General features: G+C 46.4%; 3 protein-coding genes across 4 annotated transcripts; 1 reads left to right on the top strand and 2 right to left on the bottom strand.

The window, feature by feature from the left end:
- Positions 1-14762: 14762 nt before the first annotated feature.
- Positions 14763-15311, bottom strand: BRK1 (BRICK1 subunit of SCAR/WAVE actin nucleating complex). The gene is made up of 3 exons (XM_086755740.1): positions 15150-15311; positions 14988-15070; positions 14763-14912 (listed from the first exon to the last, which is right to left on the bottom strand). The coding sequence occupies exons 1-3, from the start codon at positions 15265-15267 to the stop codon at positions 14886-14888; spliced, it is 228 nt and encodes a 75-aa protein (XP_086611866.1). The 5' UTR covers positions 15268-15311; the 3' UTR covers positions 14763-14885.
- On the bottom strand, positions 15282-63789 carry FANCD2 (FA complementation group D2). Of its 2 annotated transcripts, XM_086755724.1 has the most exons (44): positions 63582-63789; positions 62683-62784; positions 61786-61920; positions 61116-61183; positions 60146-60249; positions 59522-59585; positions 58356-58408; positions 55857-55935; positions 54971-55095; positions 52688-52775; positions 51607-51711; positions 50332-50432; positions 49924-50032; positions 49144-49179; positions 48608-48751; positions 47353-47487; positions 46000-46131; positions 43897-44004; positions 40671-40780; positions 39669-39729; positions 38841-38966; positions 38139-38212; positions 37910-38050; positions 36714-36814; positions 36290-36405; positions 35258-35366; positions 34470-34568; positions 32696-32805; positions 31096-31242; positions 30614-30730; positions 29642-29770; positions 29329-29444; positions 28146-28259; positions 27467-27594; positions 26038-26137; positions 23563-23685; positions 23063-23156; positions 22442-22513; positions 21249-21287; positions 20537-20611; positions 19344-19418; positions 16235-16381; positions 15619-15693; positions 15282-15480 (listed from the first exon to the last, which is right to left on the bottom strand). In XM_086755724.1, exons 2-44 carry the CDS (start codon positions 62759-62761, stop codon positions 15403-15405), a joined length of 4341 nt encoding a protein of 1446 aa, XP_086611850.1. In that variant the 5' UTR covers positions 62762-62784; positions 63582-63789; the 3' UTR covers positions 15282-15402. The 2 variants fall into 2 exon arrangements, with proteins under 2 accessions (XP_086611850.1, XP_086611851.1); XM_086755725.1 differs by lacking the exons at positions 52688-52775; positions 58356-58408; positions 59522-59585; ... (3 more) ...; positions 62683-62784; positions 63582-63789 and having other exon boundaries at positions 51607-51728.
- A 76-nt stretch (positions 63790-63865) lies between these two features.
- EMC3 (ER membrane protein complex subunit 3) lies at positions 63866-69460 on the top strand. The gene is made up of 8 exons (XM_086755739.1): positions 63866-64093; positions 64170-64227; positions 65013-65106; positions 65832-65936; positions 66670-66751; positions 66904-66983; positions 67587-67669; positions 69216-69460. The coding sequence occupies exons 1-8, from the start codon at positions 63939-63941 to the stop codon at positions 69342-69344; spliced, it is 786 nt and encodes a 261-aa protein (XP_086611865.1). The 5' UTR covers positions 63866-63938; the 3' UTR covers positions 69345-69460.
- Positions 69461-69953: the final 493 nt, after the last annotated feature.

Here is a 69953-nt window from a genome sequence, read left to right as displayed (position 1 = left end):
CACATTGCCGGCTCCTGCCCAGCTTTTCCTGCACCAGCACGCCTAAGTCCTTCTCGGCAGGGCTGCTCTCAATCCCTTCACGCCCTCAGCCTGCATTGACACCACGGGTTGCCCTGACCCTCAGCCGCTCAGGGCTCGGCCGCTGGTCGGAGGAGCCCCATCCCTGGCTGTGGCCTGCCAACACCGTGGGTGTTCACGGCTACGCCTGCGTGTGGAGCTCAGACAGCGCTGGGGCCTCGTGGGGTTTGGAGACAGCGCTGGGGCCTCGTGGGGTTTGCTGTTGGTACCACCCAGACACTTGTGCAACAGCTCTGTCTCTCTTTATTTTGAAATAAATGCCTGATCCTCAAAGTGGGGCTTCTGTCAGCCCAACCCCAGTGCTGGTGGGGCTGCCTTCAGTCCTTGTCGCACACCAGAGGGCTTGTGCAGTGAAGGGGCCATTTTGGTTGGGGCTGGAGGGCGCCGGGCTGGTTCCACGGCCACCACAGGCCAGGCGGGGACGGGCTCGAGGGACATGAGGCCGAGGGGATGGTGGGCACGCCAGTTTTCCAGGCACAAGCATCTGCTGATGGCATTGGGTCTGGCTCTCAGGGAGGCTGGCACGGCTGCTCGGGCTTTTGGAGGGTCAGGGGGAGCCACCACTTTCCAGCTCGTCTTCTGAAGCTCCAGAGGCATGCCTGTGGAGAGAGGAGGCTGCTGAGGCCCTCAACTGCAGAAGTGACAGAGCGACTCTCCTCTGCAGCATGGCCCGGAGCTGGCAAGGCTCACCACCACGGGCTGAGCTGCTGGCAGCCCTTGGCCGAGGTGGACACCTGCACCTCCTGGCACCACCCAGCAGGGACATTCCTGCGAGCACTTTCACCGGTCAGGAGCGGGCGCTCGGGCGCATCTCGCTTCCTAGGGCAATCTTGTGCCCCACTCTTTCTCGCCATCACCCGGCTCTGCCTGTGCCCGTGACTCCTGGGGGCCACTCTGTCCTGGCAGGCTCAGTTGGAGCTGACACTGGCTCCAGTCAGAGCGGGCTCCCAGCGTGGCGGCCCAGGAATTAAGGGGCCAATTACAGTACCTGACAGCAGCAGAAACTTCAGCAGAGTTGTTTGGCCGACCACCAACTCGCCACGAGAAATGCTGACCAGAAATGTTTTGTGGCTAGGAGCAGCTGTCTAAGGAAGCAATGGGAGGGAAAAATCAACAACTCACTGTTTGCTCTCCCTCCACTTGCACAGCACAACACAGAGGAACGTCGTTGCAAGGATGGCGTAAGCCCCGGCCACTGCTGCGATGATCTTGTAGACCATTGCATCGTCTTTGTGACTGGCACCAGTGGCCGTCTGGCACAGCTCATCTGCAGGAGCAGTTCAGAATGTTAGTTCGTCCTGTGCAGCACTGGGAAGCTTGCAGCACCTCTGATGTGGCCAGGAAGTTCTCTGTTTCCCCCCACTGCTGGTGCCTGGAGACACACTCCCATCCTTTGGGACAGGTTGAGCCGCCAAACAAATCGCAGAAGGGCAGAAGGAGAGCACGTGGGGGAGTGCAGCTGCTGCACCAGCGGCTCCTTCGAGGGACAGGGACAGAAACCATCCCTGCAGCAGGGAGTGCCACCCCCAACTGTCCCTCCGCCCGGGCCAGCTCCCACCCCCCGACCGGACAGAGTCAGGCCTTCTCAAGAGGCACTTTGGGCCTTGCTCTCCCCTTCTGCCTTTTCTACAGCACGGGCACCGCTTGCAGGCGCTCCCAGGCTGCAGGATGTGGCTGCTGAGGTGACGTGTAAGCACGGGCGCTGGGGGAAGAGCCAGACACACAGCGATCCCGACGGGTGACACCCGCCGACCAGGGGACAACAATTACCGGGCTTGCCCGTGGCTTGCATCTCCTCTGCCTCGTCAGCAGGGACTGGCGCTGAGCCGCTACTCCCTCCTCGAAACCCCTCCTCCTGCAGAACCTTTCGATCCCTCTCTGCAGAAAGAAAGCGGGACAGCTGGATCAGATGGAACCATTCCCCATGACGGAGATGGCATCTTCAGGAGGCAGTACTTCTCCAAGACATTGATAAGGCTCAGAAACAAGGCCTGGGCTTTTGGGGCTGCGCCTAGGCACTGCTCCAAACACGCCTGACCTGCTGGGAGACCAGGAAATTGCAGGCCATCTTCTGGTTTGCATTGCACGTAGTGCGTTTTTGGCCAACTCTAAGGGGATGCCGAACGCCTTCCTTCCAAGAGGACCGGAAGAAGCCGCAGCCGGGCCAGCCAGGAAACAGCCCTTCTGAGGAGAGCTCCTCCGCAAGGCCCTCGTGCCCTTCCCCGGAAGCAAAAGCAAAGTCATCCCAGCCCAGCTGTCGGTGTGCACGTGGGAAATGCAACTCAACCCAAAAAGCCTGCAGGATCAGCATCTCCACCTGACTTCCTGCACTGCCAACGGGCAACCAGCATTGCTTGGGACCATGCTCCCGCCTGGAGCTGGCCCAGTGGACGAGCAGAGCTGGGCACGAGCTGGACACAAGAAGTTCAGCACACACCAGGCCCTCAGATCTCCACAGCCGTGTCTGCACAAACCCACTGCAAGCCCTAATGGTAAAACTGGGGCAGTAGCTGCCCCTGGCGCTCGGCTGGAACCAAAAGTGGCAGCAGAGGCTCTGCGCTCTCTCTGTGGCTCGACAGCGCCTGCCTGCAAGGCAGCATCACTGCTGAAACCCAGCATCGCTGCTGCGAGGCTCTGATCGCTCCCTGCCCGCTGCGCGGGCCACGGTGTGTCCAGGCGCGGGTCTGGAACCTCCGCTTGCCGAGCCTCCCGGCTAAGGCAGAGGGAAGGATACCCACCGAGTCCTCTCGCCAGCTCCTTCAGCATTAGACTCCGGAGCTCAGGTGACTCCAGGTACATGTTTCCTCCTTCACCTTGGTCCTTTGCTCCTGGAGTACCTTAACAGAAGGTATTCGTCGGTTCAGTTTCACGGGAATAAAATATGGAAAAACCAGTGCTGAGCCTGTGAGGTCAGCAGAGACAGACAGACGGAGACGCCTGCGATGCCAGCCGGGCTGAGCGCAGCATCCGGCCGAGGAGCTGGAAGAGTCCTCCCTACGGGCACACCCGTCACTCAACACCCAGAGAAGCTTCCCTCATCCCTGGTGACCTGCATGGGCAGGACTGAGGCGCCGAAGCCGTAAGGGCATCGCACAAGGAGAGGGCACACACGTGCACGTCTCCATCCTCCCACCCGCAGAGGCGCCCGGCTGGCTGACCCTTGGGCTTTCGGCTGGCAGCTCTCAAAGGGAGGAAAAAAGCCAGGACCTACCCACGCCACCTTGCGGAGGCTCCATCCCGAAATTCAGCCAGGAAGCTGGCTCGTCTTCGCCTACAGGCATGGCTGCAAACAAGCACAGGACAGAACACCGGTCAAGGTTCTTCTTCCGATCAGAGCGGCAGGGCTGCAATGCAGAGAGGGGATTACGCCAGGGCACTCATCTCTCCCTTCCACTCAGGAGCACGGCGCAAAGAGTTCCTGCGTGCCCCACGGTGCACAAGTGCCACCGTGCTGGGGTGAGGCAAAGCACGCGCGGAGCTGCCAAAAGAAAGGGTGCCCTGGAGCCCACACCAGCTCTGGACTCAACCCCAACAAGCCTGGGGCCTTGGCAGCGCCACCGGCAGCAGCTCAGGCTCCCAGGGACTGGCAAAGACAGCTCTGCAAGGCAACGCGCCGCGGGGCACAGCACCGGGCCCGACCCGTTCCCTCTCTGCTCTTTCACACGCAAGGAAGGTGAAAAGATAAACGCTCCTTCTTCCAGCTGACTTACCCCTGGGATTGCTCTCAGGCGCCACGGTAGGACTAGGCCAAGAAATCGGGAAGCCCTCGACCTGGGCAAGACCTTAAGGAAAATGGCACGTGAATGAGCTCTTGCCACACTGCCGTTGATTATTCCGTCAAGGAGAGGGACATTGAGAACGTACCTCCAGGATACTCCGGGGGCTCCGGAGCAACATCCATCCAAGAAGGTGGATAACCATTGTCAGCATCCTCAGCTGGAAGCAAGCACAGATGAGAAACCTTTCCATTGCCTGTTGGGAGCCACTGCTGCCTGAGAGAACTGCAGGCACCGCGAGGGGGTCAGGGAACCACGTGCGAGCCAGATGGAGGTCGAGCTTGCCAAAGCTGCAGAGCGGCCTGGGGACCTCTAGGCTGGCTCCCGGCAGCTCTCCAAACACGCTTTCCAGGCCACGCGCAACAGCCCTCGAGGAGTGGATGGACCAGCACACGGCCCCTCGGGGCTTTCTTAGCGGGAGAGCTCTTGCGCACACAGAGGAAGCCCTCGCTGAAAAAAGCCGTCATCCACGCATCTCGGGGAGAAGGGTCCGCTGGCCCCTGAAAAGCTGCACCAGCGCTGCCCGCTTACCTGCTCCCTGCGCTCGCCACGGAGCAGCCAGGGCAGGCCTGGCACGCATGGCAACCAGGAGGAAGAGGATGAGGAGGAGACGACGGACGGGAGCCATGGTCCCCTGCACTCGCACCATCACGCTGCTGCTGCCGCTGCTGCAGCTCCTGTAGTGTGGCCAGGGGCTGAGCAGCCGGCTGCTGTGGCCACTGTGGCACCACGGGGTGCTGTGACCTCACAGCCCCACTGTGACCTCACGGCACCACTGTGACCTCACGGCACCACTGTGACCTCGCGGCCAGGCCGAGGCTGCATGAGGACGGCTCTCAGGACGCTGCTGGAGAGCTGCTGGAGCACAGCCGGGGGAGCTGCCGTCCCGAGGAGGGAAGCACGTCCCGTCGGGCAGCTCTGCCCGAGGGCTGGACACAGTCCTGTGGCAGCTTCACCCGCCTGCAGCTAGGAAGCTTCCAGACCTGTGTGGCTGTTGTAAAGAGGAGTCTTCAGCCAGTGAGACCTGACCACATGTGACCACAGCTCAGATTGCACTAGGGTCTCTCTCTAAATTGGAGCAATACGGATCTGACGGATGGACTGTTCGGTGGATAAGGAATTGGTTGGATGGTCGCATCCAGAGGCTAGTGGTCAACGGCTCCATGTCAAGATGGAAAACAATGACGAGTGGTGTCCCTCAGGGGTCTGTGCTGGGACCAGTACTGTTCAGTATCTTCGAAAGTGATACAGACAGTGGGATGACGTGCACGCTCAGCCAGTTTGCAGATGACTCCAAGCTGAGAGATGTAGTTGTTTCAGCTGAGGGGTGGGGTGCCATTCAGATGCACCTGGGCAGGCTCAAGAAGTGGGTTCATGTGAACCTCATGGGGTTCAACAAGGCTAATGCAAGGCCGTGTTCTGGACCCGCTCCAACAGGTCCGTGTCTTTCCTGTGCCGAGGGCTCCAGAGCTGGACGCCGTAGTGCACGTGGGGTCTCACCAGAGCGGGGCAGAGGGGCAGAATGGCTTCCTTTGGCCTGCTGGCCACACTTCTTTTGGTGCAGCCCGGGATACGGTGGGCTTTCCCGGATGCGAGCACACATTGCCGGCTCCTGCCCAGCTTTTCCTGCACCAGCACGCCTAAGTCCTTCTCGGCAGGGCTGCTCTCAATCCCTTCACGCCCTCAGCCTGCATTGACACCACGGGTTGCCCTGACCCTCAGCCGCTCAGGGCTCGGCCGCTGGTCGGAGGAGCCCCATCCCTGGCTGTGGCCTGCCAACACCGTGGGTGTTCACGGCTACGCCTGCGTGTGGAGCTCAGACAGCGCTGGGGCCTCGTGGGGTTTGGAGACAGCGCTGGGGCCTTGTGGGGTTTGCTGTTGGTACCACCCAGACACTTGTGCAACAGCTCTGTCTCTCTTTATTTTGAAATAAATGCCTGATCCTCAAAGTGGGGCTTCTGTCAGCCCCACCCCAGTGCTGGTGGGGCTGCCTTCAGTCCTTGTCGCACACCAGAGGGCTTGTGCAGTGAAGGGGCCTTTTTGGTTGGGGCTGGAGGGCGCCGGGCTGGTTCCACGGCCACCACAGGCCAGGCGGGGACGGGCTCGAGGGACATTGGGCCGAGGGGATGGTGGGCACGCCAGTTTTCCAGGCACAAGCATCTGCTGATGGCATTGGGTCTGGCTCTCAGGGAGGCTGGCACGGCTGCTCGGGCTTTTGGAGGGTCAGGGGGAGCCACCACTTTCCAGCTCGTCTTCTGAAGCTCCAGGGGCATGCCTGTGGAGAGAGGAGGCTGCTGAGGCCCTCAACTGCAGAAATGACAGAGCGACTCTCCTCTGCAGCACGGCCCGGAGCTGGCAAGGCTCACCACCATGGGCTGAGCTGCTGGCAGCCCTTGTCCGAGGTGGACACCTGCACCTCCTGGCACCACCCAGCAGGGACATTCCTGCGAGCACTTTCACCGGTCAGGAGCGGGCGCTCGGGCGCATCTCGCTTCCTAGGGCAATCTTGTGCCCCACTCTTTCTCGCCATCACCCGGCTCTGCCTGTGCCCGTGACTCCTGGGGGCCACTCTGTCCTGGCAGGCTCAGTTGGAGCTGACACTGGCTCCAGTCAGAGCGGGCTCCCAGCGTGGCGGCCCAGGAATTAAGGGGCCAATTACAGCACCTGACAGCAGCAGAAACTTCAGCAGAGTTGTTTGGCCGACCACCAACTCGCCACGAGAAATGCTGACCAGAAATGCTTTGTGGCTAGGAGCAGCTGTCTAAGGAAGCAATGGGAGGGAAAAATCAACAACTCACTGTTTGCTCTCCCTCCACTCGCACAGCACAACACAGAGGAACGTCGTTGCAAGGATGGAATAAGCCACGGCTGTAGCTGTGACAATCTTATAGGCTATTCCAACATCTTCGGGACTGGGACCAGTGGCCGTCTGGCACAGCTCATCTGCAGGAGCAGTTCAGAATGTTAGTTCGTCCTGTGCAGCACTGGGAAGCTTGCAGCACCTCTGATGTGGCCAGGAAGTTCTCTGTTTCCCCCCACTGCTGGTGCCTGGAGGCACGCTCCCATCCTTTGGGACAGGTTGAGCCGCCAAACAAATCGCAGAAGGGCAGAAGGAGAGCACGTGGGGGAGTGCAGCTGCTGCACCAGCGGCTCCTTCGAGGGACAGGGACAGAAACCATCCCTGCAGCAGGGAGTGCCACCCCCAACTGTCCCTCCGCCCGGGCCAGCTCCCACCCCCCGACCGGACAGAGTCAGGCCTTCTCAAGAGGCACTTTGGGCCTTGCTCTCCCCTTCTGCCTTTTCTACAGCACGGGCACCGCTTGCAGGCGCTCCCAGGCTGCAGGATGTGGCTGCTGAGATGACGTGTAAGCACGGGCGCTGGGGGAAGAGCCAGACACACAGCGATCCCGATGGGTGACACCCGCCGACCAGGGGACAACAATTACCGGGCTTGCCCGTGGCTTGCATCTCCTCTGCCTCTTCAGCAGGGACTGGCGCTGAGCCGCTACTCCCTCCTCGAAACCCCTCCTCCTGCAGAACCTTTCGATCCCTCTCTGCAGAAAGAAAGCGGGACAGCTGGATCAGATGGAACCATTCCCCATGACGGAGATGGCATCTTCAGGAGGCAGTACTTCTCCAAGACATTGATAAGGCTCAGAAACAAGGCCTGGGCTTTTGGGGCTGCGCCTAGGCACTGCTCCAAACACGCCTGACCTGCTGGGAGACCAGGAAATTGCAGGCCATCTTTTGCATTGCACGTAGTGCGTTTTTGGCCAACTCTAAGGGGATGCCGAACGCCTTCCTTCCAAGAGGACCGGAAGAAGCCGCAGCCGGGCCAGCCGGGAAACAGCCCTTCTGAGGAGAGCTCCTCCGCAAGGCCCTCGTGCCCTTCCCCGGAAGCAAAAGCAAAGTCATCCCAGCCCAGCTGTCGGTGTGCACGTGGGAAATGCAACTCAACCCAAAAAGCCTGCAGGATCAGCATCTCCACCTGACTTCCTGCACTGCCAACGGGCAACCAGCATTGCTTGGGACCGTGCTCCCGCCTGGAGCTGGCCCAGTGGACGAGCAGAGCTGGGCACGAGCTGGACACAACAAGTTCAGCACACACCAGGCCCCTGGCGCTCGGCTGGATAACCATTGTCAGCATCCTCAGCTGGAAGCAAGCACAGATGAGAAACCTTTCCATTGCCTGTTGGGAGCCACTGCTGCCTGAGAGAACTGCAGGCACCGCGAGGGGGTCAGGGAACCACGTGCGAGCCAGATGGAGGTCGAGCTTGCCAAAGCTGCAGAGCGGCCTGGGGTCCTCTAGGCTGGCTCGCGGCAGCTCTCCAAACACTCTTTCCAGGCCACGCGCAACAGCCCTCGAGGAGTGGATGGACCAGCACACGGCCCCTCGGGGCTTTCTTAGCGGGAGAGCTCTTGCGCACACGGAGGAAGCCCTCGCTGAAAAAAGCCGTCATCCGCGCATCTCGGGGAGAAGGGTCCGCTGCCCCCTGAAAAGCTGCACCAGCGCTGCCCGCTTACCTGCTCCCTGCGCTCGCCACGGAGCAGCCAGGGCAGGCCTGGCACGCATGGCAACCAGGAGGAAGAGGATGAGGAGGAGACGACGGACGGGAGCCATGGTCCCCTGCACTCGCACCATCACGCTGCTGCTGCCGCTGCTGCAGCTCCTGTAGTGTGGCCAGGGGCTGAGCAGCCGGCTGCTGTGGCCACTGTGGCACCACGGGGTGCTGTGACCTCACAGCCCCACTGTGACCTCACGGCACCACTGTGACCTCACGGCACCACTGTGACCTCGCGGCCAGGCCGAGGCTGCATGAGGACGGCTCTCAGGACGCTGCTGGAGAGCTGCTGGAGCACAGCCGGGGGAGCTGCCGTCCCGAGGAGGGAAGCACGTCCCGTCGGGCAGCTCTGCCCGAGGGCTGGACACAGTCCTGTGGCAGCTTCACCCGCCTGCAGCTAGGAAGCTTCCAGACCTGTGTGGCTGTTGTAAAGAGGAGTCTTCAGCCAGTGAGACCTGACCACATGTGACCACAGCTCAGATTGGATTATAGGAGAAATGGAGCCCAGGGGAGGGCGAGCTGGATCCAGTCCTCCTCGGATCAGTTGCCTGCAGTCAGTGACTCTCCCCTTAGGTCTGGACACCGCTTAAGGAAACTGCTGTAGGTTGGGAGCCCTCCCTGTGTTATTTGAATGATTGCGCATTTTGGGTCATCGCAATTCCTGAGTGCAGTATTAATTCCTGCATGACATTTTGAACCTGTGTGTTGTTAATGATATTGGAGTCTTCAAGCCATTTTGGTTAAAGTAGAGCTAAGTTTGGATTTGTTATCAGTTCTTCACAAATAAATCCCTTTGCCTTTATCACCCATTTAATTTAATTTTTGTGAGTTTCTATGACAAGTCCCACCATGGCCTGAGCCCACAGCTCTGCCCTGTTTTCTGGGCGTTGTCACAAGGGCAGCAACCTGCAACAAAACCTGCTCAAAATCAGCACCTCTCTTCTTCCTCATCCTCTCAGTTCCATGGGGTCCCTTCCCACCTCCATTCTTCTGGCCTCACAGTAGGGCTGCAAGCGCCTCATGGAGGCAGAGCTACAGTGAGGGCAGAGCACACACCCTGGGAAGCACGGGGAGCCTGACAGACCATTCCCTGCTCCAGCTGAGCTTCCTTCTTTATGCAGCCCCTTCCCTCAGCACAACGCTGACCTTTTGTGGAGGACTTTTGTGGGGCTAGGGCAGCCAAAGCAGGTACTACCATCACAGTTTTGCTAGGAGAAAGGCTGAGGCTTAGTAGAGACACCAGCAGCAGAGTGGGGGAGAATGGCCTCCAAGAGGTAATCTAAATCCACTCCTTACACCCATTCCTCCCACGTGCAAGCAGTATTTTACTGCAAGAGAGTCGTCCTGCAGCTCCCTTCCCTTGCATTAAAAGCAATGTTTAACCCAGCCTCAGCTCCAGCAACGTTTCTGCCCTCTGCCACAAGGGCCAGAGGCAGAACCCACAATACACATGAAGTTATTGTGGGTCAGGAAGTTCTGGTCCCAAAATTTATTTAAATCACTCACCACAGATTAATCCTATAACATAATGGACTGGTTTTTGGTATTTCAGCTTCTGATTTATTTTTTTTTTTATATAATAATCAAAGGAGGGGGAAGACAAAAAAAAAAAAACAAACAAAACCAAACCACCAAACAACCACAGAATGGGTTTGGTCCCAGAACCCCTTTTGTAACTCTGTCAGCCAGGCCAGCTGAGACCCAGCCTCCCACCACTTTCTCAGTGACATCCCTGCTAGGAGAGGGCAAGGCCAAGCAGAGAAGACTACAGGGCTAACGAGGCATGAGGTGTGCAGTTTCCTGTTGACACAGGGGCAACATGGGGACAGCCACGCAGCAGGGCTGGGGCAGCAGTTGAGCTGCATTGACAAACCTGGCTCGAGTGCAGCACAGTGAATTCCCCAGCTAAAGCGTACCCAGAAACCTGCCACAGCTCTGACACCAAAGCTGTCAGGACGCTGAGTTTGACCTGTGCATTGCTTCCCCAGCTTTTGCTGGGGATTGTTCTCAAGCTTTGGCTTGTTCTCAAGCTTTTGCTCCAGGATTTTACCACCAAGAATCCTCCCCTCCTCAAAAAAAAAAAAAAAAAAAAGGGCTCTGTCAACTTGGCTTCACATTTGTGTGATATAAAGAGAAAATGCACAAGGATGTGTCAGGCTGCAGAGGGAGAGAGGAACAGTGAGGGGAAGGGCAAGCTGACAGTGTATCCACCCTAAAGTTTTTGTGTGCACTAGGATCAAGTCCCAGGTCCTGATGCTTTGCAGAGTGCAGAGCAATACTGCTAGCAGCTGTTTTGGAAACTGGACACAAACATCTCAGTGAATCTGGAGACCTTCCGTATCCCAGTGACTTTCCAGGCTCACTGACCTGGTGTGATCTGCAGGCAATCACAGGCAGGGCCAGGCTTCCCTTGGAGAGACAACTGCTCGAGGTGACTTCCCCTGCCATCAGTGCCTTGGCACCAGAATGCAAGCAGACACCATCTCCTGGGATCTTTGCACAAAAGTCCAGCTTTGCACAGCTCTTAGTGACAAAGCACAGCTTTCCCTCAACAACTCAGCTGTGTCCTAACACATTCCTCTCCTGAGATCACCTCAGGTCGCTGAATTAGTATCAGGTTCAATCACCTGCAACATAGAGGGGATGAAGGAACATTTGACTTTAAAGCTGTTTCCTAAAATCAAGGCTCTGGCAGTGGTAGGTGCCTAGAGAGCCTGAACGTTATTTATTAGAAGCAAGAATTATTTGAGAAGCTTGGTCCAATCAATTAATCTTAAAATACCTGCTTTGTAGCAGACACTACCACCTTTATGGGGTATGCAAAGCTTGATTTCAAGCTCTATCTCCCTCTCCTGCTGACAACAGAAAAATGGTGATGCCAACACAGGATCACCTCATCTCCTGCTCAAGATCAAAATTCAGTACTACCACTCATTCCCAATCCTTGGAACTGTTAACTCAAAAGGAGTACTGCAGGATTGCTCTGATCGCTCCACGAGTGAGTGAGGCAGCCAGCACCAAAAGCCCACTGCTTACTGTTTGAGAGTGCAGACCTTTCTTAAGCTGCAGATGTGGCTCAGGCTCCAATGAAACTGCTCCATTCTGGCACCTTCATAAGAGGCTTCAGAACAGCTCAGCCTCCAGTTCAGGCTCTGGGAAAAGGTCTCAGACCACCGAAAGGTCTCAGCTACAAATAACCAGAGCTGGAAGGGTGCGTGAGCTCTCTTAGGACAAGCCAGCTCTCAGAAGAGGAAAGCATGCTTTGAGGGCAGAGAGTGCATCATCATCGCTTGCTCCATTAAACGTGCGGTGGGGAGAACAGCACCACTAACACGGCACATAAATCAAATCTCCTGATTTAGAATACGTAAAGCCACTTCAGAAAAGTTTAATGTGGGTTCCTGGGGCATCATATTCTGAAAAAGACACAGTTCAAGAAAAAAAAGGCAAGCAGAATTCTCCAGTCTTTAAAACAATCCAAATGCTTCAAATATATCAAAGCTCCACCTACTACAAGGCTGCACATCACAGCAGCTGCTGGAAGCAGTATCAGCTCCAGGACCAGGAGGCTCCTCCACCTCCCAGAGATGGCCTGGAATAAGCAGCACCCAAACCAGAAAGGCTGGTCTTGCAGAGCCCTAGGGAACTACCGAGACTCCCTGAAAGGGAAAGTAAAAGGGCAGAACTCCGTACCCCAGTGTGCTGCCCAGCATCCCTGCTGGGGCATGTACCAGACAGGCTGATCCCACAGCGCCCAGGCTGTGTGAGAGCACGTGTCCTGTGAGGAGCGGTACACTCCAGAAGACAGATGCCTACACCAAAACTGCTTTGGCCACACCAGCTCATGGCAACATCTACTGCTGTAAGAAACTGTGGGGTCAGACGAAAAAAAGAGAGAACCATCACAACAGAGACCAGGAAGGGATCCAAGAGAGACACAGCCCACTAGCTGGGAGCAGGAACCAGCAAAGAGCTCAGCCTGGCACAGCCCCGGTGCCAGCGATGGCTGTGGTACCGTCTCCCATGCAGCCTTTGAGTGAATGCTGCAGTTCAGCCCCGCTTGGGACGAAGCCCCATGTAGTCGCTTGCTCAACCTCCCCACCCTGAGGGAACGGGGGAGAGATAACATAAAAGGTTCAAGATAAGGACAGGGAGAGGTCATTCAAGTTACTGTTACAGGCAAAACAGACTCAACTTGGGGAAAACTAATTCAATTTATTAACAATAAAACTAAAGTAGAATGAGAGAAAAAAAAACCCTCAGATCTTAAGAACACCTTCCCCCAACCCCTCTCCTCTTCCCAGGCTTAACTTCATTTGGGATTTAACCACCTTCTCCTGCTTTGAGCGGTGCAGAGGGACAGGGAATGGGGGTTACAGTCAGTTCATCGCACATTGCTTTCCGCCACTCCTTCCTCCTCAGTTGAAGAACTCGCATTCCTGCCCTGCTCCAGCACGGGGTCCCTCCCACGGGCTACAGTCCTCGATAAACTGCTCCGGCGTGGGTCGTTTTTCCACGGGGTGCAGTCCCTCCCGAACAGCTGGCCCAGCGGGCCCTCCACGGGCCACAGCCTGCTTCAGGCCTCCGCCTGCCCCGGCGTGGGGCCCTCCATGGGCTGCAGGGGGACAACCTGCTCCACCATGGGCTGCACCGCAGGCTGCAGGGGAATTTCTACTCAAGTGCCTGGAGCACCTCCTCCCTCTCCTTCTTGGTATCTGCAGCTGTTCCTCTCACAAGAAATTCTTCACGATCGGGCTCAGGCAGACGCCTCTCAGGTTGCCTCACATCTCTCTTTTCTTGGCCAGGCCCAGACAGCTGCCCAGCAGGAGAGCAGAGGGTGAGGGCCGCAAGGCTCACGCCTCCCCTTCTCTGCCCATGCTTCTGTTTTATTTTCCCCTTCTTAAATACATTACCACAGAGGCGTTATCACCGCCACCAACTGGTTTGGCCCTGGCCAGCAGCAGGTCCGCCCTGGACACCGGACAAAGGAGAAGCTCCTAGCAGCTTCTCACAGAAGCTGCCACTGTAGCCCCCCTGCTACACAAACCCAGCAGAGTGCGAATCCTAGGATCATTTAAGCAGGGACCTCTGGTGGTCTCTAGCTCATCCCACCCCTCCCCACACACATTCAAAGCAGGGCTAACTTCAAAGTCAGATCAAGCTGTTCAGGGCCTTGTCCAGACAAGTATCGAGTTACCTCCACAGGTGGAGATCTCGGGACTCTACTGCAGCACATCCAGAATAAGCAGTGAACGGGCCATGGGCGTATTTTTGATGTACTTGGGCCACAGAGCAACCGCCTCCCTAGGAAAGAGGTAGGTGTTTTCCCTCTACCTCCCAATCTTGTATGACACCACCATCTCTCATCATGTGGCATCATCCTCGAGCACAAGTGCAGCGATCCACGGCTGCTCCACTCCACTGGAAGCTCTGCAGGGTTGGTACGAAGCACTTACTTCCCCTGGGACTAAGCACTCGAAGCAGCCAAGCCTCCCAGGTGTGCAGCCCAACCTGACAGTAAAGCGTAACCAGCTACGTGAGCTCACGGAAAGGCTGGAGGAGCACCTGTTCAAACAACGGAAAACACAGAGCTTCCTAGGAGAACAAAACAGCGAGCTGGGGGGAGGACCTACGTTGAGGAGCAACCAGCTGATGTCAGACCTGCAAGGCTCAAAAATATAAAGAACATTAAGTTAGCCAGGTGCCCAGTAAACACTGCAGACATCACATTGCCATGTAAAAGACAGCTCCCAGTTGAAGAACAGCAAACGGAGACATTTAATGCCTGCTGGGAAGCAAGGAGACCTCTACTGACACCGACTCCATGGACTCCCCAAAAAATGCTAAATGTGAGCAGTGAGTTTGCAACTCCAGATGCCCACTGAAAATCTGACATAAATAGAGGAGTGGTGGAAAGGGAAGATGGGTTTTCATTGCCACTTGCTCCCTAGAAAGGGGAATAAAGCCCCTCTTCCTAGGTGCCAGCAAAGGGCACTCTCCTGTGGTACGTGCACCATGCCAGGTGAGCCTGCTGTCCCCACACAGCCCTGACAGAGCGCACACGTGAAGGCTGAGACACCCTCCGAACCACTGGGTTCAAGAGATTTTCCGCTGTGAGCCCAGCAGGAGCACAAAGCACCTCAAAGACTGGTCAGGTGCCTCCTGGAGCTGACAGCAGCCAGGCCTGTGGCCCCTACCATCACAGCCCCTATTTGTGGGGAAGAGCATGGGCCAGACCCCTGCGGGTCAGGCGGATGGAAGGGCAGGCTCCAGACATCTAGGACGGCGGCAGGGAGCCGGGCATCCCGTGACCCGGCCCCAGGCAGGCAGGCAGAGAGCAGGCACGGCAGGAGCACAGCGGTTTATTGGCAACACGAGCAGAGGCGGCGGTGGCGGCGGCGGCAGGCCCCGAGCAGGGTGCGGGGCGGCGGTGCTCCGGCGGGGTGGGGGGCCCGGGGCCGCCCCAGGCCTACGTCAGCGTCTCGCCCTTGGTGACCTGCGGGGAAGAGGAAACACCTCAGCCGAGGCCGGCCCCGGCCCGAGCACCCCCCGCCCCAGCCCCGCTGCTCACCCGGGCCTCGATGTACTCGATCCTACGCTCCAGCGCCGTCAGCTTCTCGTTCAGGGTGGCCAGCCGGGACCGGCACGACATGTCTGCGGGGACGCGGCAGTCAGAGGCGGCAGGGTGCCCGCCGCCGCCACCCCCCCGCCCCCGCCGCCCCCGCGCCCTCACCGAAGGAGTTGAGGAAGTCCGCGATCTTCTTGATGGAGCTGGTGATCACCTCGATGTACTCGCGATTGGCCCAGTCCTGATGGATCTCCCGCTGCACCGGGTCCTCCTGCACCGACATGGCCGCCCCCGCCGCCGCCGCCGCCCCCGCGCCTGCGCGGGGTTACGCATTTCCCCTCCCCGCCACCGCCCCTCGGCGCCTGCGCGTCGCTGGGCGGAGCCGCCCGCAGCCCCACCCGCCGCCGCCGCCGCGTCCTCAGGCCCGTGCGGGAGAGGGGCCCGGCCCGGCCGCGCCGTCCTCGTCGCTGCCGTCCGTGCCGCTCCCGCTCGGCTCCTGTGGGGAACGCCGCCGTCAGAGCCGAAGCTGCCCCCGCCCCCGATCGCCCCCCCCCGCCGCCTTTGCCTTGGAACAAGGGTTTCAACCGGTGGCAGCCCCGAGGGGCTCAGAGCGGCACCGCCGGTGAAGAAGTACCTCAGCAGGGCTTTCTGTGGAGTCCTCCTCCTCCGAGTCCTTCTCTTCAGAGGCCTGAGACAAAATTTCTTCTCCCTAGGTTGAACGCAAGAGACCTGTACTGAGTGTACGCGAAGCGGCCAAAGCGCGCTACGATGGAATGGAAGAAAGCGGGATTTCATTACCGTCTTAAATATTAACAGTTTCTCAGTAAAAAGCAGGCTTTGTGTCAACTGTCCTGCTTCTACAGTGACAGATGAAGAACGTGGCCAGAATTGGCTTCTGTTAAAGCCACGCACAAGAGGGTGCGCAAAGAGGGGTCCAGTGGCCTTTGCCTCTCCCGCTCTGTGCGGTTCCTGGCACTGCGCAGAGGACGGATCCCCCGTAACCCCCTCATTGCAAACAATAAAAACTGACCACAGTGACAGCGCCTCACTGCAAGGAAGCCCCCAGAGGTGCAGGCCCTTAATCCTGAAATAAAACGCTTTCTGCCACACTAGACGTGACTGTAAAACGGTCACCATGAGTTTGGTGTTTTAGCTCTACCTGCGCACAAGGGCAGAGCTCCAGCAGCCTGGGCAAGACGAGCTTGGTTGTTCCCCAGATTTAATTGCCCCAGGAAGACAGTGGTTCTCACCTGAAGATCCCGATTTTTAAGGATGCCCACCCAGAACGCCTCCTGGCAGTGGTTGAATGCCAGCATTGCCTTCACTCGGTACACAAATTGTTCCAGTGACTTCTTCAACAACGGCACGTGGTTGGTCAGTCCAATGTCTTGGCGAATCTAAGTGTGAAACAGTACAACGTGACTACGACTGACCCTTGCCTAAGTATTCTGGCTATTTAAAAAGCCATTGGTTACACAGGTGGGAGTGATGAGACACGATCCCCACAAAGCTTGCCCAAATTATGTAATTTCTTAGCCAAATTATTTTATATCTTTTGTTAAAAAATAAAATTCAGATAAGTGTCTTGTCTAAGGCAGCAAAATGATCCTGTGCAACAAGCCAAACAGCCATATCCACTCTGGATAAAAACAGAGGGAGCCACAGCTTTTCTGATGAACCTTAGAAAAAGGCTAGTAACTCCTCTACACAAACCAGATGAATTCTGCTGACCCTTGGAAAATTATTTTGAGAATCTGCTCCAACATCTCAGCAACAGACCAGTGTCACTTGCTGTGTTCTCCAAGAACAACACACAGCTCTTCACACGCAGATCTCACGCTGCTGCCATCTTGCTCATGGCAGCCACAGCTTGCTTGCGCACAAATGTGTCCACACAAACGTGTGCAAGCTGCGTTGGTGCTGGTGGTGCGTGCAATTGATAACGTTTGGGTAAGTGTGAGTCACCTACGAGTTACTGTTGGTGAAATAGCAGGGTTATCTACAGAGGTCAGCAATGGACAATCACACTGGTCCAGTCCAAAGCAAAAAGCAATGCTACAAGTGGCCAGACACAAAACTCCCTAGGAAGGGAGATAGCTATTTGCTGACAGCCACAAGCTGCAAACTAATGCTGCAGGGAGTTTCCTGTCAGGAAATCGATGAATTCTCAGGCATAGAGAAGAAAGAATGAGAAGGGTGTTCCATAAGCCACTGCAATGACAATCTTTTCTTGCTCAGTGGCTGAGGCAATTCGCTTACACTAGCTACATGGAATGTGTGTGCACTATAAACTCCAAAGCCAACCTGTCCAGACCAAAGAAGCACTGGCTTTTGGAGAACTAGGACAGGAGGGAACAAAGGGAGTTGCTGTAAGCAAAAAACAGCTGAGGAAGGGCAGCTATGCCAGATATTGTGTGAGATTTAACTCCGGCTGAGCGTCTCTTCCTGCTAGGCTTGGATCTGCAGTACAGAGTAGAGTCATTGCTAAGCCAGAAACCCTGCCAAGAACCATAAACAACTATTTTGTGCTTAAGTATTTTCCTCTTTCATGAGAATACTTTGTAATCTTCTTGCATTAAGATGCTCTCATTAACTATACTCTGAAATCAGATCAGCTTCATTTCTTGGAAGATTTCAACACGCTTGAAGAGGGACACTGCTTTGCTTCGTGTTCTGACAACGGGGAATGGGTAACCAAGTACCAACAGCAATCTGTTCTCTAGCCTGTGTAACAGGCAGGACCTACCAATTGTCAGCACTAATCAGAACCAAATCAGGGAAAACCTCGCTAGTGACACAATCAACAATCACAGTGCTCCGTGGGTCTTGGAACCCACCCAACTGTCTGCAGGGAGTTTGGAGAGTCAACAAAGTACCATGCCATTTGCAAAAATCTGTCTCCAGAAACTGTCCTTATGTCCAGCATTAGATACGTGAACAGAAGAGAGGCTTGGTGTGGAAGAGCAAATGACAAATTCTTAGGAAGTTACAGGTGAAGCTGATTGCTACTGCCTGCTGTGTAATGCTCTTGAAAGACACTCTCATTGAGGGAGAGTAGCAAATCTTAGGTAACACGGCATTGTACGTCAGTGAGCATCTACTAGTTTTGTATGAAAGTGAAATCAAGACTGGTTTAACAAATGTCGGTGTCAACTCCTCTTCAAACAGGTGTGGAGCATTCATCGCATACATTTATTTGCCTAGATTCAGCTGATGCCTTCTCATTCTTGCAAAGATGATTTGGGACAGAGACCTAATCAAATTGCAACAGATACAAGAGCAGTGGTAAAACACAGGTGTTCACTAACTGCAGTTACATGCTAACCGGGGCCATGGGACACAGCACTTGAAAATGCTAGTCAAGTGCAAAGACAAACAAGACATCCCAAGTTATCCTGTTTACAAGGTGAATTGTGACTTTAAAGCGGGCATGAGGATTTCACTTTTCAGACATGAGGAGGACACTTTAGCATTTCCAGGGTTTGTGCCAGCTTCCAGTTCTCCCTTATGCTGATAGCTGCAATGGCATGTTCTGATCTCCGTTCTGACCTCCACATAGACTTTCATGCTCTTGATGCCAGCTCTAGACTAAATCGGTAGCAAATCTAGTTTGCGGAGCCATGCTAATAGCTGGCTTTCTCCCTTCAACTACTTTGGCAAAGCTCCCTTCTCAGACATGTGTTCTTGAACCTCTTAGGAGTCCAACAGGAACCAAGCAGCACACATGAAGTTCTTTCTAACTGCATTTTCCCATGTGATTCTCTCTTGTGACAAGCACTGGCTCTTCACACCGTAAGCAGGGTGCTAATCCTCTCCTTCCTTCCTGTCCCAAGTCTCCTGGTTGCCTGCTACCAGCTTCCTCCCTTCTCTTTGCCCTCTTCCCTAGTATCAACCTAACAATGCCCAAAAAGCACCTCGGGAGGACTCTGAGTAAGGTTTTCCCCTTGTCCGCCTCCTGTTGATGATTCTTCTGACTCACAAGGCTGTTGGTCTTTGCCAAAGCTTCTCTCCCACATTATCAGTCGGGCATCTAACTTTATGCAAGGTCTCTAAGATCTTAGCTTGTGTCCTCAGAAACACCCTCTTACAGATTCCAACAACCAAACATGTCAAGAACCTCTGTCCTAAAAAAGAGTACGCTAACCTCATCTGACATCCAAGTCAGACACTTCCAGATCAAATACTTCAACTTTTGGGCCATTAATCAAGGCTGTTTCTCCTCCTCTTAGAGTTTTTTTGCGTGTACAGACACTACTGGAAGCCGTCAAGTAGAACCTGCCTATGCCCTGGAAAAGCAGTGGAAGGGAAATAAGTCACTCTTAGGACAGGAGTTTGTGCTGTAATTAGAATTTATCTTACCTTGGAATGGCCACACATGTGATGAAGTTGTCTGGTACTCAGCTGCAAGGTTTTCAGCAAACTCTGCACATCATCCTGCAATAAATAAATAGACCAGCAAATCATTCCCAAAGGATTTTTCTCTAAGGGAAACAAGAATAATGAAGCAGTATTAGTCCTAGCAATCCTTCAAAGGGTTATGGGATAGAGATATTATGCACATATGCAGGAAACATCAGGCAAATGGGATGAAGCCACAGGAGACTTGCACTGTGCGTCTAAGTCAAGTAACTTGTAATAAAAGTATGACCACATGTTAGAAGACCAAGCAGTTTGAACTGAAACTGATTTTGAATCAGAGTTTGAAATGAATGTGTATCAGTGAAAGTGGGGCGATTAAAATCAAAACAACCTTATCACATGTTGCCTTGAGTACAACCTTCTGAAACAGGGGAACCAGAGGAAAAGTACCAAACATACTGCCAGACTGTGGTATTTGAAATGCATCCAACACAAACTCTGGATATCAGTCCTCTCTATTGAGCAAATTCTGTGGCACTATTATCCAGTGGCAATGACTAGATATCTGTTTGAGAACCTCATTCACTCAAACATCCATGAGAACAGATATTTGAAACAGAAAGGCATTATCTATTAAAAAGACAAGTTGTGAAGACTAAGCCAAAGAATGAGTCTCGCTGACAAAGCTGTATTGCCTTGCAACAAAACAGGGGAAATAGGCGCACTGTTCTTGCTTGTCGCATAGTGCAGCAGTGTTGGTCTGTCCATCTGCACTCATGCATGGTGTCCTGCTCAAAGATCCAAGAATTATTGCAGACACCAATGGCACTGTCTACCTGGACTGCAAGCCCTCACCAACCTAACTGCTCACGTGAGCTGCCTGCTCTGTGAGCGCCACCTTTGTGGTACTAACTTTTGAAGGAGGTGGAGGTTGAAAGGGGCTTCCTTTGCTAACAGCAAAACCATCCAACCAGAAGAGTGATGGCAAATTGGGTAACAGCGATCTGTTTGCTGAGAGTGCACTCGACAGGCAAGTAAACAGGGCAGAGCAAAGCTGAAGACATTAGACACATATCTCATGAAGCGTCACAAGTGTCATGCCAACGTGTGACCAGAGACACAAATCTCCCTCTAGCAAGCATCAGTCATGCGTCCCAACTGGTTCCAGACAGTTCTGTCTCCAAAAGGCTTACCCTGTGCTTTTTAAAGCTGTAGTCCAGGAGAGGCATGGCAAGCTTCAGAAACGCTTCTACAAAGAGGCGGCCGTACTAAAAAAGAATGATAAGTATATTAGAAGGCAAATTTAAATTCCTTTTTAACCATCACAAAGTCAGATAAGATAATTAGACATGTTTTCAAGCTACCGCAGATACTGTTCTCGCTTAGTAAAAGACTATATTCATGTGAAGGCTGTACTGGAATATACAGGATCAGTAAAGGGTCCCACTTTAATCACTGCAAAGGGAAGCTAGAAGGACAAAGTCTCATCATTGTACACATCCCTGGGTTTATTCACTAGGAAACTGGAAATAAAATGGAAATAAAGATAAAATGTTAGAATCACTATACATATACAGAGTCCTAACCAGAAAAGGGAGAGTTGCAGAGGGACACATGATCCTTCTGGGCTCCAAGAGAGACCTGTCTGCTGTGATGTCTCCTGTCATTTGGAGTACCATGGGGAAAGGAGAGAGGGGAAAGGGTCCAAAGTCAGTAGTACCAGTTGCAGTAAGTTCTTTGTGGTTGAGCTACATGATGAGGATTAGTGGAAGACAGTTAAAGGTATAAGAAACAGTATCTGCTTCTTCCAGAGAATTCGGTAACCACTCTACTCCGCTGGAGGCAATGATTCAAGAAAGCTGGTACTTGAACTGCTCTCTTCAGCAATTTTGAATTCTTGCTTACCTTCAGGCAGATGCTGAGTACCGGTCTGCTGTCAAATACCTGGGCGACAGGAAAAAAAAAAAAGAGAGCCAGGTCAGTCCACAAGTCTAAAGGAAACAATGTAAGCACAGCAGCCAATTAAAAATAACCCTTAATTGCATACCCTTCATTAAAGTGAGAAACCTGTTCTAAGGCAACATCCATTCTCAAGTTTCAACAGGAAACACCCCATAAGCACATGAAATGTGGTGGCTGTCAGGCAGAACCAACTGGCAGGATGGCTGTTTGGTGATCTAAAGTGCAGCTTTTGCAAACAGTGCAAAATTATCTCAACGAGTCTGAAGGTCTTAATAGTTTGGGACCCAAGAGAACCAAGTCCAGCTGACGGGCAAGTAGCCACATAACGGACAAAGCAAAACTGAGGTGTGCAAAACGATGCATTTTGGAGGAAATAATGAAGCTATTACATTAACGATGCCAGCTGGCAAAAGACATCACATGCCACTGCACAGGTCACACACAGCTGTGGTCAAACAGCAAACAAAGAAATGGAACAGATGGCCTCAGCTCTCCTGAAGGCTTTCTTCTGGTATACATTTGCATATATATTTTTGCCAGCGACCAATTCTGTAACTAATTAGTGAACATTTTAACTGGCATAGCACACATATGAGTGAGATCTGTGAAGGTACCCTGGAGCTGCTATGGATTGAAAAACACTACTAGCTGGTCCAGCTCTACCCTTTACGCTCTCAAAAGGCATCTGGAGCACAGGCAGGGCTCCAGTGAATGCTGCTGTATAGAAGAATCCAGCTCAATTCACCAGAGCTCATAAGCCTCCTGTTCGGGGTATTAACCTGCCTTCAGCAGAGTACATCAGGAGAATGTTTCCTTCTGTCAAATGTTATTCCAGGTCTACCTGAAAGGTTTCTCCCATCTGCCTCTTCCACAGCTGGCAGTGGACTCTGACAGACACAAAACACTGTGCTGGGGAACTGGGTTGTCAGTTCAGCTCTTTTTCTGCACTTCCTAACATCATCCTGTCTTTGTGCAGATTTATTATTTGAGTGACAACTATGTTAGTAGGATGTGCAGGCTGTAAGAATTAAGTAGTATTGAAGTGAAAGCTAAATGGAAACCCTTGCATACAGATTATAACCGGCTTTATTTACCACCATCTGAAGGTAAAGCCAGAGAGACCACCAGAACCTCACCTTGACCAAGTTAACGAGGATGTGGAAGTTCCGCACAGCAATGTTCCACTGCAGCAGCTTCTCCAGTTGCACCTAATGGGATGCAAGGGGACAATAACCCAAGATGGTGTACTTCCTCTCACCTTGCTCTGTCAGCATTTGCTGTACCCAAAGCATTGTTGTTGTTGTACACAGAGGAACAAAGCTTTACCATAGGCAGATTTATCACAGCAAAGCCACTTTAAGGCAATTCCAGCCTGATCAGTACCCACATGGCTTAAAAGATTAAGAGTTAACACACTTCCTTGTTCTCAGAGCAGCTCTCGGTTGCAAAATAATTTTGTGCTCCTATGCGTGCATGCAGACCAACGGCACACCTTAGTATTTTGCTGATTACTACCTGTTTTCTGGTTACAGCTTCTGCTGGATTTACTGGTTTTACATGGTACAAACTAGAAAAAAAAATGCAACTTATATGTTATCCTGTATATCAGTTTTGGCTGATGAATGAAGCTGCCTGACTGCATTTCCTAGACAAAGTTCAGAAGTAGATTCCTTTCCTATTTATACATCTTTATTGTACTGCACAGTTTAACTTATTTCTTCTTCCCCTCAAAGAGTGCAGTGCATTTATTTTCCTACCTCACTTGAGTCTGATTGTTTCCCAGCTGGGATGCTTTTCACTGAACTCTCTAGCTGAGCCATCATTACTCTGAAGAAAACCGGGAATGTCTGCCTGTGGAGAAAGTGAGAGCAAAACTAAAAGCCAGCTCTGAGCATCTAGACATGGAAAACTTGAAGGTTACCTGGCTGGGCATCTTTCTCAATAGGAAATCTTTTTATTACCACAGTAGCACAGAAAGAGGCAACATATCTGACAAAAGACAGCAGTTCATTCTCCAATTAAAATGGCTCACAAATAATACACTCAACATTGTATTAATGCACAAGGCCATTCCACCTTGGCATAGAGCTGTGTACTAACCTGTTGCCTACTGCCAAAAGAATGTTTACAAATGCCCAGAGTAGTACACAGCATATGAAACCATAACAGACCACAAAATAAAAAAAAATAAATATTAAAAAGCAGAAATTGCCATTGTGCATCTCATGAAATTCAAAGGCTTTACTGATATCATTACCTGCTTAGGGTAGGATACGTAGAAGAACATCCGTCTTTGGCAGAGTTGATCAGTTCAGGAACACCAACACTGGAGATCTCTTCTATAGCCTTCAAGATGTTATCCGTGTGCTCCAGGTAGACACTAAATCCAAAACCAGTTTAGTTAATCCGTAAATATTAAGCAGAATAAGACAGCAAGTTCTTTAACACTGCCCTACCTGCCACATGTGGTCTAAAATAGTCCAGCTCATTCTTATGCCAAAGGCCATATGTGGGAAATGCCAAGCAATACTGAGAACTGCCACAGCAACGTCATTAAAACCTTCCATGATCTGAAACAAGCATCAATTTAATATTTCACCATTCTTGTATTTAGGAAGAAGAGGCCAGGAAGAGGAGGAGATGGAGTTGCCCTTTATGTGAGAGAATGGCTGGAACGTACGGAGCTCTGCCTGAGGATGGGACATGGGCCAACTGAGAGCTTATGGGTAAGGGTGAAAGAGCCAACCAACATGGGTGACATTGTAGTGGGTGTCTGCTATAGGCCACCTGGATCAGGAACAACAAGTAAATGAAGCCTTCTACTGGCAGCTAGAAGTAGCCCCATGTTTGCAAGAGCTGGTCCTCATGGAGGACATGGAAGGACAACATAGCAGGGCATAAGCAATCCAGGAGGTTCCTGGAGAGCATCAGTCACAACTTCCTGACAGAAGTGACAGAGGAGCTGATGAGAAGTGCTCTGCTGGACCTCATGCTTAAAAACAAGGAAAGGCTCTTTGGGGATGGGAAGGTCAAAGGCAGCCTTGGCTGCAGTGACCATGAGATGGTGGAGTTCAGGATCCTGAGAGGAGGGAGCAGGACATAAGACATCACAGCAAGATCATAACCCTGGACTTAAGGAGGGCAGACTTTGGCCTCTTCATCAAACTTCTTGCCTTGTGGCAGGGGCCTAGAGGGAAAAAGGGTCCAAGAAAGCTGGTTGATATTCAAGGATCACCTCCTCCAAGCTCAAGAACAGTCCATCCCAAAGAGCCGAAAGTCAGACAAAAATGCCAGCAGGCTTGCATGGATGAACAAGGAGCTCCTGGCAAAACTCAGACAAAAAAAAAAAATGAGTATACAGAAGGTGGCAGTAGAGACACGTAACCTGGGAGGAATATAGAGACACTGTCCAGGCATGCAGAGATGTCATTAGGAAACCCAAAGCCCTCCTGGAGCCGAATCTGTTGAACGTGGGGAGTGGTGTTAAGGGACAATAAGTAGGGCTTCTTTAAGAAGCAAATGGAAGACTGCCCCTGCTAAATGGGGCAGGGACCTGGAAACACAGGACATGGAAAAGGCTGAAGTACATTTTGAAGGACTGAATGCCTTCATCACCTCAGTCTTTACTAGCAAAACTGGCCTCCAGAAATCCCATGCCTCAGAGTAGGGCTAAGTCTGGAGCAATGAAGACTTTGTGGAAGAGGATTAAGTTAGGAAATAGCTAAGCAAACTAGACATACGTAAGTCCACAGCCTCTAAGTGCTGAGGGAGATGGCTGGTATCACTGTGAGGCTACTCTCAAATGTCTTTGAATGATCATGGTGATTAAGAGAGATGCCTGAGGGCTGGAGGAAAGCAAGTCTCCTGTCTTCAAGAAGGGCAGGAGGAAGGATCCAGGGAACTACAGGCCAGTAAGCCACACCTTGATCCCTGGGAAGGTGGCAGAACAACTATCCTGGAAACCATTTCCAGGCACATGAAGGACAAGAAAACGATTGGGAGTAGTCAGCACAGATTCAGCAGGAGGAAGTCGTGTCTGACCAGCCTAGTAACCTTCAGTGAAATGACTAGCTTGTAGATGAGGGGAAAGTAGTGCATATTGTCTACCTTGACTTGTAAGGCTTTCAATATTGTTTCCTGTAAGATCCTCATAGAGTAGCTGTTGAAGTATGGGCTAGATGAGCAGACAGTGAAGTGGATTGAAAACTGGCTGACCAGCCAAGTTTAGAGGGTTGTGCCCAGCACGGTCCCGGGCAGCCTGCTCTAGGTCACTCTGCTGGAGCAGAGGGGCTGGAACAAGGGGACCTCCAGAGGTTCCTTTCAATTTCAACCATCCTGTGATTCTGTAACTGTATTTCCCCTAATACTCAGTCCTGCTCTCCTTGACTTTAGTGAGAGCTGATTTGCTTTCAGTTTAGTGAACACAAAACCAGACACTTTGGTCCAGATCCACACTTCGCATGTGTATGCATGCACACATACACGTACAGATGCGGTGATATATACTGACAAGCTATAGTCTAGCAAACATAAGGTCCAAACACGCTCCTGTGGCCAATGGCTAACTGAATCCTTCCTGTCACTCACTGTCTTTCAATGCTGTAGAACAGTGCTTTAGGTCAAACTGTGTAAGTATGAGGGTTGTGACTGGGAGGGGTCATTCCTCTGCAGCAACAGTAGTTATTAGAAAAAGAGTGTCTCAGCATGCTGGGGACAACGGCTCGAGCCTTACCAGAGCAGGGTATGCAGCGCACTGTTGAACTGGCTGCCCTTCTCTCGGTCTCCACCGGGCTTCACCCACGACTGGCAGAGGAACTGCTTTGCTAGTGAAGCTGTAAAAAAAATATGGGATAACTTGCTTAAGGAAGAATCCAAGACAATTTCCTTCTTCCATATAAAGGCAGCGTGTCCAAATGGCTTTTTGAAAGATCACAATAGTGCTGCCCCTCAATGTGCCTGAACTTTGCTAAGTCAGAATGCATTTACCCTAAAAAGCAGTAAGGCCACAAGGATATATATCATGATAACAAAATATATGGACATCTAGTGTCTTCTTGGTCTGTTCACATCAGAACTGTGATAAATCGCTGGCCATTTCTCCCTGACAAACTTATGTTAAGCCTTATCGGTTTGGTAGCTCCTACAGTGTGCCACCTGTTTGCTTTTAATTAGGCAATATGCGACCCTTAGGGCATCCATTTCTAGACATGGAATTCCAACAACAAGTGACTTGACTTTTTAGCCACAAAGCTGTAATAATAAATGTGAATGGGCAAGTTTAAAGTTTACGGATTTCTTAAATCAAAATTGCTAACAAACTTGCTTGTCTCTTGCAAAAATGTTTTAAACCGGGAAATTATTAAAATTGCTTATTCCCTGCCACACTCAGTGGGCAGTTTTCCCAGTGTGGGACTGTTTAAAATAGTAAAATAATCTCAAAGCAGGAAACTTACAATTCTGAGTGGCAACGGGGATCTGAGAAGGACAAATTCTAGAGGTGTCTTAATATGACAAGGTATGGCTGGTGACTGTTTGGAGTCTTTATTTCAGTGTGTGACAAAGCAGAGGTCAATTAGTATTCTTGTATATTCCCTGCAAGCATGTCTACGCCTTATCTGCTTGAATGTTGTTCCTCTTACAGAATGGGTCCTAACCCAGGAGAAGAGCTTGCTCAATTTAAAACGTTTGTTGCATGGGGTTAAGAGCATATACATTTTCCTCTCTCTGCCTTGACGGTATTTGCAGTTTGTTTCCATAATTTTTGGAAATGAGCTGTCACTGACATCTGTACTTCCACTAGGAAGCTACATTGGATTAAGTCTATGATCACCTCCATAATCAGTGGTTAAACTGGTACCAAAATTGAGCAGCAGGCTTGTTCTTAGAACTCTTAAAAGCTGCGAGGCTCTGATTTTTAGAAACACCAGCTAAGAGAGCTGGAGTCTGCCTTCCTGCATGTGACTGAAGCACAGCAAAACAAGTACCAAGGAGGTTCCAATATATTTGCCACTGTTCCTTTTACTAATGGCTAGGACTGTTCACCCAGTGAGATTACTAGGAAACCAAAGGGAAATCTCTCCCTCAAAAGATGCACTCCAGAGATAGGATCTAAAATTTACAGCACAAAAACTAATCTGAGATTAGAGTTCTTCATGCATTACCCATTTTCTCTTTCTTCCAACCAGCCATTGGTTTCTCAGCAATGGCAATCAGGAGCTGAGTGAGGATGAATGCACAGTGGAAGCTGGGAACACTCTGCTGGAAATTCAGTAGATAGTGGAAACTCTCACTGGGGATGACAGGAAAAGGTAAAAACAGTGTAGATAGGGTAATCTCCCAGAAACACATAAATAAAAATGAAGTATTAGAGCATCTCAGATCCAAGGTCTCCCTAGCCAGTATTTTGTCTCTGGCAGTATCCTTCTGAAGAAGGGGTGGTCAACCACCAGTAAATAAAAATTCAGTCACTGAGGAACTTCCCTCAAGCCCCAGTCACTCTAAATGTAGCAACATCTTTATATACTGCTTTTGCCTAGTGTTCCTGTAGGCATTTTAACTATCCAGCAGGTACTCATTCCTTCCGTGAATCCTACTAATGTCCTCATCTCAAATAGCATACAAACAAACGAGTTCCACAGATTAATGCATATTGTATAATCCAGTAGCTCCTTTTCATCAGGTTTGACTGCACTGCCATTCAATTAAATACAAAGCTCTGTTTGAAGCTAGTGTGGTCTCTATGAGAGCTCCCAAACACACATTTACCCATAATCCCCACACAAAACAGGGAAAAACGCTTGAAATTCATCCCTTTCAGAGCCTGGGAAATACTGATTTTACCTTATCAGCTCCTCAAGAAGAAGAAACTCTGTCTCTCCTGGCTTTAGCCTGTCTGCAAGCACCTGGAGAGCTGACCTTAGCAAGTCAGTATTTTCATGCTGAGAAAAACCATTCCTGAGGGGGGGGGGGAAACAACAACAAAAAAATCCAATTCATCATTAGGCCAGAAGGTAGAGAGGTATCAGATGCAAAAGCATATCTGGACATATTTTTGCAACATGAAAAATATAGAAGTTGCATACACAAGAAGAGCCGCACAATATGAAAGTTACAAGGGGCCACGGAAAACTGAATGGAAAACACTGTGCACACATAGTATTAAATTTTCAGTTAGACTGCAGACCTGGCTTGGTGGGCACAGGCCATTTCACATAAGTAGAGGTCTCTGGTTTACAAGATAGGCAGACTCAGGAACAACCAACATTCATTGGAATGTTGTTGGGAAAAGGAGAAAATGACAAATCTGGGAAGTCAGGAGTGGATCAGAGTCTCTGAGGCTCCAGTAGAGACCAACAGGAGAGGCAGACCTCAGACCTCAGGCACTTCTTACACAGCTACTACTACTGTTGAAGTACAATGAAGGTAAAACACTTCCCACGCACAGATCTAGATTAGGGTTCAGCAAAAGCTCCTACGATGCTCTTTTAGATTATATTTGCAGATGCAGAGGTCAAAAATCCAGGCTGCACAAGCATTGTTGAGTTTGACATTTATGGATCCAGTTGAAGTGCATCAAGCACAGGCTGTTCTTCAATGAAGTACACATTCATCCTTTCCCACTGGCAAACAGAAGTCTTTCACCACTCAGGATTCAGGCAGTGACAATTTAGCAAAGGACAAGGGGACTTCCTGGGTAAGAAATTCCAAGATCCCTAGGAAGAATGGGAGTTGCACAACTAAGTGTGCCAGTATGCCACTTATACTGGTCTTGATGCAAAAGCACATTGAATTCTGCCCAGTTCAGTGCTTCGTCACCTACAGTTTTAGTTCAGCTCAGGATCAGGCAATGAAGCCCGACATAACTACGAAGTGCTCTAAAGCTTCCAGCCACTGTGGCGTGTTGTTCTGCATGGCTGACAGGCCATTTGCTGGGTGCAAACACTTTAAAGAAAAGGAAGAAGAGGAAGTAATAAATGGATTTTACTAATTTAGGTGACTGTATACTTTTTTTGTTTAAACTCACCAAGCAAATAGGGAGCGAAAAGTAAGTAACAGCTGTTGGTAACAAGAGGACATCAGCTGGTGCTCCTGGATGTTCACTCCTGGTTCATCTTCCACACCTTGATTTTGTATAATTGCCTTTAATACAAAACAAATAATTCATTAAACACTATTCCAAGGAAAGCTAATGGCATGAGAATCCATTTCCATAAATTCCATGTTTAAAAAAAAAATCTGAAGAAAACAAAGTGACTCTCTTTTTCCCGCAAACAAAACTAAAAATACCTTTAGAGAGGACATAAGAGTATTTTGAGTCAAGATTGCTGCCCACTGACCTGGAAGTAGTTGTGCATGTTCTCCATGTGATTACACAGTGGCTTTAGTAGCTTGACTACACACACAGCAACTTCCTTGGGGGACCTCTGACACAGGTGGGAAAAGCCAACATCCTTGTAGCCTCTTTCCTGCAGCAAACCCAAAAGATTAAAGTAATTTCATCAGCCTTACTTGATAATAACTTCGCATCAAGCACTATCGCTTAGACTGCTTCCGAGCAGTGCAATTCCTGATGTCACACACTCTGTCAGGAAGGGTCAGAGAGTAAGAAAGTTGGCTTCTGCTGAACAACAAGCACCAACTCACACAAGTGGATAACATACAATGAAAATAATAGAATCATTTAGGTTGGAAAAAACCTTTAAGACCAGAGAGTCCAACATTTTACTCAAACATTAAGAGAAAGCAGTGTCTGCACGTGGGAATGAAGATAGGCAGAAAGATAAGGACACTGAATATGATGGAGTCCATCAGGTTGCAGTGAATTTCTCCTATTTTAATGCAGTGGGCCACACATGTTTTTCCTCCTGAAGCCATCAGCCAGGAATGCAAGGAGTCACTGCACTCAGGATGTTCTTCTAAAGACTTCAGAAAAAGCAGAAACACGGATGCAGCAGCTGTCTGGCCTGCCTAACATGAGCTGCTTCTTGAACAGCAGAGCCAGTCTCCCCAAGGAAGGCCAGGAAAAGGGTCACTTGAGTTTTGAGGCTACAAGGCTTTGCCTCAGTTATATACCCCTTCCTGATACATGCAGAGAACCAGATGTTGCGAACACTTCAGTGAGGGAAATGGTACAGGAGTCTCTTCTGAAAGAGCAAGTGCTGCTCTGACACACAACTGGGCATCAGATTTCCATTTAACTGTTAGGTGAAAACAATTCTGAAGAACATTTCTTTCAGGAAAGGCCTGGAGGCCACTGATGTGCTCTGCCTCAGCTGAGGTCTAGACCCACTGGCTGCTGCTGTACTTGCCTTTGGAAAGGGCACTCTCCTTGTGGAGCCCGGGGTCAGCACGTGTTCCAGCTTCCAGCACAGGTCATCCAGAAGGAAGCAAAGTTCAGCAGGCCCCAGCTGCACAACTTCACGAGCCTGCAATTACAAGAACAGTCAATCCCGGGACCCAGTTATGACTCCTGGCCTAGTTAACCTCAGACAGGGACCTCTTTGGTAGATGCTAGGGTTTTATGTCTCCCCCATCGCAGCTATGGTGCATTGGTTCTGGTTACTCAAAGCGTGACGCAAACCTGGTGCTCTGAACATAGCTGAGGCAGCGTCAGTAACACTTAACTACTGAGAGAGAACCTATTTATGCACATTGCCACTGAAAATGAGCTCCTAAGGATAAAAAGAGATTTAAGCCCAAAGAGTAACAAAATTCACCAACTAAGTAATAGTCAAGGAGTCATTTGAAATGATGTCACATAGCCCACGTGGTTTTACACTGTTCCATTCACCTCTGTATGCATCTCTGTGTCCAAGACAGACTTTGTCAGCAGCCCACAGTGAAGCACAGTGAACAATTCGAGGTCTAACTCTCGGAAGAACGGGCGATAGCTCTGCAGCTGTGCCAGAGGATTTCCTGCCTCTTTCTCAGCAGCAGTCTGAAAAGTAAATGGCAGAATTAAGGTTGCAACCCACAAGACTAGAAGACTTTCTAGCTCAAATAAAGCTATTTCTTTCGCACAGATTTCTGTATTTTGTGCCAGGTTGAAAAAAAGACTAAGAAGAATTCACAATAGCTAGTAGAGGCAAGCACATAGAATCAGAAGCATTTTCAATTTGGACTGTACAGTCACTAAAAATTTTCTAAAAAAAAAAAAAAATACTTAGCGAACTGGAATAATCTTTGCTATCTCATTTCTGTGAACCAGTGGCCATTGTGAAACCCATTCTGGACTTTGACCATAAGCACCATGAGAGATGGAGGCAAATGTTTTTATCTTTGATAAATACCAGAATGGTAAACTGTGGGATGCTGTGTTGCCTCTGGCTGACAATCTGTAAGTTCTTAGAGATTCACTCCACACAACCCTGTCACAGGAGCTGATGTATGTTACATGTGGCTCACAACAGGATTTCTGTATTCTGTTGTGCTGGGCAGAGCACGGCACCTAAAGACTAGTCTGGAAGCAGTAATCTAGTTAAGTAAGAAAGGTTAGATACATTCCTTCCCAAAACTGTTTGAGATTTTGCTTATTCCCTGTAAATCAAGTGACTTTGTTATCATATGTGACTCAGTTATCATATCTGTACAATAGCAGGGAAGTAGAAGCATATTTGCCTGGATGAAATTGGTAAAATGGGCTCTGAATAATGTTTATTAGTAACAGTGGTAGAAGTGGGGCCTGGACAGATGCTTATGAGATCCCAGCCTCACGATGCTGAGCCCAAAGCTGGGCACACTTCCCTGGCTTCTTTCTTTCAGCCAGAATACATCTTGCATTCTGGACACGATGGCAATACTGTAAAAGCTTATTCAAGAGAACAAGACATAAAACTCAGTAATTCATTAGTAGATAGGTTTGGGAAATAGTTCTTAGCGTGTGATGAAAATTGATACTTTTAAAGATGCCTTATCATGAATACGTTGACTAAATATCTCAAGAAAAATTTGCAAAATGAGCACCCGTGACTGAAGCAGACTAGAATCAGCAAGAGATACAGTCCTTACCACGGTTTGCATTTTCCAGATTCATCTCTCAATTTCTGACCTGAGTCTAGAAATGGCAGGTTATTGCAGTAATTTGAAAGATGGGACACTAGCTTAAACCAGAAACTTTCCATAATCTTAACCAAGAGTAACTAGTAGTATTGTTGATAATCCTGCACATTTGCACTGCCCTGAACCACACTGCCTGCTGGAGAGTGGCTGGCCTCTGCAGCAGACAATTTTCAAAATTCAGATGGGAGGCAGGTGTCAGAAAGCTGAATTGAACCACTTGACTGTGGTTAACTTTTGAAATTAACAACCCCTCTCTCAAAGCTTTTGTTTATGCTTCTGTGTCATCTTCCCTAGTCTGCCTTTCTTGCAAGTCCCCAGGGGCATACACCTACCTTCTCCAGCTCGGAGAGCTCAGTATCAGGCTGGTTTCCCTCAGAACTGTCATCTGCTTGGGAGCGATCTGCAGAGCCAGCTTTGCTGCCATCACTCTTTTTTTTCCTTCCTTAAAGAGAAAAGCAACTTCAGAAATAAAGGCTACACTAGGCTCAACACCAGACAACACTTGCAGTCAGGGAAACAGCACAGGCTGTGCTTCATTCCTAAGAAAGCATGGAGCATGTCCTCCTGACACAGGTTGTGTGTCATCTGTAGGCAGGATCACGGCCCAAAAGAGAGTAAAACGCATTTGGGGCTCCCCTACAACCAGCTTCTCTTTTATAAAATCACAGTAAGAAATTAAAATAAGTCTTGCTGTTCTTACTGTGAACATAAGACATAATCTTAAAGAAATGCTTGAACTATAATTTATCGTTTCTTCCTCAGACACAGTATTGAGGAAGGAAGAGGACCTGGAAAAGCAAGATAAGACAACTACAGAAGGGACTTGCAGGCATGCCAAGCCAACAGCAGGGTAACTCAATGAATTCCTTGCAACAGTCTTCACTGCTGACAACTGTAGGGAGATTCTTATACTTGATGCACTGTGTAGCAGAGAGATCAAAGAAACTACACTGATTTCAAGTAATTGCACAGGATGTATTAGACCAGACAGCCAAGAAGCCACCTGGGCTAAGTGACATTCACACAAGTTCCTCAAAGGAATTCAAATGTGACATTTCAGAACTGCTGGTCACAGCGCCAGAGGACTGATAGCTTGTAAATGTAATTCCTCTTAATGAAGAGGGACCTAATGAGAATCCAGAGAATTAAAGACCAGTGAGTCTATCTTCCATTGCCGGGAAAACGTCAGAGCTGTCTATAATAAAAAATAAGATCACTGCGCACACAGACATACAGTCTGTTGGGAAAAAGTCAGCAGGGCTTCTGCAAAGGCAAACCTTGCTTCGCTAGCCTGCCGGGGTGTTGGCATCATGTGGATACTTAAGGGAGTAGTAAGGTTGGTGTCAAAGCTGCATATTCTTATGGCTGCAACATGTGGTCACAGCACTCACTGATTTTTTTGTAGGTAAGCCAAGCTAAGCTCAGAAATCTCTTGGTCTGGTCTGGGCTTACTAGTCTGAGCACTTACTTCTGCTCCTTCAAAATAAAGTATCTAAAGTGATGGATCCTCCTTTTGTCTGCAGAACATAGCCATAACTCTCCTTCTGCCTTAATCACTCGTATCTGAGAGGTCCAGTCCCTGCAGAATGGGTTTGGCACAAGAGAAGAGAGCTCTCTAATCTGTGGCCGCCTCCTTGTTTTCACAGAACAGAATGTGAATTTTCGTCCGGTTTGGCTCAAAGGCAGATATGTTCCCAGGAAATGTTAATCTAAACTAGTAGTAGAACTAGAGACAGAAGGAACAAAGCAAATCTACTTCAGCTGAAAGGCAAGTTCTGCTTCTTCTCTCTTGGAGCTAGCCATGGGAGACAATGAAGGAAGCGTTTCCTTGTGCAGCAGAGCCATGACAAGGTTCCTAAGAGATCGGTTAGGTACAGCCGAAAGGTCAGAGATCGCAAGTCTGCTCAAGCCACAGGTTCAGTATCAAACAACTGCACAAACCTGTCAAAGGCAGAACAACTTACTGCTGCAGAAAATACTTTGGCAGGTGAGAACAGTCAATGAAAGACCTGGATTGTCACTGTTAAATGCTAAGCAGCAGCAGTGCAATATGCCAGTCAAACCCCACATCACATCTGTTTGCTCAAATTTTTAAGCTTTCTTTACCATTCCTTTTTCTCACTGGACCCACAGCATTAATGGACGGTACGGCCTCCAGCGCTTCTGAATCAAAAGAAGCTGGTGGTGGGACATAGCCAGGGGTTGCTGAAAGAGCCAAAATGTAGAAATGAGGTTAGTTCAGCTCCTGAATGACAAAGTACAGGCAAGATACATATGTTTCACTGTCTGTTGGTTTACAAGCACAGCTCTTAATGGACAGCTTGTGTAAGGGTATGTGGAAGGTGACAGTGCATTCTTCGTCATGTTTATCTTAAAGACCTTTTCGATGTAAAAGGAGATAATAAGTAAAGGGGGAAGCCATAAACAAGCACAGACAGACACAAACCTGGTAGACAAGGGATAATGGAGACAATGCCAAAGAACAAAAATCCCCAGTTTGTAATTAATGGGCCACTAAAAAACTTCAGGCACCACTTTGGGAATGGACCCCTGGACTTTGTAACTGATAAGATAGGAGGAAAAAGAGGAACTTGAAGATTTGGGATATTCTGATGGGGGAAAGAGGGGGAGAGGGTAGAACTATGCAAATTAATGAAGGAATGTGCGGGGAAGTGGGGTGGGGAGGAACAAAGAGGAGAATGAGCAGAAATAGCGTCAAAGGGACTGGCTGTGAGTACAGCATTGCTGGTCAGCAGAACTGCTTTTCTGACTGAACCTTGTGCCTGTAAAATTGCAGTATGTGTTACCATATACTTCTTCCACTGATGTTTAAGCCAATCCCTTTCACTTCACAGCTAGCACAGGCCCAGAACGTACAAATGTTTCCTACTCACCTGCCAAGCACTTTCCCAGCACATTCTGCAGCTCTGTGATGTTCTGTAATCGAGTCAAAACTTTTCCCTTCATCTCAGCATCCTGTTGCTGGCAGAAGGCATTTACAACCTAGAGATACAAACCAAACTCATTGACTTAGGGAGACTTGTACACACTTTTACTACTTTTGTGACGCACAGTCACAACCAAGTTTGCAAGGGACCTGAGGAAGCCTCTAGTCCAATATCCTGCTCAAAGCAGCGTCAACGAAACAGGTTGCTTAGAGCCTTTTCTAGTGAAGCACTGAGCATCTCCAAGAACGGCAATCCCATAGCTTCTCTGGAAGTGGAGCACAATCTTTCTGTTAGGTAACAGAAGGCCACAGTAAAAGACCACAATATGCCCTCCCTTCTGGCTTCCCTTCTCCAGGATGAGCAGTCTCGGCTCTCCCAGCCTCCCGTCATACACCATGTACTCCAGCCCCTCATCAGCCTGGTGGCCTCCGCTGGGCTCACTTCAGAATGACAATGGGAGCCCCAGACCGGACGCAGTACCGCAGGCAGGGCCTCATATATGCCAAGCAGATGGCAACAACCAATGCCCTTGGCCAGCTGGTGACTCCCCTGCTCTCCAGCATGGCGAGACTGACCTTTCCTTCTGATGCTCCCTTCATAGTTTAGACATATATTACCTCATAGTTTAGACATATATTTGGGGTTTACGGCATCTTCCCTGCAACAGCAAAACTGAGTTTCATACACCACAGCGTACAAACTGCAGCTGAGTTGCAGGTGGAAAACTCGCATCAGCAAGGCAGTCCTTAGAGCCTCTGACCAAGAAAGCAGAGTTGCTGCTAGCAGCAGGATAAAGGATAAATGTTAATGAAAAGAAGAACACGGAGGCATCACCAGGACCTCACTGGAGAAGGTTTCCAAGAGGCAAGACTTTAACAATTTTTTAAAACAATTCTTTAACAATTGCACCCCTGAAGCCTGTGTGTAAATGCTGTTCCTCAGTGCCACTCCAGAACCTGCAGACAAGGCTCTACTCACCTCACGAAACCAGTTGAGAGCATAGAACAGGAGTGAGCACAGAAATTCCCGTTCCCGCTTGGATAGAGAGTCCAGCTTCCCTTCAACCTCCAGGTCAGTCAGGTACAGGGGGCAACCTGAGACAGAGCAGGAAGAGAACACATCGGACTGTCTTTGCTACCCATCCTTTGGTCTTTGTGTGGATAAAGTCTCTTACCAAAACCCGTATCAATTCCAGTGACTGTCTGAAGTAAGCCACATCAGCCACTCCATCCCTGGACAAAGCAATTGTCTCCCCTGCCTCCCTTCCACTTTGTGGGCAACAGAGCATCTCAGCCTCCTTCACAAACTGTACAGTTCTTCCTACATCTGCAGGAAGTCTTTGCAGATCTGGGATAGGAACAGGTCAGCCAGACAGACGCTATACAAGGTCCATTTCCCATACCTAATAAGGCATCAATCTCCTCCAGGCTTCCACTGTTCTGCTCTCCAGTGTAGAGCCTCAGCAATCGGAAACAGGGTGACAGACACATTGGTGACACTATCCTGGCAGGAAAAAAAAAAGAAATTGAGTGAGTCGTATGTTTTATATACCTCCAGAGTGCCCATCACTTTTCCATTATGTCCTACGTCCTTCCCGTGCCACCTTGCCCTACGCCATCTATTTTGCTTCCTGCAAGTCCCAGCAACACAGAGCAGAAATGTACCATATGGTTTAAAAACAAACAAAAAATTGGTGATTACCAGTTTTCTGGAAAAACATATAAGGGCAGAAAAATGACTGTAATGAACAAAGATGGAGTCAGATTTATTTCTGGTAGAAATCAAATTTGAATAATTCAGAAGGAACGACAAGAAACTGTGCAAAACATAAGTATGAGCAGTGGAGAAACCTCCTTGAATGTTTTGTAGTGTGCCACTGCTCACATTCTGAGTGAGGAAAATTCACATTTTTCTATAGATGCATGTAAAGTAGTTATATTTTCTTTTATTTTAAAGTGATCACGTCTTTTTTAAGCACAACTAAAATCTCCACAAAATCTTATGACAATAAATTACACAGGATTTGAAGGTGCCAGTTACAAAAAACTCTTTTATTATCTTTAACTTTGATGCCCTCCTGTTTAATTAGGCTTTTTTATTTCTTACATGCTTCTTGTTCCATTCTTCAAAAACAAAGTTTTTATTTCTCAGTTGAATTTCACTTGTGGCTGCATGTTTGTGGTTTTGCTTTGGAGCACAATCTGTTTTCAAAGTACAACTGAAGGTGAGAAAAATCGTGTACTGTTGACACACACTAAGTCTTTAGTGACCCTATTTGAGAATCATTGCTCAAAATACAAATTTTGCCACCTTAAAGCTGCCTACTGTTCTCATATGACAGAGGGGAAATAAGGCAGATGCAGATCACCTAAACAGTCTGAGCCAGAACAGACCGCCAGTTCCCAAACAGCTTATGCCTCTAGACCTATCTGAATATTTCTAACAGCAAAATAAGGAGAAGAACACTGGAAAGTGGTAAATTCTTTGACCAGCTCCTTATCAGGTACTTTGACAGGCAGGGCTGATAGCAGTGAAGTGCACCAACAGAAAACAATTCCTTTACCTTCGCAGTCATCCCACAGTTAAGTGTCAAAGTACCTTTTACTTTGGCTACTCGTTCCATCAGTGACTCTGCCAAGCTCACTCTGCGACACCAGCAGTAAGAGGTTAATAGCAATTGCTCCCTGACTTTCATCTTCATCCAGATTATACAAAGACTTCACTGGGAACAAGAACGAACTGCAAGGAAAGACAGACAAGCTTGTGTTGACAAACTCAGTTCTCAGTAACAGAAACATTACAAACACTTGGTCTGCGATGAACATACCCATCCACGGTGGGGCTGAGATCCACTACAAAGTCACTGGGAAAATCCTCCACCAAACTCTTTCCAAATTTGTCCTATAAAGAAAGGAAAAAAAGCTGCTCAGTAAAAAAATGAAGAAAGCTTCAACAGCAGCAGTGGAAAATGCAGAAGATAAGGCCAAGCAAAAGTATCCTAGAACAGTCACAGCAATGAAGTCCACTGCCTGCAAGAAAAGCCAAGGCCTGCCTTTAGAGACAAAGCCAGGAAACATTGCTAAGAACCCAAAACCATCTTCCCTGCTTTTTGGACATTGGCTTGTCTACAAGTTCCACAGTGTTGCAGAGAGGCAGAGCAGCTGGCTGGAAGAGGAAAGCAGCCATGGGAAGTTCTCTCTCCTAAGAGCCAATCATCAGAATGAAATGGCTATAAAGTGCTGGCAAAGTTTTATTTCACACAATGTGTCCCACATACTTCACATGCTTACACTGTTAGAAACAGTTAAGGGAGAAGTAAAGCAATAGATGTGACAGAGTCTGGATAAGATGATTTTTTATCCAATCAATCCCTTACGGGACCATAAGTGTGCCTAGAACAAACCAAAACAAAGAGTTCTCAGACTGGAGTGAAATCCTCAAATCAACTCTGTCCTGCCAACATCTGAAAAACATCATGTTTCTGAAGAATTTATTTCAGCAATTAAATTCAAGCTACTCTGCAACATACCAGGAGCTGCAAGTCCAAATTCCCCTTCTGCTTCTCAATCAAACTGGCAAATTCATCATAGTACAGAGCCAAGACTTCTGGTGTTTGCTCACAGCAGAAGCCCACAAGGTCCAGCAAGGTAGAAAGCTGAAAGGAGAGAGAGCAGTCTGCAGAAATGGGTAAGGTAAATGGATCCAACTTAAGCTTTTACCTTGAGTCCCTTTTACAGTAATTTACTCTAAGACATATCCAAAGCTTCATCTCTAGAGTAACAGCCCATGGTGACTGGTTTTGCAAAGACTCAGTTTTAAGAGGGAACATGGGTCTTCTAAGGTTCTGGCCCAGCTCCACCATGAAATAACACAAAAGAGTCTGCCCAGGACCACCCTTAAATAGAGTGCCAGCCTAGAAGAAGGTTCTTCAAAAGGAATTAAGAAAAGAGGTCAAGGCTAGGCCAACCCTGTACAGCAGAATTGTGTTCTCTAGGTGGCCTGAAAGGCACCATTGCCAAGTTGAGAGGGAAGTGAAGGTTGCCTTTGGCTCACTGAACTACATTATCCTGTTTCTTTCCTGTGTGTTTGAAATAACATCCGGATAGAAGATTTTCACTAGATGGCTGCAGTACTGCTTGTCCTGTACTAGCTGTAGGTAAGACAGCAGATATTTTTTCCTCCAAAACCATTTTTAGTAGATTCTTGGCTCTGCAGTTAATGCACACAAATTCCAGGCCCAGTAAAGCTATACACACACTACTTCACCTAAGACCATGTTTCCAGTCACATCTCCTTGCTGACCACATCATCCCTCTCTCCCACTCTGCCCCAGTACATACCCCTTCTTGGCACTCACCTGCCCATCACGCTCACTGTTCAGCTCTGGTCTCTCCAATGCACTACCATCTCCTTCATTTCTGAAAGCAATTGATAAGGGTTGTGCAGCAAAAGCAAGGTTAAGAGATGACAAAACTCATCACACACACAAGGTTCTCTCTCCAGAAACTGGAGAATTAAGCATAAAAAAGATGCTCTTTGGAACTAGATGACCTTTAAAGGTCCCTTCCAACCCAAACCATTCTATAATTCTATGATTATTAGGAAAAGACCTGATGCTGTTTGGGACCTTCAGGACAAGATGGAATGTCTTCTTCAAGGATATGCTTTTTCTAACCTGTTGAAATCTAAAGCACTCTAGCCATCCCCATAACGAAGTCCACTGGCTCAGGGGCTGGAGCTAAGATGGGCTTTTCTCTTCACATAATAAACATTTTATAAATTATATAAATCATTTTATTAAGAAGTGCAAAATCAGCGAGCTACATGAGGCTTTCCAATAGCAATCAAATCCTTATTTACCAGGTGCTTTAATCTTTGTCACAGCTCTTATCAGAAGTTTACCTGGTTTATGAATGCTGTTCATAAATTATTTATGCAGTACATTGGAAATTGTCATGTGAATGCCCAATACAGCAGTAACAACCTTTCCCCTTGTTTCTCTTTTAGATTTCCCTGTATTCAAACATGGAGCACACCAGGTTATTCATCCTTAGTGTCAGAAGCTGATCTGCAGCGTTCAAATTTTTGTCCAAGCAATAGGTCCCGCTGGTGGTTGTCAAGGCACCCACGAGCAGGCATTAACAAGCAATTCAGGCTGCCTTTGAGATTAGCAGCAGGAGAGCAGTACTGAACAGGCTGTAGCGCCAAACACCACAGTCTGCAGAAAACAGTTTTGAGTTCCTGGATTTGACCAAGATGTGTATCAGCTAGAAGGCAATGCCCTCCTTTCTTTGTTCCACTCCAGGTTTGGTCTGAATTGAAAGCTTGTTAAATTAATCTTTGCTACATTCTCTCTCACCTTTTTAATGCCACACTGCCTATCATGGAAACAGCACCAATAATCCCCATTTGTTTGTGGTTGGGAACTGTACTGGAGAGCCATTTCCTGATCACCATGTGCATATCATCCTAAAAAGAAAGACATAGGCCACGTCACCACCGAGGTACTTGCGTGCATCAGTCACAATTCTATTGGCATCTTCGCTCAGTGTCATCTCCAAAGGCTGCAAGGGGGTTTATTGGGATTACAGCTTTGCAAAAGGAATGCACATTCTGCACTTTTCTTCATTATGAAAACAGTGGTCACAACTCTACATAAGGCTGCAAACAGCATTAAAAGTGACTCACTTTGACTTTGCTCTAATTGCTACACAGAACATGTAGTTGGTCCAGGTTTCATCTATAATTAATACAAGAATATATTTTAAAAAAAAATAGCAGATGGTTTTCTTCACAGACAAACACACAGTCATTCACACACAAACAGCAGCTGCAGAGCTGCTCTCTGAAACACTGTCAACTTCAGGACGCTGAGGGATGGAGCAAGTTTTTGGTGAAGGTCCAAAGAGAGCTGTAGATAGCAGCACACCAGACACCTGGTATTAATACATTCCTCATGCTGCCTCCTTGTCCCCTGGGTATGGGCACACATGCCCTCCACAATTTAAGGGCTTTTCTGCAGCATCTGCATAAGCCCACGGCAAGTCTCAATGCAGCGTGCTCTGTTTCAACAGTTGTATCACGTAGCTGATTGGCCGTGCTTTGCCAAAATGGGCACAGCTTTGAAGACCTCTGAAAGTCTGGACCACTAATGATAGACTGAGAGGTTCCCTGACACAGAGAGCATGAAACGTGCTCAGTCATAGAAGTGTGATGCTTCAAGAAAGTTAAGAGACCAGTCTTCTGGATGAGAAGTCTAATATTCATCGAAGAGACCAAAGGCAAAGCACAGAAGAGCGTGCAGCAAATCAGGCACAGGAATCTAAGCTTCACCTGCACTGCTGGCAGAGGAATGCTAATCAAGAAAGCCATCATCTTGAGAGATGACAATGGAACAGCTGACCAGAGGCTAAAACAACATAGCCACCAAGAGGTCCAGAATCACATCTCTGCCAAAGGGATAGGTTCTTCCTGATCCCTTAAACTGACAAACAGTAGGTGAAAAAAAAGACAGAAACCTTCACTAAGCAGCCAGTCATGGGAGAGGGCTGCCAAGTGGGTCCTGACCAAAGCTAAAGAACAGCTCAGCTTCCTGATATCTAAAAGTAGCTATCAGGAAGTAATGGGTTTCAAAGCAGGGATGGAACGATGAATGCACTGAGCAGAAAACCTGCTTATTTTAGCCAGTTAGCAACAGTCCTGTCACTAGCTTAAGCAGCGACCACTGCAGAAGAGCAGCCTCCTTGTTACGAGAAGCAGCATCCTCAGACTGCAACAGAGCACATGTGAGAACTCAGAAGCAGCTTCATAAAAGCAGCAGACTTCACAGGTGACTGAAAAACATTATGGAATCAAAACAGCCCTAGCTGCATTGATGCTTAGTAACTCTCCCGACAGGTCCTGCAAAGGAGGCTGGCCATACAGAGATCCCCAGGGACTGAGAACTGCATGAAAGTGCAAGCTCTAACAAGAGACGGGTCTTGAAACAGAGGAGATGAGAGCTTGAGTTATGCTACACAAACTACCAGTGCCAGCAAGATTAAACTGGTAGCAGAGGAAAGGACACTACATGGTTACGCTGTCTTTTCTTGACCTTCACTAGGCAAGATGCCTCTGGAGTGACCTGTGTAGTGCAAGGACAAGTGCTTAATTTGCTTGTAGTGATTCTCATGTTCAAGAAGCATAGAAGTACAGTTAGGAGAAGGCAAAGAGGAAACTGGTTCCCAGGATACTGATTTCTCTGGCAGTCTACCCCTGGAGTCTTTGGTATTGCTGAGGACAGAGTCAAACTGCCAACCTTGGATTCTCACTGTCACAAACTCTTAGCCCAGAATAAATTGTACAGCTTACACTCTTCTTCTTTTTGCAATTTAGGAGGGTGATAAGCAAAACACTTCTTCCCAAGGCTAGTCCTTCTGGGCTACAAAGTCACCTTGTGTGTTGCCAAGGCAACTTTCACAAGTTGCATGTAAGAAAGACAGACTTGGGGCAGGGAAATTGCTGAGAAAAGTAGTTCAGAAAGGAGCTAAATCTGCCATACAATCAGAAATTTTGCCAGTGAAGAGCTCCATCTTAACAGAGTGAGTGGGAAAAAACAACTACAGATGTGCTGTTTTACATGCCACAGACTAATTAGGAAGAGAGGAGCAGGTTTTCCTTCATAGTCTCAAGCTAGCATGTGCAATAATACCCACAACTAGAAACTATGCAGAGACTCGGAAAAAGACAAGTAGTCCTAATTCTAGGAGCTGAGCTTTATGAGTGGGAAGATTTTAAATCCCAACATCTCCAAATGTTTTTGATATATTTCTTTATCTGATCACTGCCATGCTCAAGGAGTCAGAAATCCAGACAAAGGTATCTGGTACCACCACTATTATGCTGCAGCTGGGTCATGCAAGATATCCTATGTAAAATTAATATGAATTTAGACAGACCAGGCTTGATAGCTTCTTGTGTTTAAACTAGAAGCACAAAAGGTGTGAAGTCTACCACTTCACAGCAGAGCACTCTGTGCTGTGTAGCTCAGTTCTTTTGTTGTCTCTGGAGTACAAACATTAAGCAGCTGAATCAAGATGAACATCTCTGGGAAGAAGCTGGACTATGTTTTCTGAACGCTTCCAAATGATGTGGAAACAAAGCTTGAGAAAGAGGCTGCTGAATTTACACTTTTGCAAGTCTTCAAGGCTCAGCTAGACAAAGTCACAGCCAACCTGATATCATGTTGGTGACAGTCCCACTTTGACTGGGAGGCTAGATTAGAGACTGCCAGCAGTCCCCTTCCACCAACATTTCTATCAACTCTACCTTTCTTAGATGTGCAGCAGAGGAGGACCTTTCCAGGAAAGATGTGAAGCATGCAGTCACTGTGATGAGTCCTTGCTGTCCAGGGTAAAAGAGTCTGGACCTGCAAGCTGGCTTGCAGACAGTTGGGGAGAAGAGAATTTTAAGATGAAGAACATCCTGACATCAATCACTGTTCATAGGTGAGGCCATTGTTTACACAACAAAACCTCTGGAAGTTAACCTAGCAAAAAAAGGACGAAGGTACAACCTGAATTCCCTTCTGCTGTGTTTCTGCTTACCTGAATATAGCTTCCTTCTTGCCTCTGGCTGAACGCTAGTGTGCTGAGAATGTAGAAAAGCTTCCGGATCTGGCACGGATTCAGTTTCTGTGTATAGTCTAAAATAGTCTGTAAGAGAGAAGCCACAAACTAGCTCAGATATATCAAGAATCCCTTTCCATGTTCCCAATAACACACCAATTGTCAACTGCAGGGAAGCCCGTTAACTTTACCTTTTTTGCACAGGCAGGAAAAAGCTACATTCAAATTAAACAAACATAAATGCAGAACTACTGCTGTGGCCTTAATTACTGCAGTTCATTTTATCAATGCTCCAATCCCACCAGAGACAGCAATTTATCTTCTGTCACAGGTTTGGTTACAGCATTCAAAGTATTTGACAAAATGAACATTATAGGGTTTTTGCTAGTGTTTCTATTACAAGCCCTGTAACAGTCAAGTTGTTAACAACTTAGGGGTGGAATTTTCTGTGCTGGCAGGCATTCTCAGGATATTTCTTCTTCCAGTGCTTCAGTGAAAAAACAGTCCAACTGTTTCCCAGAGCCATGCTAGCTTTCCTACCACTGACATGGGGTTTTACTGACATTTTTTTTCTCCTACTACTGGCCAGCCTTGAGCAGGATTTGAAACGAGGTGTTGCGTTTGACAGGATTAGGTAAGCACTTGTGCATCCCACAAGAAAATTCACTCAGTTTCTAAGATTAAAAAATAGCTGTTTGGGGAGATGATTTGTGCTAAGACCTGCATGTGCTCTCTGTGGTGGAGAGGCTCCAGCTCAGCATCAAATATGCCAGGTATCTGCAGCTCTACAGATCTTTTTAGAGGTAACTGGCTAGTGCCTCAGCCACCTCTGAGGTGCACGCCAGACACGGCACACTGCCAGACGTTGAGGGCTGGCCAAGCTTTGGTAATGTACCAAAGATCAGCTCATAGAAACCATAATCTGTGCATGATCTGCCAGTGCAAGAACACGCAGACAAGATCAGGAGGAAGGTCAACAGCTCTCAGGAGACTGCCGCGGGCAAGTACTCCCTGTCGCATTTCTGACAAATGCATTCAGTTATGAGCAGGAGATTTGGGTTGCCTCTTTCAAGGACTACTTTCAGCCCTGAGTCCTTATCACATCCTCCCTCTGCCAGGAGGCAAGCGAGTCCCATTTCTTCCTCTTATACCCACTGAATGTGTGGCAGATGGCATTGCAAATTCTTATGGTAGATCTTAATGGCTTTTTAGCATATTTTAAGCAAATAATTTAAGTTCAACAATCAACCAACTAAACAGGAAGAAGTATATAGCTTTTCACAGTGTGTACTTAAACTACAGAATCCACCAATATTAAGTGGGCATCAAAAAAAGTCAAAAAGGTGGGAAATACACATTCCCATAGTCTTCAAGGGCTCTTAAATACAGGATGTCCTTAAGCTACAAATCACCCCAGATGGGGGAGTGTTCAAGAAAATTATTGCTACATGCTTGCTTTGCTGTTTTGTTCTTCTTAGAATCATAGAATCATATCTTCCATCAATCTTTACTTTTACTACTTTTGGAAACAGGCAACTGGGTAGGCCTAACCCTACTTAGGAATTAAGAGCCCATTTTTAAATCCCCATTAAGTACTTTCTTCATTTAAATTTTAGGACATAAGTATTTTCCCATCCCTGCCAGGACTCTTGGTTTAGGATTCAAATACTGGCTAAAATACTGCCATTCTTTCAATGAGGTAGAACAGGCAGTCCACAAATGATGCAGATTTTTGCCAATTATTTGAAATAGCTGATGTTAATAAAGACAGTATTTTCTTTCTATCATAGGTGTCATTCCACGCCTGCAATTTAAGCATTCTCCAGCTACAGGGAAGGGTAACTTTTTTGCTTTGTCTATCTCAATTTCTCCTGTCAAAAAAAATCACAGTCCTATCTTACAGCTCACCCCTTCACAGTAGATACTTTTCACTTCTGACCACTGCATTTCTCAAGACAGACAGCTTTGCAGGTACAAGTTGTTCCATTAACCTTACTTCTGAAGAGTACTGATCTACTCTGGATCTGGGGCAAAGTGGTGTAAGGGTCCTGAAATGTAGAATGCCCCACAAAATATTCATACCTTCACGAAGGTGGCATAGCGCATCAGAAGGGATGTGTGCAGCACCACCAAATCAGTGAGCACATCCAGAGAAATGTCCAATTCTGTCTCATTTCCACTGCACACGTGAGTCACCAAAGCAGACACAACCTCCTGAGAAAAAAAGCCCCCAGAGAAACCACAGTGAAATGTCAACAGAAAAGCGTCTGCCCTGTTCTGCTCCTATAGAGTATGCCGATCAAGTACAGATAATCATCCTGAAACTTAACCATATTATTCTCAGTCCCTTCTCAGTTTGGTCTTTAATTCCTGATATCCACAGTATTCTTCCTCCTTGAGCCTGAATTTTATTCAGTTCTAAAAGATCCCACGATCTGCTTCTACAAAGCAGTTCTTCACCAAGTTTTTCCTGCCTGCTTTAACACTGCTGCAATTTCTGCTCTTTGCTACCATTATAGACGATGGTAGAAGTCTACCCTATTTCCATCTTTTCAATGTCACTAATTGCTGATACAGCCATCCTCTTTTGAAATTCTTAACATCTCAAAATATTACTAGACTAGCTTGTGGCAGATGTCATTGTATGCCTTCACATCTCAGGTTTTTCCCAGTTGCTTTTTTGTTTGCTATTTCTTAAGTTTGCTGTGATAAGTAATACAGACACAACTCTGGAAACAGTCTTAATTATAAACATAACTGTGCCCAAAAAAAAGTGCAAATACATTCAAAAGCTTGTGCAGTGCGGTCTTCAATCCCCAAATTTTCTGATGGTAGCATGTCTGTAGGAACTCATATTCAGAGCTGAAAGTATAGTCTGTGATAATTTCAGAGTATGCAGGAGTCCAAGTTGGTCAGAGCTCTGAGGGAAATCTCTGTAAACTTTTTCACAGTAAGTTATCCAAGGAAAGGGAAAAAAAGTTTCAAAATGAACCATAACAATAGCTTTTTAAAATAGAGGATGCTCAAAGTGACTAGGTAAGACAGAACAGGAATATAGATTTATGAGCAAATCTCCTCCGTGACCCTGGGGGCCAGTCCTGACTTCCTGGCTAGACCTCAGTCAACTTGTTTGCTTTCTGAATTGCAGCAAACCCAGCACGGTCCCCTCTGCTTCAGAAGTATTTTTTGTTCTGTCACTTCTGAGGTCTGCCTGTTTGCTTCCTGCTCCTCCCAGCAGTCTCTGTGCTTGAGTCACTTGCTACCAGAGACTTGCTGTGACTGTTCTCCACCTTCTGCTTGGCCTACTCCACAGCAGAGACCTCTCTCCAAAGGCTTCCAGCTGCCTCAAATCCTCTCCCCCTAAAGGATCATGACATACATTCTAGAACAAAAGTGCAAACACAAATAAAACAGATGCCATCCATCACACTGTACCTGCTGGCAGTAGGAGTCAAAGGCTGCAAAAGCTTGTTTGTACATGCAGCTGCCGAAGGAGACGATGGCTGGGTGTGCAGAGTGCAGAAACGTCTGAGCAAGTGCTAGGATTGAAGGGAAGAAGTCTTTGATAACCTGAAATACAGACATCATGAAAGAGGAGATTATTGCTGCTTGTTTTCAACACACTCAGTTCTCTAAATAAAGAATGTGCTACAGCTTATCTCAAAAGCTTTGCCTAGTTCAGTAGGTGCTTTCCTGCCTCCTCTGACAGTCAGTCCTCTCTTGTGCAAACAGGCAACGAGAGCAGATAAAGCACACAGAATGGGTTTCTCCAGCCTTCTCCACACAAAGGATTTACAGATTGCTTAAGAAGTCAACCTGCAAAGCTGCAGAGCTCACAGCAGCATATCCCTTGTGGGTGATACCAGGGAAGTCACATTACAGCAATGTACCACTAAATAAAAGCCCTGGGACAGACACACTCTTGGCCTTACTTTAACAGAAGGACTTCGCTACATCAAGATACTCAGAAAAATCTAAGTTAACCTTTAAAGTTAGCTTAATCACACACCGCTCCTTTGAATAACAAGCTTTTACTCAAATGTAAAGTGGCATAATTTACTTTATATTAACTTATTCTGGAAGAAAGTTAAACTAAAACTGAATTAAACCCACTTATATTGAGAATAAAATGTACCTACATAAAGCATTATTATAGTTCAATTAATTAATTTATTTTAAACTCATAACTTAGTGTTTCTCATCTGCCCTCTACCTCTGACAAGCAGCACTGGGTCATTTTTCATTCATCTTTTCAGTTTTCTCATAGTAAATGGTAATTTACATTACATTACAAACATACGCCCAATATATATACATATATTTAGACCTAGAAACCATCACACTTTTAAAATGCTGCATGTAAACATACGAACTTCTAAAAATACTGTGGGAAACAAGAGCATGTCTGGAATACACAGTAGAGATCTTGGGCTAGACCGCATCTCTTAGGCTGAGAAGTTTTGCACCAAAATAAAAAATCCATCCAATCGTGAGGAAAACTCATCACTTAAAAAAAAAACACTTGACAGTTACAACAGGGGAGATTGATCTTGAACCAAAAATTAAAAAAAAAGAAGTAAACGTACATAACAGGAATATTATAAATAACGCACCAGAGGATTAAATCATCATCTGACAAGATCTTCGAGAGATAAAAGAGAAAAGGAAGTCCCAAAGCAGAGTCACTGACCATTGAATGATTTTGGAAGGCATTCTGCATCAGCTGTTCTGGCATGCAGCCCAGTCGAATTTTGCTCCTCAATACTTTCTCAGCTTGCTTCCTGTTCTTGGTGTTTGTAGAATGGATTAGCAGCAAAACTATCAGATCCAGAACCTTTTTGAGGAAATAATCACCAATCATTATGCTGAAAAGATATTAAACAGTCCAGACAACTATACACTTTGAAATCAGAACTGAGAAGAAAATCAAGAGCTCAAAAACCCTCAACAGCCCCAACTGTAGAAAAACCTCATCACTCCAACAGGACAGAATTAAAGCAGGACAGCTCTGTCCCTTGACATTTAGAAAGGATGACCCAAGAGTTGCAAAGAAAATGGATAGTTGTTATACTAAGAATGAGTCAAATGCCAAAAGAGCCACCCGTGTAACTGTCAGTTTCTGCTGTGACTAGACAAGTCTCTTCATCTACAACCATGAAGAAAGCCCTTGAAAACACCAGCAGAAGAGGACATTCCCAGAGCCAAGTGCAGAGTCAGAAGTATTACCTTATGGTCAGATACAGACGTGCTGTTCTCAATAGCCTAAGAGCAAAAACCCAAGAAAGCTGTTATGCTAGAGTATGATACTATATTCCAAAATGAAATCAAAAAAGGCTGACACCAAAAGAAATACTGCTTACAGATTTCTCTCCTCTACAACAGGACAGCTATCAAAGCCAGCAAACTGGATCTTGCCAACAGCAGAGAATCCAGAAGGCACTCAAAAAACCAGCACAAAAATTCAGCCTGAAGGAGGATGTTCTCAAATAGCATCAAGCTTGAAAAAGGAACTACAGTACTGAGTAATGAAAGGCTGAGAACAAGAAACAGTCTCATGGTTTACACTGAAATGCAATTTAAAATTAAATTTAGCCCAATACCAGCCAATGTTAATTTCTTGCTGGAGATTTTTAAGTACCTTAAGGATTCATACAGCTCAGTCTCAACATACAGGTATACATTTTTGCTATCTTGCAGACAGAAAAAAACCCTAATTATTTATTCCAAAACTCTCTCGTAAACATCCAGAACCAAGTTCATCTTCCATTTCAAGATGTGGGGTCTGTGCAGTGGAGCACAGTGGCTGTCTTGCACTCTGAAATCGATAACTGAAGAAGAAAGCAGACTCCTGAAAAAGCACTGCTAATTTGGAACACCGAATGAAATATGTATCAGCAAAATGGAGGGCTAACATTTGTCTTTTGATATCACATTTGATTGCAAGAAAGGCTCAAGTTCAACCTAAAAGTCTAATTAAATAAGAAAACAAGGACTAAAGCATCTTACCCTAATCCAAGCTTCAGAGACATCTTTCTGAAATCTCACAGCTAACTTGATCACATCAAAAAGTAGCTTCACACAATTTTGGCTGGTGGTTACTTGACTCATGGAAGAACTGTAAATGATCAGAAAGGAGGACACTCGGTCATTATAAATACTGTAGTAAAAGGAACAAGGCAGCCTAGCAGTCACAGCAGTTACTTAAAGCAGCCATTCTCTAGAGGGAAAGCTCTGGCCAGGATAGGGAGTTTCAGAAGAGAGTTTCAGAAAAGGGTGGAAGGAATAAAGTTGTCAGCACTTGGGATAAGTTAGGCTCATGTATGTAACCACGTATGCCAGAGATCAGATAAAGAAGAGCCAAAGTTCTCTTCTCCCATCTTACCCTTGGAGAATCATGTAAATCAGCTCAAGTACCTGGCCTGGACTTGGCTTTTAAGCTTCTTCTGGGAACCTAGGATCTGCAGGGGCAGAACACATGATGACAGATCCAAGCTCTTACGAAGATCAGAAATCACCTGTAAAAAACAGATGCTGGCACAAATCACTGTGACGTATGATGAAAGAAAAGGCTGAGGAAAAGAAAACACAATCTCATAGAATAACCTTAAAATTACAAATCAAAACCTCATGTATTTGTAAAGACTTATAAACATTTAACCATGCTCAAATTTTTTTTTTTAATACTTAGAAAGTGAACCAGCCACACTTTGCTCTTCACTGTCATGCATGTGCATGCAGAAAGCAGAAGAGGACGTCTTAAGAGTCACTCCATGAAATTCCCACCTGTATCTGCTGCATGTTGCTGTGAACTAGTTTTATCCCGTTTAGCAGCAGAGCAAGATATATGACAGCCACAGGAATTCTGGAGCATGTGAATTTACCAATTTAACAGCTGTCAAATTGTAGTGGATCAGCACAGACTGGCTTGCACATTATACACATGCTGTTTTCACAGTGGTCTCCCTGAAAGATTTGGGCAGATCACAATCCACATCTGGCTTAAGCTGAGGCTTTCTCCAGTAGGAAAAAACCCACATTCAATAGTTCAGCAAGGCTGTCTTGACAGAACACGTCTGGTTCATTAAAAAAATATTCTGAGTAAGCTTCCTTAGATAAAGCAACTTGAAAATCTGAGGAAGCTTACATCTTAGAGAGAAAACAGTCCTCCAACAGGAGAACCACCCCTGTAGGGATGTTTTCAAAACATGATTTAGAACAGAACTGAGTGGAGAAAACAAGAAAATGATTACCAAGTTGCAGTCCCAGGTCTGTGGGATACTTCTGGAACTTAAAACCCTTAGAAAGTCTGTACAATGCAAAGTGCTGAGGATAAAATTCAAAGGCTTGAAGTTGCCAGCTAACCACAGTTTTTCAGTCTCAGAGTTTAACTCAAGACAGTTTGACTGCTTTGAGTTTTGATGTTTACACCAAAAAAAAAAAAAAAAAAAATTCTAAGAACAAATGAGAAAAATCTGCAATAGCCAGCAGAAAGGAGATTTCAGTTCTCATGCCTGAAAGCAGAACTAGATCCAGGTCAAAGAACAGATATGGTTTCTACACGTGCTTTGATCCTTGGCGATATTGGAAATATTAAAGCATACACCTCTGTGCATGAAGCGACTGCTCTCTGTTAAAACACACACTGGATTAGACAATTTATTCGTCTTTAGTATAGAGAAAATATGGTACCTCTACTGCATCTGCTGCCTTGACGTTATGGAGGATGAATTTTACTACTACAGGCAAATCTTCCAGTTTTACAGAAGGCACAATGGTCATGGCAGACTGCCGCACCTGAGGAGAAAGCAGTACTGGCTCAGCTGTAAGACTACGGTTCACAAAAATGTAGTTATGTTAGTGGGAAGGAATCTTTGCAGACTTATAGTCCAGCCTTCTCAGAGCAGGAATATTGTCAGTACTGGATCAGACTGGCCTTGGTTCTGCTAAATGAGTCTTGAAAATACCCGAGGATGGAGGAAGCCCCCCAAGCCCTGCCACCTCTTTGATAATTTATGCCAGTGCTGCAGACCCTAATTCATTTTTCCAGATGTCCTAACTGAACATCATACGCTGTAATTAGTCGCCATTGCCCCTTATCATTTCACTTGGCACTGCCAAGAAAAGCTTGGCTCCATCATTTTTTAACTCACTTTCCAAAGGGAAAGGCATGGAAGAGGTGTAGCTTGTTATGCAGCACAGGCCTTTGGGGACTATGTAAAATAGTATTTAATGCACTCAAATGAGCCAGTTTTATTCTATTCATAAGACGTTTAACTGCAACAATCCAGCACATCCAGAAAACCCAAGGCACAACATCTCATGTCCTTTATCATTATTCTGCAGAGAAGAACTATGACCATGCGATGATTGAATCACTAGTCTGTCTTTTCGTAGAATATAGCAGTTTAGTCCAGTCACTGTACCTCAAAAAAAAAGAAATAGTCACAGTAAGCAGGTTTAAGATGGGCAGGAAACATTTACTGCAGCAAGACAAAGCGCTTTTGCATTTGCTAAGAGAGCTGTGTTTGAAATTTCTGCATGTGCACTGTACCGGTCAGAAAACTTCTCTCTTCCTCACTGAACCCCTCATGCATGTTTCCAAAACAATTTTAGTTTCTCTGACTCCTTCCCATTTTCAGCTAGCTCAGGACTTTTGAAGGCCTATAGGAGTCAGATTTAGCAAAATACTTTGAATGACCAAACAGTTCTAGCTCTTGCGTTGCTAAGCAGAGGCGGGGTTCTGGCTCAACTGCTCAGTAAAAGCTCTTACCTCAGCCAGAAGGCCTGCGTCAAGATCCAGACGAGAAAGGGCATCCAAGATTGGAACTGTTAGCCGTCTGCTCTGTTTTAGTAAGCAGCTGATACACAAGGAAAAGAAAATAAATTATCCTCTCAATAGAACAATGAATGGATCTTTAGTAAATTATATGATTCCAGTAGTTTTTGTGGTCACTGCAAAAAAAAAAAATCTCTGAAACTGACAATATCACTGGCGTTATGGAAAACTCGTTCTCTAAAGTACCACTCCTCTCTGAACACACTGAATTGTGATTCTGTGGCTGCTGACTAGAAGCAGATATGAAGAATCTACCTTTTTCATATCTTGTAAAAACAGGAAGCATGGACAAAGACCTAGTACAAGCCTCAAGAACTTGAAAATTGGAAGATCTTGGGTTTACCAGAAATAGAAAAAAAATCGTGAGACTGCTGGTATATGATTTAACCAAACACATCACTTCGGCCTGATACCTTCTAGCCACACTCCTGTCCCATGGACATGCCTTTAGCAAAGTGTAATTGAAACTGACACCAAAGCCAGGGACTGAATCTATCTCATGTGTGACCTCTCCCCTACTCACGGTATTTGCTCTAATAACTGCAAACATGGAATGAAAGGCACAACGAGCCCAACTAGATACCTGTTTAATTCAGTGTCCTTTTCCCAGCTCAGGTCAATAGGGAAAACAAACAAACAGACTAAGAATTGGACAAGTATTTACAAATGCTTCCTATATAGAATCATAGAATGGTTAGGGTTGGAAGGGACCTTCAAAGCCCATCCAGTCCAACTGCCCTGCAGTGAGCAGGAACATCTCCAACCAGATCAGGTTGCTCAGAGCCCCGGCCAACCTGGCCTGGAATGTTTCCAGGGATGGGCATCCACCACCTCTCTGGGCAACCTGTTCCAGTGTTCTAGAACCCTGAGTGTAAAAATTTTTTTCCTAATAACCAATCTAAATCTATCTCCCTCTATTTTGAAACCGTTACCCCTAGTCCTGTCACAACAGGCCCTACTGAACAGCCTCTCCCCATCTTTCCTGTAGGCCCCCTTGACTGATCTGGATTCCAGCAAGCTGTGGTTTGGCACCTTCTTGACCAAGGGACCATAGCTGTGTTTAACAGCCTCACAGACTTACCCTTCCTGAAATTAATTTAATTCTTCGCTGCCATCTAAGTTTCTATAAACTTTGTCTAGCAAGAAGTTCTACTTGAATTATATTAGTTGAAAAACACATCATTTTCAGCTTCCCGATAATTGTTTTTATGCTCCCTAATTTATTACAACAAGCAATAAGTACTTTTACACATTAGATATTGGTAGAGGCTATTAAGAACATGGAAATAAATGTGCCTTGCTAATACCGTTTAGATTCTCAGCTTTGAAAAAATTTTGGTAGAGAAAACAGATGTCTGAGGAGTTTGATTATCCTAAAAAATGTAATTCTGTGGGACGTTTTTCATCTAGGAGCTGAGACCGTAAACTGAGAATGGAAACCCAAAGCTACAATTACTTTAGAGAGGGTAGAAGAACAGGATGCACCACTTGCAGGTATAGGCTGAAATAACAACCACAGGTGTGAAAAGATAATTAGCACAGGCATAAATGTAAGTGATCTGTGTAATAATAAGAATTAGAAACACTGATGTGTATGATTAAATATAGGCTAGGACTACTGAAAAAAATTACTGTGTAAAATGAATACACTATAAAAAAAAGACAGATGTAAGGGTAGCTTAAAGTAGTGGACTCTGGGAGGACAGCTGCTGGTATTAGTTACCTCTGTTCTCTGGATCAATAAACATGCTTGAGAAACATACCTAAAATAGCCAGAAATTTCTGCTTCAGGCACACATTTACTGTGCTGTGCATTTTTTTCAATTAATACAAACAATGTTGACCCTTACTGTAACAAAATCCAACCCAAACCAAAAGCTGTCTATAGCAGTGTCCCACTGACCGATCACAGACTGATCCAGCAAAAGTAATGATTACTTCACCGGCTTCTACCTGTGCTGTATCCAGGTAGGCAAGAGTTTAATAATTTTTTAGATAAAAGCACTTCTGGAGCATTTAGACCTCTCTTTAAGAGCACAACAGCACAAATGAAATGTCCTAAGCCAGTGCTAGCTGTGCCTGAACGTTACCGTTAACAGAAGCAGCTGTCCTACTACTTCAGTCAGTCCTGGTGCAGCCTGCATTTATGCATTACGTCCTTTTCTGCTAAGGGCAAGGGGGAAGAAACAAACAAACAAACAACAGAATCATCTGTACCTGAGATCTCTGGCAACCTCACTTTGCTGGGAATCTTCCAGGATCTCAGGTAAGTTGGTGATAATATCATGCTGGATTGGTACTGGAGAGACACCAACCATCTGCATTAGCTTCTTGACAAGATCCTGCAGACAAGAGGATCAAAGACTTGTAAAACACATGAGTTTCACTGTGAGAAAGCAGTTCATTAGCGTGGCAACAATATTATGCATGTAAGGTCACTCAGTAAGTCATTTGCCTGGATTTATGTCAACTGTCCCTTTACTCATAGTCCTGCTGAAGTCACGGATCATAGCATAGACATTGATGGAGCAACGGTATTTTAGAGGTAGGATATAACTATCTTGGTGAACAAAGGAAACTGGGAAACACAACCACAAGCTTCTCGGTGTTTAGTATGACTTCATGACTGAGTTAATTCTGGGATTTTCTAGGAACAGCTCTCCAGTACAAAGTAACCCAAAAAGACAGACCGACTCAGGGAAAGAAGGAAAACTACCACCAACGCAGAAATAGAGAATTCTTCCCCAGATGCTTGCAAGTATCCAATATCTCTTGTTAAAATTAAACAAGAGAGGATTGTAACTTCCTGCCAACAACAGCTTTAAAGTGGAGTCACCCATGTGGATATATACATACATATAGATAGAAATTTATGAAAAAGGAGACTTAGAGCAAGGGAAGAAGAGAAACAGTAAAAGGGGATGTTCAAAGGTCGCTGAAGGCAACCATATTAAAACAGAAAGAATTAAACCTCTCCTTCAGCATGTGAATATGAAAACAATATCACAGCTCATTAGCATAATAATTGATCTTATCCCAGCTGAGAGGCATTCCAGAAGCTGACTGGATATAACACACATGTGATTGTGCCATCAATACCCACCTGGCTGTCAAGAAGCCTGTCAAGCCATTTAAACTGATTGATGATGAGCCGGGGATAATTTGTTCCAAAGGTGCCCACTCTAAAACAGCAGAAAGTGAAACACAGATTAGTCAGACCTACAGACAGACTCAAAAGCTTTGCTGCTGGTCAGCAAACCAGCTATCAAAACCATATTATGAAAATATCGTTAACACCCCTAAAGATTTTAGCACCATCTAGGAAGATCTCTACTTCTTACTTGCTATGCAGACAAAGCAGGGACACTACCGGCCTGTTTCAATACCACCACCTCCTGAAGTTACGGAACAAAAACCAAAGCGTACACTGTGACCTTACTTCAGATCTCCTGTGCTACTGTAAGAGTGGCTACACCAGCTTAGCCTCAGTCTCCTTTGAGCCCAGTATCCCTGTCCTCAACCGTAGTCAGTATCAGATGCATTTGGATAAGTTTTGCTAACAGGGCATTCACAGAGCAATCTTTTTACAGTTTCCACTCAGTCTCCAACAACAAGCAGTTTAGCAAATCTCCAAGGCAGAAGCTGCTACCCTCTCCATGTCCGCTATCCAGCAGTACATTTATCCTCCATTAATTTCCCTAAGCCTTACAAAAAGGCAAAAAAGCACAACTGAACAGGACCATTATGCATAATCTGAAAAAATACTTCTGCTTTTTTTGTTTGCTGCCTTGCATAGTTAGAAACAGTGGTTAAACCGTCCTCAATTATGTTTTCTAAATCTTTCTTGCTTTTACAGACATCTATTATCGCTCTGCCAGTCACATCCTTTGAAAGCAGGCAGAGTTCTATTTTATTTGTAATACTTTTCCCTACTTACATAGAACCTGTTCTACTGTATTTTTGTGACAGCCTGAGCAGATGTGCATGCAATATTCAAAATGTCACTGTAGCATGCACTTACAGTGACATTATGTTTTCCGTTTTGTTCCCAATTCCTTCCTTAATATTCTGTTCGCTGCTTTGACTACTGCTAAGTGTGGAACTGATACTAAAAATAAGAAACAAAAAGAAGACACCTTTCTTAAATGAAAACACTGGGTTTGACATTGTATTTATACTACCAGGATTATTTTTAGTCTGATTTTTTAAGAAAACAATGTTTATGGAGCTGTACCAAGATGCGCTTCCTCTTCTGTAACTTTTGGTCACGCTGGTCTGTGAACACATCTGTATTATCAGCTGGCTGCTGCGACATCGCATGGATAAACCGAGTTCTCCCTACCCTGCCTGCAGTAAGTCAATACGTTGCATGTCCTCTGTCCAGGCACTGACTGGCGTTAAAACCTGTAGAGGTCTGATAGGTCTATGCTTTCACATCAGACTCGGGAGAAATTGGTTGATCAGTACAGGTGTGGTTACAGACTACCTGTAATGTTGCTTCTTGTCCCATAATTAAACAAAACAAACAAAAAAAAAATCAAAGGGAAAAAAAAGGACATCAAAGGGAAAAAAAAAAATCTACTGTTCTTCACAATTAGTTTTAGATTCGATTATCTTGGAAATCGTTACCAGAAATTGTACCCTCACTTTTCATTTCCTTTTTCACTTTCAAGCACACTAAACAACCTAGATCTCTGTGGGACCATCCCAGTAACATCCTTTTACTGAAAAATGGGCCACTTATTTCTATTTTTTGTTTCCATTTTAAACTAGTCATCAATACCTAGAAAAAAAGGTCACTCTTTTTGCAGCTTGATAGGAGAGGAATGTAATACCATCCATTTTTAAGACTTTAACTAAAGGGTTCACAGCACAATTACGAGCTTATCACTTTCACAGCCAAGATCCTTTGGAATTCTTGGATGAAAACAATTCAGTCCTTGTGACTGTTTGTGTTAAACCCTCCTCTAACCAGATTTCAGTCTGAGACAATTTCTCAGTCTCTCTGTGCAGCATTGGCATCCTGCTCAATACTCAGCACTGGAACAAATACTGTCTCAGGAACAGCACCAGCTTCTTTCTATCCATTGGCCTGCTCCACTAACTCTGTACCAGAGTACTGGTCCAGGGTACTGGAAAAAGAGCTTAAGTGTTCAAGTCTTGCTTATGTCACATCTCAAGATCTCTCAAACACCTTTCTATTTTCCTTGTTTGAACACAATTTGTATTTTTAAAAGGAGGTCTGTTTGTATCTAGCAGCCTCTTAAAACTCTGCCAGCCACTTGCATCTTTTTTTAAATAATGAGACGCTCCATAGTCCCTCTGCTGACATACTTCCCAAGCTTGTGCCAGGAGCTAAGAAAAGCATAATGAATCATGAAGTATGTCTGCATTTCAGCTTCTATAAATTTGTTTTCTGCTTTATGCATCCACAAGTTAAAAGTCATGGTACCTCACAGTTAATTTTACACATATCAGAAGAAAAAACCATCAGTGCAAACATTCATTCAGGTAAATTTGAAGTACAAGTTAAAATCAAACAGCTGGTGATTGTCCTAAAGAAATTTAATTTCAAGGCAGAGAAAAGACAGCCTATACTCACATGTCAAAAAAGAATTCAGGGATCTTTTCCAACAACAGTGTTATGACAGCAGGCTAGAAGAAAGGCAAAAAGACAGTGTTAGGATGATGATTTATTGCTTGTGCTGTGGTATTGCCACCAAAACTGATGTTTCACAAAAGATGAAATATGCACAGAGAATAAAAGGCTCAAAAGGACAAATAAAAATATTTCTTGTGTAAGAAGTCTCTTCCCTAATGCCAGAAAGGAGGCATAGAGCCTGTAAGCTGAAAATCACAAATGCCCAGACTGGTGTAAACTATCAACACAACCTTACAGAAGCAGAGCATACACGCAGGATGTACAATTCCTCTGGACCAAACAAAGCTCTCTTTCTCAGACCCAGCTGAGTTGCTTTTCACCATATAGGAATCTAAAGCATCAACTTTAGATAAGTTTGAAAACAGTGCCCACATGCTTTTCCCATTCCCTCCGCAGATCTAATTCTTCCTCCCTTTAATCCAGGCTCAAATGCAATTAAAAAAATGTACTTAAGACAAGAACTTTTAAAACTTTTTAATATGAAAGGATTTAAATCCACAGCTGCTCTAAGGTTTCCCAATGCCTTGGTGAGGTATCTGTCATCTTCAACTCCGTACACATCGTGATGCAAGTTGTATACAACTTAACAGAACTTGTTCTTGCCAGCAGGTTGCTCTGCATCTTGCCCATTTTTAAACATTTCCAAGATTCAGATTACTCCAGTAATGGAGTTTCCATCACCTCTCTAGCCTACCTGTTCTAGCACTTAAAGAAAACATTCTCCACAGTGGAAGTGGTTACATCCTATCAGAATTTCCCACGGTTGACCTGAGCCATCATCTCTCATCCTGCCCCTGTTCACCTTTGAGAAGAGTCTGGCTTTGTTTTCTCTACACCATGCAACTAGATATTTAAAGACCACAAAATCTCTCTTAATCTTCTCTTCTTAAGACTGAATAAACCAAATTCCCTCTATCTCTTCTTGTATGCCTTGTGCTCCAGGCCCTAAGCATCTTTGTGTCCCTAAAGAAACAAGAAACCGGACACTATTCCAGATGCAGTCTCATCTGCCTCACAACCAGTTCTATTAATCCTCTACTTACATAAGCAGCAGGATCCCTAAATAAATCAACATCACTGTAAAGAGCAAACTAAAGTGCCGATACCTGTAAGATCTTAATTCCAAGAAGCAGTTTAATGAGGCTTTCACAATACGAGTGTACCAGAGTCCTGCAAGACGAAAGATTCCACCACAATTGTAATAAAAATATGTTACAAGAACAGGCTGCAACTCTTTCCATTACTGTGTTTTTTTTTAAAAAAAAAAAACATTTACAATGACTTATGCTAACATATGGTAACCACAGACACATATAAAAAATATAAAACTCCACTTTAGCTCTGAATAAGCTTACTTTCTACAAGACTAGTGTGAGATGGAAATGCAAGTCTCTGTGGTTAAGCTGTATCTCCTGAAAAAATTGTCAAAACACAGTTGATCTTCACCAGTCTTGTCAATTTTTTTTTCCCCCCAGTATTTAGTTCTTGCTATAAAATGCCATGGAGCCCAATGTATGCAACAGGCAGCTAGTAAATTCTGTGACTTACCACTTTAAACTTCGTGCTATTGAATACCAATGTATTACACCAGCTGCTTTTGCAGTCTTGTTGTGTAGGAGCTGGAGCTATGGCCTTTCCCTCCCTTTCCCTCCCCTCTGCATAGCGTTACATGACATTTAACCAGAGACTGCCTCTGACTGCAGAGGAAGACAAAATGCATTTTCTCTGACCTCGACCCCTCAGTCCGTATGGGAGTGCACGGCAAGAGACAGTTCTTGAACTGGTTTCTGTCCTTGATGTGAGATTCCAAGCCACCGATAAATTGCTTTACAACCTGCAAAGCAGAAAGAAGTTATCCACTTCCTGAAAAGACATCCCGATCAACTGCTGTCTTTTAGGATGTTGTTTGTGAGCAGATGATAACCGGGAAGAGCTAGCCAGGAAACTGCAGACAGAAACTGTGATGGAAGGAATGCTGGATAACAAATGAACTCTAGTCTAAACCATTTCCAAAAGCAAACACTGAATAACTCTAAAGCAACAATGTCACATTCTACTTTGATTTAAAAGGGCTTTGCCCTTCTTCCTGTTCAGCTGAGACAGCAACATTTAATGTGACAAGAGTTGCACTCAAAAAAATACTTGCAGGATTCCAATCACTGGCCTCAGGACTTTCACACTGGGCTTGTTGACTGGAGAGGAGCACCACAGTGTGGCAGTTTTAATGCTGCCAGCTCCAAGTCCACACATAACCAAACACAGCTTCCCCTAGATAGTTAAGCAAGTGATTTTTCTGCCTTTAACAGTCTTTGTCTATTGAATAATATTGCCAATTAATTACTTTGACACAGCAAGGTGGTGGAAGTGCAGCACTTTTGCTTGGAATTAGGCAAAACCAAACTTGGAGCACGCACACCAAGAGTGGTTTGACAGAGGCACAATGCTGGTCAACTCTTTGTCTGACTATTCAGATGTAACAGCTGAGAAGAGACTGACGTAGCAGAAGGACAATGGGACCAAAAGGCTGGGATGGCAGCACTGAGAGAATTAGAGAGACTGGACCACAGAAATCCAAGATAAACGACTGCCTTGCATACTTTTGTATGGGACTAGCAGGGACAGGCAGCTGCATTTGCATCTTTTGCTGCACAGCAAACAGTTCTAAAGCTGGCTGCTGCCAAAGCGAAGTCTGTTACTTACTCCTGGGTAAGTAGGGTGCTTCTCCAGGGCCATGCAGAGCTTCTTCTGGAAAGTCATTTGATCTACAGCTAAGGAGAAAGTTTAAAAAGAAAATAAAGAACCAGACACACTTTATCCATACAACAGCATAACAACAGCTACACTAAGTACAAGCTCTCAAGCTCATCCGCCTGTGGTTGAGCATCCTTCTGTGGTTGCTCTGTGGAGAAGTCCAGGTAGCAAAAGCCTGAGTGGTACCACCACTTGTGCTTTCTCCAGTCTGGGATGCGAGTAGCTAGTAGCGTTAAAAAGGTTTAATATAGGAATCCCTGAAGGCCCATCTGAGCCGAAAGGCAACATGACATGTTGGTTTTCCTATTTCAGAGCTCCTGCCTCTGTAACTCAATACTGTAATCACAGACGCAGTCTAATCTGATTCCGTATAGCTCCAGTAATCTTTCAGAAGTCATGCAACTTAGCATGTATACCTTCAAAAAGCTGGTATGAGTTTAAGAACTGTGCAATTCAAAATGTATATAACAAGCAGGAGGCCAGATGAAGGTTTGCTTGAACTTCGGAACAAGCTGGCTCAAGCATTTTTGCTCTGCAAGTAAAATGCATCTTTTCTTTGTACCAGTCATCTTTACAGGTTTTCAGATACAAGCAGAGAGAGCAAGTGTTAAACCCATACCTATTTCATTCTGTCCCTCTCCAGCTTTCAGTACAATTCCTGATGTTCTAAGGAGCTCTTCAAAGACCCCCTCATTCTCCACTCCACCATGGGCAGAGGCCTTTTCCTTATCAGAAACGCGTGACTTCTTTGTTTCTGAGAAAACAAGACATGGTACATCAAATATACTCTACAATTAAAATAGCAAGGATCCTTCATATAAACAACTAATTTGAAATTAACCTTCTAGTAAGGAATTAGAGGAACACATGAATACACTTATGGGACCAGACCAACAAACTGTACTGCTATCTGACAGCAGTCATTAGCAGACTCCGATGCCAATACGCAGGTCCTATAAAGCAGTTACCCCTGCAACCTGACAGAGAGGAACATTTCTTACTCACCCTTTTTAGTGATCCATAACCAAAGACAGTTAAAGTACACCTTCAGTGGCTTACTCTCGTGGGAGACATAGCCACCAACAGATTATGAGTAACACTAGAGCACATGCTTTCCTCTGGCGTGAAAAGCACAAATTTAATATAGGTTCTTCCACCAGACCTGTCCCTTAGGTATCCACCCAGCTGCTGTAGCAAAAAAAACTATCTTCCCTCCAGCTATGTAGAGGTTATTTTGGTTTGATTTACAGATATCAGTTTTGGTCAAATGTAATTAATCTGCAGACCCTGAAGCTTAAGATGATAAACACTGATCAAAGGTATGAGAACAGAGGGACTGAGAAGAGATACGGCACTGCTTTTAGCATTGTTGGCTTATTGTGATTTATTTCGAAAAGTGTTTAAAGATCAACAGTGTCATTAGCTAGCAGCATTATCAAACCTGTCATTTTGGCCTTCTCCCTGCCTGGGAGCCGCTGCCTCTACCAATGGGTCTTCATTCCCTGTAAGATTATACCTGAGCACCTGCTCGCCACATCTGTCGGGCAGTCCTCTCCGGACGCATCAGCTTTTGACAATTTCCTTTTAGAAACCATGGTAACAAAACCTTTGTTGTTGCCTATAAAAACGCAAGAAAAAGACAAGTGAGCAAAAGAGACGTGACTTTAACGCAGCTTTTTTTTTAAGCAAACCTAGAATGTATTAGTGAATAGTGAAGGGAAATGCTCCAGAAACTGAAACTGCTCAAAGAAAAGCAGATTGCCTGGTTAACCGGTATCACACCACATTTCTCTGCTGCACAGCACAAGATTTTAAAGCTTGTATTTAAACAGTGTAATAGATCACTGTTTCTAAAATTCAGTTCCTCATAAAACAAGGCTTAGCTTTCCTTTCAGATGCCAGGCAAATTAAATGGCAAGTTAAACTGAGTAACTAAGAGGTCTCAGGTGGCATCCACTGATCTACACCCGTGACGCTCTCCCCACACCCAGAGAAAGGCACACAGGATTAGCAGTTCGGTACTCCTGAGCGCAGCCAGGTGAGCTGAGCCTGCTCACGCTCCTGACCCAGCACAGCCGCAAGAGCTCTGACAGCGCAAACCTGCCTCCGACTTGTCCTCGCTTGGTGGGTGCCAGTGATTGAAGAGGCAAAATAAATCTTGCTTCACCTTTAAAGTTTAACAATTATTTTTAAAAGAGATGCTTGATCGTCTCACGCTCAGTTTCAGCTGTTCGGCAGAGGCTATTAAAACGCGTTACATAAAGTATCAGAGTGAAAGCAGAACAACTCCCAGAACAAGCCCTCAGCAGCTCTCTGCCCCGAGGCGCAGGCTGACAGGCCAAGGAAGACCGCTCCGTCCGGGGCAGCCCTCTCTTTGTTACACCCGCTCCCAAATTCCTCTGGGGGCCGACTCACCTCACCCGGCCGGTTACGGGCAGGGGTGCGCGCAGCTGCCGCCCCCCTCAGCGGGGCTGTACCGGTTTCCGCAGCCAGGAGAGGCCGGCCGGGCCCCGGCACCAGGCCAGCCGGCCCAGCGCGCTGTTCAAGTTTTAAAGCCGGTTTTACGCTCCGAATAGCAAAAGAGCCGGATTTTGTCCAAATGCGGTAGCCGGGCCGGGAGCGCCTCGCCGCTCGAGCTTCCCGCCAGCGGCGCGCGGTGCCGCCCTTCCGGCGGCGGCGGCGGAAGAGCTGGGCCCGGAAGCGGAAGAGGAGCCGGGGCCTGGAGCGGGCCCGGTGGCGGCCGGAGCCGGGTTGGGTAGCGGTGCCGCCACGATGAGCGAGCCCGAGCTGCTGCTGGACTCCAACATCCGGCTGTGGGTGGTGCTGCCCATCGTCTTCATCACCTTCTTCGTGGGCATGATCCGGCACTACGTCTCCATCCTGCTCCAGAGCGACAAGAGGCTCACGCAGGAGCAGGTGTCCGACAGGTCAGGGCCCCCCCCGCGCCCCGGCCCGGCGTCTGCCTTGCCCGCGGTTCCCTAACGCGACACGTCTCTTTTCCAGCCAAGTCCTGATTCGGAGCCGAGTCCTGCGGGAAAACGGAAAATACATTCCCAAGCAGGTAGGGGGCCGCGCGAAGGGCGCTACAGAGCGGGCGGCAAAGCGCAAAGCCAGCGGCGGCAGCGGGGCTGGGAGGAGCCCTCGGGGCGCGGGCAGCCCCCGCACAGTGTCCGGCTGGGTCAGGCGCTCAGGCCGGGCCTCCCCGGCCCAGAGCAGCGGCTGGAAGCGTCACCGGTAGCGGATGCTTAGGAAACCTGGACGCAGGACAGCCCTGTGTGTGTTTTCCCAACGTTTATATTAGCTTCCGCTACTTGGTGGTTTAACTGCTTACTAAAAGTCTGCGTCCAAACCTTCGGGTGTAATATCTGCCAACAAATACACAGGGATTTAATAAAAGCTCAGGATAACGAGGGAGCTGTACCTTGTCAGCTGTAACGTTTGCTGAACTAAAAATCAGTCGCTCCTGCTGGCCCAGTTGCTGCCAAATACGCACATAGTAAAATCCAGAAGTCATCCCAGGGGAATGAAAATGTCTGATGTACTGGTATCAGCTGACTGAACCAGCAAGAAGTTTGCACAAAGGGCTAAAAGCTATTTAATTAATATGGATTCTTCAGAGAATTCTTAGAATTATTTTAAGAATTTTAGTAAGCCAGAGAGCTGGTACTTGGATCCAGGGAAACAGAAAAGCGAGGAGCTTTAGAGCATATGGGCAGTGACGTACCTCTCCAAGAAAGAAGGAGTTGTTATGAAAGAGCTCATAAGATGTCTGCATGTCTGAGCAAGAAATAATGCTCCTGTCCTTTCATTTCTTACGGTGTTGGCATTGGTCCTTTTTGTTTTCAGTCTTTCCTGACCCGGAAATATTTTTTTAATAACCCAGAGGATGGATTCTTTAAGAAAACGAAAAGAAAAGTAGTGCCTCCTTCACCAATGACAGGTATGTTAAAGTACTGTAAATATAGACAGGCAGAAAAACTGTAATTTTCTGCTAAGGTAGGAAGAGGAATCAACTTTGCAAAGATCTCCATGAATGTGAGGGAGGTGGCGGGACTGTGGAGCTGGGCACTGGGGAGAAGAGGGGAGTGAGATCCCTCTCTTTAGTAGCAACGTGTTGGGTCACTTCATTTTGCTTACCTTCAATCTCCAGCTGCCTGCAGTATCTCACGAGACCACAACCACCTCAGTGTTACCAGAAATGGAAAGTCTTGCTCTCATTTGTGTCCTTTTATTAGTTTTTTTGCACCAGCTTCTGCATGACCTTCTCTCAACTGATTTACCTCATTAACATGGCCGAAGACCTCAGCAGCAAATTAGCTGGATAGGTTGTTGTCCCTTTTCTACCTAAATCAGCTCGCAGAGGGGTCTGGTGAGTTCAGCAATCTGAAGTAAGGGAGGGGGTCAAACATAGACAAAGCAGCTGGGGTCAGATACAGCAGAGAACACAAGACCCTTTCAGTAGCAGCCACTGCCACACTGGCTGCTCATCTCATTTTGCAAAGTATTTGACAGCAGTGGAAAATAATAGGTACGGGATGGATACTGCGATACGACTCTTCTCTCTCATGCAGTTACGTAATAGAAATGGCTGACACTGGTGAAGTAATATCTTGTTTCCCTTTATTGTGACACGCTGCTACTTTACATAAAATCTTTGAATTGCAGATCCTACCATGTTGACAGACATGATGAAAGGGAATGTAACCAATGTTCTGCCTATGATCCTCATCGGTGGTTGGATCAACATGACATTTTCGGGATTTGTCACAAGTAAGTGTCTGGAATTACACAGCCCATGGGTCTTGCCGTGTTTCTGATGATGACCTGAGGGTCTAGGCTGCATCAGAGATTTGCTCCTCTGCCTGAAAGCAGTGAATTGGAAGCAGCATGAGTTTTGCTTGTGGAACTGCCACTATTAGCTCCATGAACTGCATTCATTTGCTTGCCCCAGAGCAAAGGGGAAAAATGGTTTTCAAAATGCCAGCCATGGTCACAAAGAAAATAGCTCATGTATTTAGGAACAATTGTAGTGGCAAAAACAATATTTAAATTTATTAAAACTGCCTAGCCTTTAAGTTGATACAGTGGATTTTCCTCTGAACCTGTCCAGGGAGTTGGTTACTATGTAATGCAAAGTGAAAATATCAAAAATAATTCATCATATTCACAGTTCTGTTGTTTTTTGGTTTTTTTTTTCTTACAGTTTATATGATAACTGTTTCCTTAACAAAAAACATTCCCCTTTGCAGTCGCTGAAACAATACCTGTGATGGTTTGGCCATCTGATTAAGTTTCAAAAAGTCTTTTCATATTTAAATAAATACAGAACTACAGCTTTTCAAAAGTATATGTTAACTTGTTATTGTATGCATTGCATTCAGACTACATTAGATTTAATAAAAAAAAATTTTAAAAACCCCTATCTGCTCACTTTGCCATTTGCTTTGCAATTATCTAGTGCCACTTTGTGAAACTGGGCTTTTTTTTTTTTTTCATCCTGCAGCAAAGGTCCCGTTTCCTCTGACGTTGCGCTTTAAACCAATGTTGCAGCAGGGAATTGAACTGCTCACTTTAGATGCGTCCTGGTAAGCCTGTGTCCTCAGCACGCAAGGCTGAATATTCACTTGGAAAGTTCTGAATGTGCTAATCACCCTTTAAATGGTCTGTGCACGCTTCTGAAATGAGATCACAAGCCAGCTTTGAGCTGAAATCAACTGTGCTTGTTCTGATTTATCAGGGTAAGCTCTGCTTCCTGGTACTTCTTGAATGTCTTTGGACTCAGAAGCATTTACACCCTCATCCTGGGCCAAGATAATGGTAAGGCACTGTCACTTCTGTGAAAGAGCTGGCTTCTCCTTCCATGGGATGACTTCTGAGGGAGGTTGGGGAAGGATTTCTAGATTTCCAGAGAAAAAGTTCTTGAAAGCCTCTCTTACTTCTGTGAGGTTACTCTCCACTGGCCACGTGTGACAACACCTGCAGCAAGTACCCAGATCCTCTGCACCAGCCAGTGGCTGACTGGTTGTAAACTTCCATGGTAATTAACCCACGCTTTCCTTCTCTTCAAATTGGCGTGCAGAAATTCTGCTCTCAGGCTTGCTTTTAGTTCCAGCAAGGATCAGTTTTAGGGAAAGCTGCAAAGATTTAATGCTAGATGTGGGGCAGGACAGGTACTGTTTTTGGGGTCACTGGGACTGTAGAAGGCTATTTTTCTCCATTTGTCTGCCTATTTTATGTAAATTTATCCAAGATGTAGGGGATGAGAAGATCCCTTGTGAGAACTCCTTCTGGCATGTCAGTATTGCATTCTGGGTGTTTCTGCATCTTACTGGTTCATAGCTAGAACAGCCTGGTGGCACTGTGCTCCAAGAAATGCTGCTTAAATGACACAGAAATGAACCTCTCATTTCTCTTTTGTAGCTGCAGATCAGTCCAGGGTGATGCAAGAACAAATGACAGGAGCGGCAATGGCCATGCCAGCAGATACTAACAAAGCATTTAAGGTACAGTATTCCCACCTACACTCCTGGTTGCTGTGAACTTACAGGACTGGAGGCTACATGTAACTTGGCCTCTCCTTGTGTCAAGCAAGGGAATCTCTCTGGATTCCTGTTCCTATAATTAGAGCTGACAACTGATGAAGGGTATGGAAGTTGCCCTGGGTCTAGCAGAGCTTCCGATACCCCGAAGCAAACGTGTATTCCTGATACAAAAGCCAAATTCATGTGCCATCTTCTGCTTTTGCAGAATAAGATTTTTTTGTTTCCCTTGAGATCTAGTTCCAAAGCAGAAGCTGGCTCCCAAAAAATTGTGTTAATAGTGCAGCTGAGCACAAGGCACATGATGGAACTTGGGTAAAAAAAAATCAAGTAAGCAAATGAAAAGCAACAGAAAATCTGTCAGGATTTGACAGACTGAAATTGTGTGTGTCTTGAAATTCTCTTAAGTAGTCTCCGTAGGCACTTGCTTAGTAGGCTGCCTCTGCCTTTCCCAAGCTTAGTTTGTGCATGGAGGGAAGGCCCTGGTTTCTGGGGTTTTTTTACTATTAGTAGAGATTTACCCACACACAACCTGCTGCCTGGGAAGTCAGGATGGTCTGCTCCTGCAGTTTCTTGTATTCAGTAACCTTTTTGGTTAAAAATACCCAATCTATCGGTCAGTCAGGGAAGAGGGTGGCTGCAGTGTGCAGCTCTGCTGGAGCAGTCACAAACTGTCAGCACCAAGGTGCCACTTCAAGTACCACATGCTTTCCTGGCTCCTGTCCCTCTGCTTCCTTCCCAGTACTGGCTCTCCAGAGCAGTTTGGCTGTTCCAGCCCTTTAGGGACCTAAACCCACTACATAGTCCCCAGGAGGAACAAAAAAAAGCCAGTATTGCAGAAGTGTTCTGGCCAAGAAATGCAGATCTCTTGATGGGCATCGCATGATGTGATGTTGCAGGCTGTATTCAGCTTATTCCACAATACTTACTGTGAGGAGCGCTTCAGTGGAGTTAGAGGAAGAGAGATTTGTGTTCATGGGTGGTGGAAATGAGTAGTGGGGGAGATCATCCTCATATTTAGGATTTTTTTCTTACGTCTTGGGCTGCTATGAACACCTGGCTTAATGAATTAAACTCTGTGGCTCCAGGGAGAAAACACTCTAATGAGGCACATAAGTCTGATCAGCTGCAAAATTTTTGGCCTGTAATTGTTTTTATCAGCTGTCTCTGAACTAAAGAATTAACTAACCACAAAGCACTTAACCCACACAGAACAGAATTGGCTGTGTTTCTAGAGACAGCTGTTTAAGAAGAAATGGACTATCTGAGAAGGTTAGAGGGTTTTCAAAAAGCAGATAAAGTAATTTTTATAACTTTATGATGTACTTGTATTGATCACCTAATACCCACTCCAGTGTAAAACACTCATTTTAGAGAGTTGACAGGATTGCCAGGTTTTGAATAGAAGTTGGGTTTTGTTGCCGTTTTAAGGTAAGCACTGCTTTGCATAGTTCTTTACTTTAATAGTATGTTGCTTTCCTTCCTCTGTCTCTGTTTATTATCAATGCAGACGGAATGGGAAGCTTTAGAACTGACTGATCATCAGTGGGCCTTAGAAGATGTAGAAGAAGAGCTGATGGCGAAAGACCTCCATTTTGAAGGCATGTTTAAGGAAGAACTTCAGACCTCTATCTTCTGAATTTGAGAACATGCTTTTGTCTTTTCTCGTAAAAGTCATTTGAAAAGAAATGTTACTTAAAACTAATAATGTATTTTAGCAAGGCTGAGAATAAAAGCAAAACACCATGTTCAGAACTGCAGTTACCTACCTGATTTAAGCCCCAAGACAAAGTACGTTGTAATTGAGCCAAAGGCTCTCAGTGTGGGTTTCTAGCTGGAGTTCTGTTTCTCCTCCTGGGGAAGGTAGAAAAGACCTAAAATGTCTAATTGTACACAAAAAGCAAGCTTGCTTGCCTGTTTCTGGTTTTATCCTTTTAAACAAATGCATAGCTAGTTGTCCTTTGCTTTTGAACAATTAAGACATCATCATGTTCGGAATTACAAACTGACTTAACACATCTTCAGAAGCAGTGTGCAGATACAGTTTGTTACAGTAATCAGGGTTTAAAGCTTTCTCAGAAGAAAACAAAAGCAAGAGGGAGATACTCAACATTGCTCACAGCAAAGCATGGGACAGCTCACCTTCTCATATCCAAGCCTGCACCGAGGCTCCCTAGTGCTGCAGAATCCCATCTGCTTTCTTCTGCCCTAGTCAGCCTGCTGGTGGTCACAATGGTGGTCACAGGGA

The sequence above is a fragment of the Chlamydotis macqueenii genome, chromosome 10 (genome assembly GCF_036417535.1).
Source record: "Chlamydotis macqueenii isolate bChlMac1 chromosome 10, bChlMac1.mat, whole genome shotgun sequence".
Taxonomy (NCBI): domain Eukaryota; kingdom Metazoa; phylum Chordata; class Aves; order Otidiformes; family Otididae; genus Chlamydotis; species Chlamydotis macqueenii.
The sequence above is the reverse complement of the archived record's forward strand: the minus strand, read 5'-3'. Positions and strand labels throughout refer to the sequence as shown.

Excerpts from the sequence above, each read along its gene's own strand:
- BRK1 (XM_086755740.1), bottom strand. The coding sequence starts at position 15,267 with ATGTCGGTGCAGGAGGACCCGGTGCAGCGGGAGATCCATCAGGACTGG. Across the intron at positions 15,071-15,149 it reads GGACTTCCTCAACTCCTTCG|ACATGTCGTGCCGGTCCCGG; the intron begins GTGAGGGCGCGG and ends GCGTCCCCGCAG. Across the intron at positions 14,913-14,987 it reads TCGAGTACATCGAGGCCCGG|GTCACCAAGGGCGAGACGCT; the intron begins GTGAGCAGCGGG and ends TCTTCCCCGCAG.
- EMC3 (XM_086755739.1), top strand. The coding sequence starts at position 63,939 with ATGAGCGAGCCCGAGCTGCTGCTGGACTCCAACATCCGGCTGTGGGTG. Across the intron at positions 64,094-64,169 it reads CAGGAGCAGGTGTCCGACAG|CCAAGTCCTGATTCGGAGCC; the intron begins GTCAGGGCCCCC and ends TCTCTTTTCCAG. Across the intron at positions 65,937-66,669 it reads ATTTTCGGGATTTGTCACAA|CAAAGGTCCCGTTTCCTCTG; the intron begins GTAAGTGTCTGG and ends TTCATCCTGCAG.
- FANCD2 (XM_086755724.1), bottom strand. The coding sequence starts at position 62,761 with ATGGTTTCTAAAAGGAAATTGTCAAAAGCTGATGCGTCCGGAGAGGAC. Across the intron at positions 60,250-61,115 it reads AGCACCCTACTTACCCAGGA|GTTGTAAAGCAATTTATCGG; the intron begins GTAAGTAACAGA and ends TCTGCTTTGCAG. Across the intron at positions 27,595-28,145 it reads CTTCTTGAGGAGCTGATAAG|TGAGAGTTTCCACTATCTAC; the intron begins GTAAAATCAGTA and ends TGTCATCCCCAG.